Source organism: Panthera tigris, chromosome B3 (assembly GCF_018350195.1).
Source record: "Panthera tigris isolate Pti1 chromosome B3, P.tigris_Pti1_mat1.1, whole genome shotgun sequence".
NCBI lineage: Eukaryota > Metazoa > Chordata > Mammalia > Carnivora > Felidae > Panthera > Panthera tigris.
This window is the reverse complement of record NC_056665.1, coordinates 31,948,437-32,017,492: the sequence shown is the minus strand read 5'-3', so window position 1 is coordinate 32,017,492 and position 69,056 is coordinate 31,948,437. Positions and strand designations below refer to the sequence as shown.

The following is a 69,056-nucleotide window of genomic DNA, read 5'->3' as shown; positions in this document are numbered from 1 at the left end:
ACGGTTTGTGGGTTCGAGCCCCGTGTCGGGCTCTGTGCTGACAGCTCAGAGCCTGGAGCCTGTTTGGGATTTTGTGTGTGTGTGTGTGTGTGTGTGTGTGTGTGTGTGTGTATGTGTCTCTTTGCCCCTCCCTCGCTCACACTCTGTCTCTGTCTCTCTCAAAGATAGATAAACATTAAAAGAAATTTTTAATGGAAAAATAACCCCAGAAAATAAAGCAACCAAGTAATATGTACTCAGTATAGAACTGTACTGTCCAAGGGCTCCTGGGTGGCTCAGTCATTTAAGCGTCCGACTCTTGTTTTCAGCTCAGGTCACAATCTCACAGTGGTGAGATCAAGCCCCACATAGGGCTCCGCGCTGACAGCGTGGAGCCTGCTTGGGGTTCTTTTTCAGCCCCTGCCTTGCTTGCACTCTCTCTCTTTCTCTCTCTCTCAAAATAAATAAATAAACTTAAAAAAAAAAAAAAGAAGTGTACTGTCCAATACAGTAGCCGCTAGCCAGTGTGGTTATTTAAATTTAAATTTTAATTAACCGAAATGGGATAAGATTGAAAATGTAGTTCCTCAATCACGCTAGCCACATTTCAGGTGCTCAGTAGCCACACACGGCTAGTGGCTACTATATATTGAGCATCAGAGATACAGAACATTCTTATCACCACAGGAAGTTCTACTGGTGGTATTGGTATAGAAAAATAAAAAACACAAAAGTGTGTAGAAAAAATAATCTGTTACTTAGATAAACCCCATCCAATGAAAACCAGAGTTAACATTTTATATTCCTCTCAGTCTCTTTCTTCAGAAGTTTTACTGAATTACACGAGTAGCATATTCTTATCCTAAGATAATCAGATACTGATTAACGGAAACTTCCTTGACCACCAACCTGCAATCCCAGAGCTCTCCCCAGTGGTAATCACTCTTACCAGGGTAGCATGCATCTTTTCAGACCAATTTTGCCCGCATTTATAAATATGCACGTATCTGTATGGAAATAGAAGCGGTGTCATTAACACCGCCCCAGTCTAGGCAGCTTCCATCTGGTTCAGTTTAGCCTCCCCAAGTGAATGTGAAGGGTGTTATCTCCGCCATCCGCACCCCACCAGGGGCCTAGGACTCTGCTCCCCTTCATCTGGCCCAATGTGGTCCTGGGATATTGCAAGAACTGATGTCACCGGGGACAAGTCAGACAGGGGTCGAGGCACAGTCTCCGTGCAAGGCTGACAGGTGTTATTCCTGTTGGGTGCTCCTGGAGCACGGTGCTGACTGTAAATTAAGTGGTTTAGCCCATACTGACCGTATGGAGAGCTAACCTGTGGCCCAGGGCCAGCCCAATGGTGATGCTTGCTTAGGGTGAAGTCTGGGAGGTGTGTGGGCATGACTCAGCTCCCCCTAGAAACTCACACAAAGGTCTTTGGCTGCTTTCACGCCACAGTGGAACACATATAACTCTTGTGAGGTTACCCAGAATCCTGCTGGTACCAACATAATAATTTTCTCTCTGAGTAGCACTGCAGGGACTGATGGCACGGGCTCCCTCTGACTCAGACCGATACAACTCTCCGTGTTTACTTTTTGAGTTCAGTCCTTAATTCATTAATTTTTAAACTTTATTCATTTTAATGTATGCCTTTATAGCTATTAATGTCCCCGTAAGTGCCATTTTAGCAGCATGCCCCAAGTTTTGATACGTAGTGTTTGCATTGTCATTTAGTTTTAAATATTTTATTTCATGAGATTTGTTCTTTGATTCATGAATTATTTAGACACATGCTTTTAAATTTCCAAATGTATGTGCTTTTTTCCCCTGCCACCTTTGTTTTTGAAACTAATTCAGTTGTATTGTCAGAGAATATGGACTGGATGTTATTGGTTATTGGTTATTAAATCTTGCTCTGGGGAATCGCATGTAGTTAATTTATGTGAATGTTTATGTATGTTTGAAAAGAATGTTTGCTCCTGAATTGGGTTCTTGATTATACGTTCAGTAGGTCAAGTTTGCTAATTTTATTGTTTATATCTTCAATTTTTTGTTCTGCTCTCTCTAATAATTTCTGAGGAAAGTGTGTTCAAATTTCCTTCCATGATTGTGGATTTGTCTATTTTTCCTTGTCATTTTGCTCGTTTTGCACTGTATATATATTTAAAATTTTTTTTAATGCTTATTCATTTTTGAAAGAGAGAGAGAGAGAGCATGTGCAAGCAGAGGAGAGGCAGAGAGGGGGACAGAGGATCCAAAGCAGGCTTTGTGCTGACAGCAGAGAGCCCGCCACAGGGCTCAAACTCATAAACTACGAGATCATGACCTGAGCCAAAATCAGACGCGTAACCGACTGAGCCGCCCAGGTACCCCTTCAGGTCTATTTTTATTGAAGTATAACATACATATGGAAAAGTATTTTCACAAAGAGAAAACATGTACAACCAGCACTCAGAGCACCAAAAAAATGATGAGTACCATCATCATTCGTGTTCCCTTCCCTCACTCTCCTGCCTCCACTCTCTTGCCTTCTAACATCATGGATTAGTTTTGCCTGTTCTTACATTCTGTTTGTGAGACTCATCTGTTTTATTGCATATAGCACATTACATCCTTGTTTTGCATATAGCATATTGCATCCTTTTTATAGCATATAGCACATTGCATTCTTGTTTTGCATAGAGCACATTGCATCCTTGCTATTGTACATAGCACATTGCATCCATGTTATTGCATGTAGCACATTGCATCCTTGATATTGCATGTAGCATATTGCATCCATGTTATTGCATAGAGCACCTTGCATCTGTTATTGTACATAGCACACTGCATCCTTGTTATTGCATATAGCACACTGCATCCTTGTTATTGCATATAGCACATTGCATCCTTGTTATTGCATGTAGCATATTGCATCCATGTTATTGCATAGAACACATTGCATCCTTGTTATTGCATATAGCACATTGCGTCCTTGTTATTGCATGTAGCATATTGCATCCATGTTATTGCATAGAACACATTGCATCCTTGTTATTGCATATAGCACATTGCGTCCTTGTTATTGCATATAGCACATTGCGTCCTTGTTATTGCATATAGCACACTGCATCCTTGTTATTGCATAGAGCATATTGCAACCTTTTTATTGCATATAGCATATTGCATCCATGTTATTGCATAGAACACATTGCGTCCATGTTATTGTACATAGTACATTCCATCCTTGTTATTGCATATAGCACATTGCATCTGTTATTGTACATAGCACATTGCATCCTTGTTATTGCATGTAGCATATTGCATCCATGTTATTGCATACAGCACCTTGCATCTGTTATTGTACATAGCACACTGCATCCTTGTTATTGCATATAGCACATTGCATCCTTGTTATTGAATGGAGCACATTGCATCCCTGTTATTGCATATAGCACATTGCATCTTTGTTATTGCATATAGCACATTGCACCCCTGTTATTGCATATAACATATTGCATCTGTGTTGTCCCACATGTTGTTCATTCTCATTTATTGTATAATGTTCCATTGTGTGAATATACCAATCTCATGTACTCCTACTGTTTTTAGACATTTATGCCATTTCTAGTTTGGGGCTATTAGAAATAATGCTGTTGTAAACATTTCTGTGTTTGTCTTTTGTAGAATTTATACATTTTGAGGGGAATGGAATAACAAGGCAGTACAGTATGCATATGGTTAGCTTTGGCAGATACTGCCTAACAGTTTTGCAATATGTACCAACTGACCCTCGTGCCAGCAGTGAGAGTCCTCATCAACACTCAGCATTGTCTGCTTTGGGTCGTAGGCATTCTGTTGGGTGTGGAACAGCATTTGCACTGTGGCTATAATTGACATTTTGCTGGTGATTAACAAATTGAACACCGTTGTTTACTGTCCATCTGGATCACCTCTTACATAGTGTCTTTTACTCATTCATCTATTTGGAATAAGAATCCTTTTCTTATTGATTCTTAGGCATTCTTTATATTTTCTGGAATATGAGTCCTTTGTATTTAAAATGTCTTTCCTCTCACTATAGCTTCCTTCTCTTTTCTTTGAATGGTTTGTTTGTTTTAAAATTTTTTAATGTTTATTTATTTTTGAGAGAGAGACACACACACACACAGAGCATGAGCAGGGACAGGTCAGAGAGAGAGAGAGACAGAGAGAGACGGAATCCGAAGCAGACTGCAGGCTCCAGGCTCTGAGCTGTCAGCACAAAGCCTGACGCGAGGTTTGCACCCACAAACCGTGAGACCATGACCCTAGCTGAGGTCGGACCCTTAACCGACTGAGCCACCCAGGCACCCCTGTTTGTTTTTTAATAAAAAGCTGTTCTTGGGGCTCCTGGGTGGCTCAGGGTCGTAGGATCGATCCCCGTGTGGGACTCTGTGCTGAGTGTGGAGCTTGCTTGGAATCCTCTCCCTCCCTCTCCCTCCCTCTCCCTCTGCCCCTCCCGCACTCACGTGCTTGAGTATTTTCTCCCTCTCTTTCGCTTGTCTTTTCACCTCTCACCAGGTCTTTCACAGAGCAGAAGGTTTTAATTTTGATGAAATCCAGTTTTCAACTTTTCCTTATATGGATCATGCTTTTGGCATCAAGTCAAAGAACTCGTTGCCTAGCCCTAGATTCTGAAGATTTTCTCCTATTTTTTTCTAGAAGTTTTATAGTTATAGGTTTCACATGTACATCTATGGTCCATTTTGAGTTAATGTTTGTGGAAGCGTGAGGTTTAGGTGGAAAGAGCATTGCCTATGGATGTCCAATTGGTCCAACACCTTTTGCTGAAAAGGCTATTCTCCCTCTATGGAACTGCTGTTGCACCTTTGTTGAAAACTAGTTGGGCACACTCGTATCTATCTCAGAGTCCTCTATTCTCTTCCATCGATTCCTTCACCAATACCGCGCTGCATGGATTACTGTGACTGCTTTAACCAATAGAATGTGGCAGAAGTAACATGTGACCTTGGAGATTAGGTCTTAGGAGGCCTGTAGCTCCCTGTTTCACCCTCTTGGAACCCCTGATTACCATGCCGTGAGGAAGCCCCGTCTAACCTCCTGCAGGATGAGCCACCACATGGAAAAGAACAGAGGAGCCCCAGCCAACAGCCAATACCAGCTGCCATACATGTACTGAGGACATTCTGGACTCTCCAGCCCCAGTCAAGCCATCAGCTGACAGCAGCCACGCAAGTGATTCCAGGGAAAACCAGCAGAAGAACTGCTCCGATCGCCAACCCACAAGATCATGAAATAGGAGAAATCATTTTTGTTTTCATTTTTTTTAATGTTTATTTATTTCTGAGAGAGAGAGAGAGAGAGAGAGAGAGAGAGAGAGAGAGCAGGGGAGGGGCAGAGAGAGAGGGAGACAGAAGATCCAGAGCAGACTCTGTGCTGACAGCCGAGAGCCCAATACGGGGCTCGAAATCACGAACTATGAGATGGTGACCTGAGCCAAAGTTGGACACTTAACTGACTGAGCCACCCGGGCACCCCTCATTTATGTCTTTAACCATGACACTTTGGAGTGAATTGTCATGGCTCAATAGATAAGTAAACACTTGCAAATCACATATAACTGGCCAGTCTGAATGCCTTTCTTTTCATTGGTAACAATGTATTCACAACTTATTGTACTGAAGGATATGTTTGGATCTCTTTCTAACACCTTATTTTGAGTTTCCTCTCGCTTTTTGGTTTCTATTTCTCCTCCCCTCTCTTGCCTTTTGTGAGGTAAGTCAAGTTTTACTTACTGTATTTCTCTCTCTCAAGGTCTGGAAGTTACAAATTCTGTTTTCATTCTTCTGGCTTTTCTGTTTAGGTAACAAAGGAATGTATCTGAACCTGTCTCTTCATTTTTCTTTGGCCATAGGGTGTGCTGTGGGTGTAATTAGGTTGGCTTTTACCCACCAGAAGGGAAGCTACTCTTCATGGCCTGGAAAGAAATATAAAATATAGAGTAAAGCAATCAGAATCACCACAGGATAGGAGCCCTGGGGTCTGTCTGTGTGTGGGCGTGGGCGTGGCTGGTTACCGGGAAATAGCTGAGGGATGCGGGGCCCCAGCGGTGGCCTCATGTTCACCCGTCTGACACTCATCAAAAGCATCGGTTTCTAGAGATTGACCAAGTGCCCACAATTGCCCGTTGCTTACTCCCTGCTTTGCCTCAAGAACAGTTCAGGCAGGCTTCCCTCTTTCCTACAGGCCCTGAACTCTGCTTTCTTCCCAGCCTGAGCAAGCACAAAATACAGGGAATGCGCCCCTCTTTATCAGCCTCTCATGGAAACTGGCTGATCACAGTGAGACACGTTTTTGGTCAGACCTCACTGGCATTTCCCCTTGCTCCTTCAGTGTCCTCTCCGAAGATTCTGCTCATCTTCGTTCGTCTCCCGCTACCCTATAAAAGAAAAAACATTTTCTGTTTGATTTTAAGACACTTGCACATTTCTGAGATGGGAGCGTTCTTTCTCCCTATTGCAATAGTGTTTCTTTCTAATGAAAGTCTCTCCCTGTCTAAGGCTGGATTTGCATTTATTTGACAAGATATAATCCTTATTTTGGGAACTGAAAACTTAGATAACCTCAGAAACCAGGAGGGTAGCCTCCTTTAAGGGAAGGAGTGCCTTACCTCTTTCCTAGAACTTGAAGGCTGCGCTTGAAGCATAATAGGTACTAAGAATGTGTTTCCTGAATGAATGAATGAATGAATGGACAGTTGCTTAACTCAGGAGATGGAGAAGGAAGCTGGGGGCCCTGGTGCTTTGCCCCTCTTTGCCCTAGAAGCAAGGTGCTCCCCATTTATAGCTCCAGCTACAAGAGATTCTGGAAACACATCATCCTGCCTTGGGAGTATGTGAGCCGCAGAGCAGGAAGCTTTAAGTTACTTTTCTCAAAGAGCTACATCATTTAGAACCTGATCTCCAGAAGTCCTTGCTCTTGCAGGAGTCAGTGACTAGATGACAACAATGGAGTTCACACTGTTAACTGTGGTGGTCTTGTACAAAGCTATAACAACTGGTTGGAAATAGAACACATTTTGCCAGTTACTTGAGTTCCCTGACAACCCTCGCCTTGCTTTCCCTGGGTTTACCTTCTCCAGCTTCTTGCAACTGGATGTATACACGAGTCTCAGCAGCAGCCTCGCCCCCAGCATGACTGAGGCAGGAAGTTGATCTGTTCCGCTCAGTTGCTCTCGATAAAGCCAGGTCGACTAAAATCTGTTCACCCTTCCCCTGAAGCTGCTTTTAGGGCCCATCCCCATCCCCTGGTGGCTTTGTCAGCCTTGTATAGCTTTTCATCACATTTGACCGGCTCTGGATTATTTCCGGATCCTATATCTGTCCTCTGACAAATCCCACATCTCTGCCAGCTTCCTGGTGTCTATAACTCTGAGAGGCATGGAAAAACGACATTGTCCAACAGAACCAGCATCCCACTGTGGCAAAAATAGACTCGTCAAAAGCAATTTGGGCACACATGAATGTCCCCAGTCCCTGAACAGCCCTGATTTTCCCCATGGAGAAGTCCATCTTTAAGCATTTTTGTGGTCTGATTTTTATTTTGATGGATTTCTCTCCCACCCTTTTGTTTAAAAAATGTGTTTTAAACATTTATTCATTTTTGAGAGGCAGAGTGTGAGTGGAGGAGAGGTAGATAGAGAGGGAGACACAGAATCTGAGGCAGGAGACAGCACTGAGCTGTCAGCACAGAGCCCGATGCGGGGCTCAAACTCAAGGAACGTGAGATCATGACCTGCGCTGATGTCGGACACTTCACCAACTCAGCCACCCAGGGGCCCCTCTTTCTTCCCTTTTCTTGAAAAAATCACATAAGCCCATTTTTAGCTGATTATTCCTTCTCTGAGCCACAAGCTCAGGAACAATGTAACTACCCAACAGTAAGAGACATTCCCCTCCACCTGGCGTGTGCTCTGTGGTGCTCAGCCAAATCTTAACTTACCTCCTCCCTCCTGGCCTCCTTTGTGGCTCACCCGTAGTCTGATGGCCTAGCTCTCAGTCTTCCCCAGGAATCCTTTCCAACCAGCTGACCTCTGCCTGGTCCACCCCAATGTGACACAGCACCTGCTTGTTCCCGGGGAGGGGGGCTGAATGGAGCAGGTCCTGCCCACAGATAACCGATGACAACGGTCTGTCTGATCTGTGCACCCAGCGTGCTCCCTCTTCCACGAATTAGGCGGCATCCCAGGAGCTGCATCTGCTCGCTCCCCTCACCCCTCCCCAACGCAGAGAAGTGAGGCTACTGCGTTAGTGCAATCCTCCCCTTGCTCCCAGTTGCCTAACACTTGCCCCCTCCCCCACATCGCTCAGTCACTAGAAGGCCACGAAACAGTCATGATGATTACAGCAGCAGCTCCTGCCTTTCAGCTACACAGTTGAAGAGCTGTGCACTGGTCTAGAAAAGTCACCCTGAAAACCAGAGCCGGCAAGGGGTGGTGACACACTCTTGTTTTGTTCCGAGAGACGTTCTTCTGCCATCTTTGTGCCAGGGGGAGACTCCTGGGCTGGGTGCCACAGCCAGGCTGAGCGGGGAGGGATCTGGTCACCTCATAAGGAGGCCGAATCTCTCACAAATCCAGATGAGACAGGTATTTCTAAATCAATCAAGATTTTTAAAACCATTTTTTAAATGTTTTATTTATTTTTGAGACAGAGAGAAACAGAGCATGAGCAGGGGAGGGGCAGAGAGAGAGGGAGACACAGAATCCGAAGCAGGCTCCAGGCTCTGAGCTGTCAGCACAGAGCTCGACACGGGGCTCGAACTTACTGACTGTGAGATCATGACCTGAGCCGAAGTCGGATGCTTAACCAATTGAGCCACCCAGGTGCTCCATCAAAAAAAATTTTTTTTATATCTCCCTCAAAGATGCTAATGCTCAGTCAAACCATGGCAGCTACCGAATTCGCCCAGGTACATCACACAAACTCATTACCGCGTTATGTCCTTGATTGCTTTATGAAACTAAGTAATGTTTCCTGATTCAGAGGTTGCAACTAAAATGTCCTGTAGGGAAACAGAAGGGGCAGTTTTGCTAACCGATGTGCCAGCATTTCAGAGCGCAGAACTGATTCTGTGAGCTACTCCAGAAAGCATACACGCCATAGTATTTCAAGCAATGTGTGGAACATGGCAATAAAAACATGTCTCCCTAGGCTTGGGTATTTTGATTTGAAAAAAGGAGCTTCAAATTGTTTTCCTGACTTTTAAGAAGATCTTAAGGAAATCACAGAATCTATGAAATCAAAGATTGTTGATATCTTTTCCAAATGTAAATGAGACTTTGCTCATCTGTCTGCATTTTTGGCAAACGGGGCAAAAGAAAAATTTGGAATATTCTATTCAGTCTATGAACTTCTCACCAAAATTTCTTTTTTACGAATCTTACCAGCTGAATGTCCTGCTTACCTTTTCCATAACAATACAAAGAGGTGTGATTTGCTTACCTGTGATATTGAGACTTTCATAACAAAAATTTTGGTCACTTTTCAGTTTTCTCAAAGCTTGCAGAAGCACTTAATGAGATTTTTTATTTATAGAAGCGGAAGGAGATAGCCTCCTTAGACATATGCCTACAAGATGTCTTGTAGAAAAGACGTGAAAATGTTGGCCTGCTATAACATGGTATTTTCAAAGTGTGGAAACTTCTCTAATTTGGAAATACATTGCAGATGAGAATGGAGAAGGGGGCTGCTGTTAAATGGAAATTTACATGCTGTTTCTCCAAAGCTGTTTGATGACCTTTGGAGAGGCCATGGAAACGATGAACCAAGTGCACCTGACTGATTCCATTTTGGTTTAGGTGTGACAAAACACCACCCAGTGGGGAAAAAAATGACTCATTTCTTGGAAATAAGACTGCTTCAGAACGCAAAAAATTATCACCAGTAAAGGACAGCCAACTTAACAGGACTTTCTGAGTTTCTTTAGTAAAACTGTAACTTATCGGGGCGCCTGGGTGGCTCAGTGGGTTGAGCGTCTGGCTTCGGCTCAGGTCATAATCTTACTGATTGTGGGTTCCAGCCCCGCATCGAGCTCTGTGCTGACGGCTCGGAGCCTGGAACCTGCTTCAGCTTCGGATTCTGCTTCTCCCTCTCTCTGCCCCTCCCCCACTAGTACTCTGTCTCTCTCAAAAATAAATAAACATTAACAACAACAAAAAACTATAACCGTTCTGAAACCCACTTCAGTTTCACAAGTCCAGATTACCTCTGTGTTTTAAAATGATTTTTTTCCAGAGAAAAGAAGGTTAGCCTGTGAAGACATTTGATGTGCTTCAAATTTAAAATGAGGTCCAAGTTAGGGGCGCCTGGGTGGCTCAGTCGATTGGGCGTCCGACTTCAGCTCAGGTCATGATCTCACGGTTTGTGAGTTCGGGCCCCGCGTCGGGCTCTGTGCTGACAGCTCAGAGCCTGGAGCCTGCTTCGGATTCTGTCTCCTTCTCTCTCTGCTCCTCCCCACTTGTGCTCTCTCTGTCTCTCAAAAATAAATAAATGTAAAAAAAAAACTAAAAAAATAAAATAAAATGAGGGCCATGTTAGACACGATAGCTTCTATGAAGGATTTATGAATGCAGAGGACCCGATTGACACACAGTGGGTCTATCAAGCCTGGCAGCACAAGAGAATGGGCCTTTCTTGAGAGGTGGAAATTAATTCCTACAGGTCTAAAAAGCTGCGATTACCTAAGTAAAATCTTAAGAATTCCACGCTTACTTTGCTTGAGAGGATATTTAGCATGACGTCATCGCATTGAACTGACTCTAGGAGCATGTGAAATGAGGGCTTGAGAAAAGCAGAGTTAATTTTACATTTGTCTCTGTCTGCATTTACCACGACATGAAAGAAAAGGATATTCTAAAAGCTGCAGGCAATTCAGAGAAGTATTATCAAACAAGGAAGCCAAAAGAGTAAAAATATCCACCTGCAGCACAGGACAGAAGGAAACACGTCATTGCCATTTTTATTAAATATAGATAATCTCTGTTCAGTTGATAATACTATGTTTACATTTTCCTTTTTACAAGCCTTACATGTATGTATCTTAAGAATTCGGGGCACCTGGGTGGCTCAGTCGGTTAAGCGTCCGACTTTGGCTCAGGTCATGATCTTGCAGTTTGTGGGTTCGAGTCCCGTGTGGGGCTCTGTGCTGACGGCTCGGAGCCCGGAGCCTGCTTCAGATTCTGTGTCTCCCTCGCTCTCTGCCCCTCCCCCACTCACACTCTGTCTCCCTCTCTCTCAAAAATAAATAAACATTAAAAAAAAGAATATACATTATAAGGGGTTCCCTGAGTGACTCAGTCGGTTTAGCATCCAACTTTGGCTCAGGTCATGATCTCACAGTTCATGGGTTAGAGCACCATGTTGGGCTTTGCGCTAACAGAGTCTTCTCTGCCTGCTTCGGATTTTCTGTCTCCCTCTCCCTCTCTACCCCTCTCCCACTTGCATTCTCTTTCTCAAAAATAAATAAACATTTAAAAGTTTAAAAAAAGAATGTACATTATTGTCTATAAAATGTAAAAATCTGGGCACCTGGGTGGATTCTCTCTCTCTGTCTCCCTCTGCCCCTCTCCCCCACTTGTGCTCTTTCTCTCTCTAAAAAAAAAAAAAAAAAAAAAAGCAAAAGGAAATATCCAACAGAATTTAAAAAATTTAAATAAGTTACAGTATTGGGGGATCTAAAGAGTATATAAGAATAATATATTTCTCTCATACATATTACATATTCATTAGTTCTACTATTAAATAGTATTGCCAGTGTTAATTGTTGTTTTGTTTCAATAATAGCATTTATGTAACAAAGTAAACAATACAGAATAAATGTAACTTCAGATAAACACCTATTTTCATATTTGTATGGTATATTTTTATTAAAGTAATAGCACATATGTGTATAATTATTTATTATATATTGTATTGTGGATTTTTGTGGTCTGGCCTGGTGTGGCTGTGTCTTGGATTGTCGTTCTAAAAGCTGTTCATCCTGGGGGCGCCTGGGTGGCTCAGTCAGTTGAGCGTCTGACTTCCGCCCAGGTCATGATCCCACGGTTCGTGGGTTCGAGCCCCGAGTCGGAGTCTGTCCTGATAGCTCAGAGCCTGGAGCCTGTTTCAGATTCTATGTCTCCCCGTCTCTCTGCCCCTCCCTTGCTCACGCTCTGTCTCTGTCTCTGTCTCAAAAATAAATAAACACTAAAAAAAATTTTTAAAGTTGTTCATCCTGTTTGTCACTCAGCATAATGCTTCTGAGAGCTGTCCATATTGTGTGTATCATTAGATCTATTCTTTTTATTACTAAGGAGTATAGTTAATAGAATGGATATACCACTGTTTTTTGTTTTTTTTTTTTTTTAGTTTTTAAAAAGTGTTTTATTTATTTTTGAGAGAGAGAGAGAGAGTGCAAGCCGGGGAGGGACAGAGAGAGAGAGAGGGAGACATAGGCTCCAGGCTCTCAGCTGTCAGCACAGAGCCCGACACGGGGTTCGAACTCATAAACTTGGAGATCATGACCTGAGCCGAAGTCAGATGCTTAACCGACTGAGCCACCCAGGCGCCCCTTCCATTGTTGTTATTTTTAATCCATTCACTAACCGATGGACATTCTTGCTGTGTTCAGCTTTCGGCGATTAGGTGCATGTAGGGATTTGTATGAACGTTTGTTTTTATTTTTCTTGAGTAACTACCTGGGCGTGGAATTGATATGCTGTATGATAAATGTATGTTTCACATCATGAGAAACTCCCAAATTGCTTCCCAAGGTTGCGGTGCCATTTTGCATTCCCCCACCAGCAATGCATGAGTCACTCTACATCCTAGATAGCATTTGATAATTGGAGTCCAATTTTTTTCCCCCTTTTTCGGCCATTCTAGCAGATGCTTAGTGATATCTTGTTATTTACAAATTTCACAGCAGCTATCTTGATGGACATTCACAACTGTCTCAAATGGAACTGAGACAAAAAGAAAACAGAAAGAAAGAAAATTCCTCCGGTGAAACCGGAGAGTGGAACAGGTGTGGCGAGGGTCCTGGGAATGTGTGACACTGAGCATATTCTGGGTAAAAAATCTGTTTTTGGCTGAGCTAGTGTAGGGGTAGGGGGATCACCCAGACTCTCCCCTCCTCCGGAAGCTCACACCAGAGCCCTGAAAATTCTCAAGAGGAAAGAAGGAGTGGAAGAGGGGAGGGGAGACGCTTGCTCAAAAGTTCATTCTCAGAGGGTGGCATCCATGTGAGCTCCATGATCGTCTGCTGTCAATCTTGTCCCCTGCTCTGTCCCCAGAACCTGGCTCGCTGCCTGCTTGTGACCGGAGCCCAAGAGAGCCGAATGAATGAAGGAGTGTTGCTACACTGCAAGCGTTGCCCGTTGGTGGACGTGACCATGGAGCAGTGACTACCTTCCGCCAGCCGGGAAAGCCCCCTCTGCTCACCCTAGACCCAATCTGTGGCCCATCTGGTCACTTCCTCATACCTCTCACAACTGTCTACCCCACTCCTCCTCGCATCTTCACTGGCTCCCCAGTGCCCACAGGAGAAAAGCCAGTGGGCAGTCTGGCCCTGCTCGCTTCCTACATCCCAGCTCTTACTGGCCCTCTGCAGGGCTTGGGATTTTGGTCAGACTCCACCTTTATGTCTTCTGTCCTGCCTTTTTTCTGCTGACGCCACATCCTATGCAGCCTGTGAGGCCCCTCAATGGAATGGAAGAACTAAGGCTTGACAATCAGACATAGGTTTGAACTCCAGTCCCCTCGTCTCCTAACCAAGGGGACATTGACAGATTCCTTAACCTGAGCCTCAGTGTTCCATCCTCCAGAATGGGTGATAAAAATATCTACCTTTTATGTGGTTGGAAGGAGATGGGAGTGTATAAAGGGTCTGGCACAGATATTTAAAGAATGGCAGATAATATTTTGGGTAATTTCTGCCTCCAGTAAGAAAGAAAAAGAGGCTAAAAATAGGGATAATTAATTTTTTTTCCCCTAATCCCCTCTCAGCCAAAACACTGGGGGATACTTTCCTAAAAACATCACCTGGAAGAAATAGGGCTTCGTGTGTGGCTGCTGATACCTTTGAGAAAAGTGTCCTCACCCTGGCATTTGGGGTCCCCTCACCCAGCCTAATAGCTTCTGTACCCCAGAAGCTGGTCAATCAAGCTGCTCCCCACTACTCCCCTCTACCCACTTCCTACCCACTGCCCAGCCTTCCTCCTTGGGAGAGAGATGAGATAAAAGGCCCAGTGCATGATGGGAAGAACAGGGAGACCAGTCAGTGAAGGAGAACTCTCGTTCTCCAACATGGGCAACTGGGGTCATCTTATGTGGGAGCCTCATCAAGGAGGAAGACAAAGAAACCAACAGAATGTGGTCCTGATTAGGCGCTCCCTGAGGGCAGTCACTGAGCCAGGAACGGCCAGAGGGGGGACCAGAAAAGACAAATGTTGGTTGGAGTTCTGTCAGGAAGGGGACCCTCAAAACTTCTCTAAAGCAATGGGCCTCCTTGGAGCAGAAGTTCCTCAGCACTGATAGTAGGAATATTATGATCGTGTGCTAGGGAGGAAGGAGCATGATACTTCAAATGGGCTGTTTGATGAGATGCCCTAGCAAGCCCAGCCTCGTTCTGGGTCCTGCAACTGAGAAGTCTTTGGGATTTCCAAAGGGTTTCAGCTGCTCGAAAAGCACAAATAAACAGAAGATGCTCATACATCAACACAGCAAGCAATTAAGGAAAGTAGGGGCTATAAACACCAGACAACGTCAGTATTAGAAGATGTGTACAAAGCTGGGTTATTTTTAGTATTTGGTGAAGGAATATTATTCTTTTGACAACAATAATAAAGAAAGCAATTAGAAACTCCAAGAAAATACAAAGCTGTACAAAAAGCCATGCCTGCAAAAGAAACATGACATGCCTTTGAGCAAGGCTTCGATGGAGCATGAGAAAATTGAATACATTTGACCTTGACGTGTTCTTAGTCACCCTTCCAAGTAGCCTGGGCATTGTGACATTGGATCAGAAAGACAGGAAATGTAATTCTTAGGTACATACTCCTTGGCTCCATACTCATACAGGCAGGAGAATGCAATATTGGTTTATTGCCTTTTTTTTTTTTTACTTTTAAAATCTATATATGGACAAAATGCAACTGTCATAACCATGACTTCAAAACAGTACTTAAACATTATCATCTTCTGAAGAATTTTGTTAATGTTGGTTTATTTCTGAGAAAGAGAGAGAGAGACAGAGAGAGAGAGAGGGAGAGAGAGAGCAGGGGAAGGGCAGAGAGAGAGGGAGACAGAGGATGTGAAGCGGACTCTGTGCTGACAGCAGAGAGCCCGACGCGGGGTTGGAACTCACGAGCTGTGAGATCATGACCTGAGCCCAAGTCGGACGCTTAACTGACTGAGCCACTCCGGTGCCCCAACATTATCATCTTTTAAAATATAAAGGTTGGGGCGCCTGGGTGGCTCAGTCGGTTAAGTGTCCGACTTCGGCTCAGGTCATGATCTCGCGGTCTGTGGGTTCGATCCCGCGTTGGGCTCTGTGCTGATGGCTCAGAGCCTGGAGCCTGTTTCAGATTCTGTGTCTCCCTCTCTCTCTGACCCTCCCCCGTTCATGCTCTGTCTCTCTCTGTCTCAAAAATAAATAAACATTTAAAAAAATTAAAAAAAATAAAATAAAATATAAAGGCAAGATTTACAGACAGGCTGAGAGGTAGAAGAGCTGGGGGAGAGGAAAGATGGGAAGGGTACACGTCTCATGTTATACAGTGAGTGGAAAGTCATTAGATAGCATCTCCACTCTAGGGATCAGTAAGTAAGGGACATTTAAAGCACAAATGTAACCGATAGAAGAACCGAGAACGTTTTAACTACCAAAAACCAGAAGGAGGAAAGGAGGGAAGAATAGAAACACGTTAAGTGAGCTAAAATCTTATTTTGCAGAAGGGTGTATTAGTTTCCTGGGTGTGCCATAGCAAAGTACCCAAATCTGGGTGACTTAACAGAAACTAATTCCTCTCTAAAGACCCTTTTTCCGAATAAGGTTACATTCTGAGGTAGTGGGCTTTAGGACTTCAGCATATTTTTTTGAAGGGAATGCAATTCAACGCATAGCAGGGGGTGAGTAGATACTGTCTAAAGTTTCCACTAAGACATGGTAGTCTATGCATATAATTGAGACTTATTCAGGTCAAATCACTTTACTCCAGGTGAGAGGGGGGTCCCTTCCCGGAGCCCCGAGTTTAGAGGGCCCTGCTCTGACCTTCCCTTTGGCCTAGAGTTGCCAGAGTTAGTAGAATTTCAGATAAACAATGAATAAGGGTTTGTTGTTGTTTGTTTTGTTTATTTGTTTGTTTTTAGCATGAATATATCCCATGTAATAGTTGAGGTATACTAAAATGTATGGTTCTTTCTCTGAAATTCAAATTTAATGGGTGTCCTATATTTTATCTGGCAATCCTACCCTGACCATGCCTTTCCAAGAGGACCTTTCTACTTAGAGCCTATATCCTTACCCTGGAGCAAGCTTTGAGGATCTGGGACCCTGGAATTCTCTGCCTAAATGAAATGGCCTGAGCCTGCTTCCAGGGCCTCTGAAAACCTTTTACTCTGACCACTCCTCCCGAGGGAGGACTGTACCAAGATGTGTGCTCCCCTGGGTCTGAGTCAGTTTGAGGGAGGTTGGGGATGTGGACAGAGCTTGGGGTGTCTCCCTACTTACGCACAGGCCCCCCGCGCGGTGCGGGACAGAATGGGGTGGGGTGGGGTGGGGTGGGGAGAGAAATAGGACAGCTGTGGGTGGGGGGCTGGGGACTGGGGGCTGCCTGTCTGTTTCTGGCAGGGGCCTCTGAGGAGTCCAAGAACTCTAAATTTGAACTTGGCCTTCAAGTGGTTATGAAGCACATTTGTCAAGATAGGAGAATGAAACATATTACACAGTTTGTAGGATTTATAACTTTTAAATATTTGGACGTACGGGACGTGTGCCTCCAAATGTCCTTTACCCCAGGCTCTGCAAATGTTCTGGGCAGGCCTGATGTGTGTAACCGTAGCGGTAGTAAAAACAGAAACCATCCCAAACTGTTGCCCCTGGGGAGTGGACGGCGCAGGGGGCGAGGGGTGGGGTGGGGAGGGGAGGGACAGAGGGGGAATTTGATTTCCTGTGTTAACGTTTGCATTCTTTACTTTGTTTTGAAAATTAGTCAAGTTTCCAACCCCTCTCTCAAGTCTTCCTGACCCCACCTCTCTCTCACCTCCCTTCTAGGAACTTCTGGAACCCTCACGGGCTGTGCAGCTTTCTGTCCGGCCCGGACTGCTCTCCCAGAGGCCTCTGCAGCCGAAGTCACCTCCCCAGGCAGACTGGCCGCCCATCTCCTCTTCTTGTGTCCCCCGAGAGGGGGCCTCAGGCCAAGGTCCGCACGGCCTGTTGCCTGCCTTCCCCGTGGTCAGCAGCCATGGCTGAACAAGCCCCTCAGGACTGGGAGAAGCTCCGGAACCTGTGGGCTGGTCCTTTCCAGTTGGTGGCATGCAGCAGGGTTGCGTGGAAACCGCGCCACAGCCTGACCTGTGGATGAAAAGCAGGGACCATATGACCCTGCCATCAGCGAAATGTTCAGCCCTGCTCCTGGCTGTCCCCGGCCTCTCCGATCCCCGTTCTCTTCATGTGTCGGTCTCTGCCTGCTCCTCTCTCTCTCCACCCCGCCTCCCTGCTTCTCCTTTCGTCTCTCCGCATCCCTCTCTAGCCCTCTGCCCACCGCCTCATTTCCACGCCACGGGCCACAGGGGTGATTGTCACCCTCCCATTCACACCTCAGACCCTGCTTCACTGACGGGTTACACTACCCTCGCCCCCACCCGCTACACCTGCACCACATCTAGTCCTGGTCTTGCCAGCTAACATGGGCCCTTGGCCCATGCCCCACAGCTAACACGGGGACTGGGATCCTGACCCTGTAACTCTGGTCCCAGTCTAGAAGGAACCTTAATTCAAACACCCTCATTCCTAACACTCCCGATCCTACCTCTCGCCTTTGGGAGGGGCTGGGGTGGAAAACTGGAATCTGCTACACGCCCTGGGTTGTGGCCAGGGCCTGGATTCCTGGAAACTGTGGGATCGGCCTGGGGAAAGAACAAAAATAATTCCCATGAAATATGCCCCGGTTAGTGCTGCTGCTAAAAATGGCCCTGCAGACTAAGGGGAAGTTCAGGAGAGGGCAGCAAGGTTGGTGCCAGGGGAGGAATCAGAAATCCTGGCTGGTGAGGGGCCGCTGAGAGGGAGGGCATAGCCACGTAGAAGGGAGGGGCCGGTGAGTCCCTGGGCAGCTAGGAGGGCCAGGGGCAGAGGCTTCCCGGTGGAAACCCAGAGGCCACTTTTTCATCCATTCGTTCAACAAGGATTTACTGAGCACCTGCTCAGAGCCAAGTGCCCACCCGTGTGGAGCTCACGTTCGGATTGGAAAGATGGATGAAATGGATGAGACATACACTCACAGATGGCAGGGGTGGGTCTTGGGAAGAGGGACAACTAAACTGTGTGTGGACACCGAGAGGGACAAAGCCTTTTTATTTTTATTTAAAAATTTTTGTTTTAATGTTTACTTATTCTTGAGACAGAGACAGAGCGTGAACAGGGGAGGCGCAGAGAGAGAAGGAGACACAGAATCCGAAGCAGGCTCCAGGCTCTGAGCTGTCAGCACAGAGCCGGACGCCGGGCTCGAACCCACGAACTGTGAGATCATGACCTGAGCCGAAGTCAGATGCTTAACGGACTGAGCCACCCCAGGCACCCCACAAATCCTTTTTACATAGGCTGGGCTGGGAAGGCCCTTCCAGGGAGCAGGCATTTGAACAAAGTGTCCAAAGACAAGAGGGAGCGGGCCCCGCAAATCCAAGGGGGACAGACTCCAGTTTGAGAAAAGAGCAACAGGGGTGGCCCCGAGGTGGGAGCAGCTGAAGTGTGGACCGGATTCGGTGAGCCAAGCTCGGCTGGAGATGAGGCCGGAGGTAGAGTCAGAGGCACATCCTGGTTTCTAAGGTGGGAGGGATTGAGACCCTCACGTCTGAGTGATGGGAAGGGTGTGTGGAGAGGAAGGCGGAGAGGAAGGTGGAGAGCGAGGCCGGGGGGGGGGGGGGCGGGCATGGGAGGGAGGCACCCACTGTAGATCAGCTCAGCCCGGGGCCAGGCCACCTCTGCCTGGGCTGGGCCTCTCGGCTGCAGCTGATTTGGGGGGGGAAAGATGGGGCCTGCCCTGCGGCCGCACCCACAGCCTCAGGGGCACGCAGTGAGCTTATAAACACACCGCCACACGGGCCCACACGTGTGCACGCACCCACCATCACATACGCAGACCCAGCAAGGCTCATGCGCACACAGCAGAACTGACTGCACATGAACACACGCATACATGCAGACTCCTCATGTAGACGTAAATGCAGACGTTCATTAGAACGGCAGGGCTGAAGGACCTTAAGCCCTTTCCTCCATCTCCCACGCAAGACAGAGGAACTGAGACCCAGGAAAGGGAGGGACTGTCTCAAACCCCATAATCTGATGGTGTGGGTGGATCTCAGTCCTCCGCAGGCGCACGCACACGCACCTGCACAACGTTCCTTCCGTAACCGCACCTTCTCAAGGGCTCAGGCTGGCCTCTCCCTCCCAGGAAACCCCCAGGAAACTACAACCAGTCCCCCCATGAGCTGCTGAGCTTCCTCCCAATGATCCCGATGAGCCGTGGAGGGAAGGCAGGGTGGGACTGAGACCCCCCACTGTCTCCTCCCTCATGGAGCCCGCTTCAGGGCCCATCGGACCCTCTTTCTCCGTCGCTCTTTCTGGATCTTGAATCCTGTCTCTACCTCGGATCCAGCCCTGGCTGTCAGTGAGCACCTGCTTTCTCTCACTCCCGTGTCTGTCTCAGTTCCTCCCCAGTCCTTTCTCTGCCGCGCTCTGTCCCTTTCACTCTATTTTCTTTCTCTCTCTCTCTCTCTCTGGGATCTTTTTTGGCCTTCCAGGAAAAGCTGACGTGGCAGCGCCAGCAGCCCCCTGGTCAGAGGGAGTGAGGCCCCTTTGGGGTGCAGGAGTCACAAGCTGAGCAGCCACAGCTGGGGAGGGGTAGCAGCTCCGTGGGAGGGGGTGCGGAGGAAAGGGAAGAGAAATTCTGGCCTCTGCCAAGGGCAGGGGGTGCAGAACAGGGAGCAGGAAGGAAAACCTCTGTGGGAAGAAGCGGGCACGTCCCCTGCCCCGGTGACCAGCATGCCTGGGACTGTCAGGATTTTAGCACCAAAAGTCTGGCATCTTGGAACACCCCCTCGGTCCTCGGCAAACTGGAACAGTTGGTCATTCTATGATGAACTACTGAGGCCCACAGGAGCCAAGGCTGGGGTAGGCAGGAAGGGCTCCCAAACCTGGCCCCTCTTCTCCCCCTCCCCACTCCGCAATTCTTCCTTCCACTGCGGTGGGGCTTTTGAGGATCAAGGGGTGGTGGAGGCGTTTGAGGGCCTGAGGAGGGCTCTCCAGTCCTGGGGACTGAGCCCAGCTCACAGGAGGCCAGGACTGGGAAGATGGTGGCCCAGGCTGCCGACAGGGAGCTCCTGGGCTACGAGGAGGTAGGAGAGCCAACCTCAGGCTCGCCTCCCGCCTGATCCCATTATCTCTTGTGGGATGGGCTTTTGGGGAGGAATTTTCAGCCTATGACAGCTACGGAGAGATTAGAGGGGGCTGCCTAGGAGGTAATAAGCCCCCATCCTTGGAGGTATGTGAATAGCTGGGGGCTGTGTGCGACCCTCCCTCAGGTATACAGGGGTGGTCAAGTACCTTGGAGGCTCAGATGGGTTTGGGTTGGGGCCCACTTGGCCATGGTAGCCCTTGTCTTCTCATCCTTCCTGGAGGAGATGGGGCACGGCTGCACCCTCAGGCAGGGGTGGGATCTGGACAGTGGGCAAGAGTCGTCAGTGACCAACGCGGGTAGAGTCAGTTCTGCCCAGATAGGCGAGTCCCTGTTACTTTATCTGCCCTCAGCCCCCGATGCCTCCTCCACAGTGAGGTTCTGAGGGCCGACTAGTGTTCGGCTGTCATCAAGGCCTTCAAGGGTGGGGAACGGGGGTGCAAGGGCTCCCCTCCTTCAGGAAGGCTAGTAACGTACTCAACCACCTGACAAGAGTGCGGCTCTCCCACGTTGTGTGAAATGTTCCTCAGATGTCCTATCCAAAGGCACCGTGTAACCTTGGGCACGTCCCTGTCCCCGTCTGGACCCTGAGTGCCTATCTGTAAAATGAGGAGGTAGAGGAGGTGGCCTCTATGGTATTTTCATCTCTGGCATTTGATGACCACCCAGTTGGCCCGTTCGTCGAGTCAAGGAATATTTATTGAACATCTTTTCTGTGCCAGAAATTAACAGCAACTGGGGAGATGAGATGTCTGCCTTTAATGCACTTCCTCTCTAGTGGAGGGATCTCACATTAAACACATAGGAATACATTTCTGCCAAGTGAATTACCTGAGGAAACCTCTAATAGGAAAGACAGAGTCCAAACAAGCAAGCAAACAAGGAGACAGGCAGTGCAGACAGAAGGAAGCCTAAACAGAAAAGAGAGAGAGCTATCATCATCTTCACAGAAATAACCTACAGTATCCATGAAACAAGAACTGGGTACGACATATATTAAAGAGAACAGTCACCAAATTAAAAGGAATCTTTGAAATGTAAAGCTTACAAATCAAACGCTCCATTAGAAGGGCAGAATGGTAACATAGACGAGACTTCCTAGAAACAGCGACGGGAAGATACAGAAGTGAGACAAAGGAGGGGAAAGATGAGGACGTTAGGGGTTCCTCCACGAAGCACAACATCTGGTTGGTTAGGGCTCCAGAAGGAGAGAACAGAGAAAATGGAGGTCAGGAAATCATAAAGGGGTAAATCAAAAACTTTTCCAGGGCTGAAGAACATGAATTTCTGATTTGGAAGGGCAGGCCCTCAGCAAGGCGCAGCATAGTGAATCATCACCTCCAAGCTTCCAGAAAGACAAATCCCAGGTGGCACACACACACAATTGATGCCAACACAGTGGTGGAGCGCCCCACACCAGCCCTATAAGCAACAACAGAGCAACGGCTTTCAAGGGAGGGCCCCCTGTAAAGTTCTGGGGAAGAGATCTCCATCTGGAGTTCTCTACCCAGCTAGACTATCACTCAGAGTGACAAAGAGTCTTCAGACAGGCAGGTCCCACAACACCTCTCCTACAAGCCTTTTCCAGAAGGTACTGGAGGGCGGGTTCCGCCAAAGCAAGAGTGTAAACTGAGAAGGGGAAGATGTGGGATCCAGGAAGCAAGAGGCCCAAGCCCAGAGAGCTGAGCGATGGACCCCTGAGCAAGGGAGGTGGGCCATCTCTGTGTGACTGTAGCACAGCCAGGGTCCAAATAAACCGAACTGGAAGTGGCTCAGTTGGTTAAGTGCCCGACTCTTGGTTTCGGCTCAAGTCATAATCTCACGGTTCATGGGTTCGAGATCAGTGTCAGGCTGTGTGCTGAGAGCGCCAGAGTCTGCTTGGGATTCTGTCTCTCTCCCCCTCTCCCTGCCCCTCCCCCACTTGCTCTTGCACTCTCTCTCTCTCTCAAAAATAAATTAAAAAACTTAAAAAAAAAACGAATTGGAGCAAGTCAGAAGGCTCAGGGAGAGATTTCTCCAAGATAAAATGGATAGAGTACATCATGGGTTTATTTACGTTGAAAGGAGATTCACCCAGCTGGGGGAGAGTGGGGAATTGAATTAGTGAGAAGCACTAAAAAACCCAAAACAACAAGCCCCCCTTCCCCGCACCCAGATGAAGACAACTCCAGGGAAAACAAGCGTCATCGAGAAAGATGACGGTAAGAACTCCGAAGAAAGGCCAGGGAGGTCTATGAGGACAATTAAGCGGGGAGCCTGTTTTAGCTTCCGTGGTCTCTGAAGAGCTGCTCTGATGAGGTGATGTTTAATGGAAGCCTGAAATGCCAGGTCCCAGCCACAGCAGGAGGGTCTGAGGGCTGGGGCAGGGGGGGGTTCACACTCTGGGCCTTCACACTCTGGGCCTGTATGCTTTAGAAGGGGGAGCCCAGGGGAGGGTGTGGGCTCCTGAGAGCGCCTCAGAGGCAGCCCCCTGGCGTGGTGAGGCGGCCTAGGCATAGGCGGGTACAGCAGCACAACGACGCCCCCTCCCCCAGGAAACCCTCTGTGACTGGCACTGAGGTCGCTGAGTCTCCCCTCTGGTTTACTGAACTCCCGATGTATGTGCTTCCAGCCTCTAGTGGGCCTACCGAATTCAGGACTTGCCTCCCAATTCCCCAGCACAGCAACGACGACGCCAGACAAGGCTTCACCTGCAGTGGGTCGGAACTCGGACTGCGAGAATATTCTCAGTATCAGACTGAGGGGCTTTGCAGGGGGCACGCGGTGCTTGCAACCCCGCTTGGTGACAGGGGGATGGCGACACGGTGCGCTGGGATGGAGGGCTCCCCGGGGATGCTTTCATCCAAAGAGGATACCTGTTTGTCCTTGGCCCTGCCAGGAGGGTCAGGAGAGTGCTGAGCAGAATTCAGCCAGGTATATGGACAGGAGGAAAAGGAAGGCTGGGGCAGGGGGCTGAGGGGATATGAGTTGGCTTGCGCTGTGGAGGGCAAAAGTATCCAGTGCACAAAGTGTTTCGAGGGGTTCTCTCATCTTTTGGTTGGTCTTCTGGCTCTCTTGTTTGGGGCCTCTTTCTCCTCCCCATTCTGACTCCTCCGGGCCCTCCTGTTTGGGGGGAAAAGCTCAGATATACCCTCACCCTGGAGGCATATGTCCTTCCCACACAGTTAGTGCTGAGAGAGCGGGGCCCAGAGAGCAGTGCAGCCTCCACAGACAGGCAGCACCAGTGGTGGGATTTCAAGCAGTGTGGGAGGACACAGAGAATATTCCGGAAGGAGCGAGACCCTCAGCCTCACCTCTGCCTGCCGGGTGGGCAGTCCTGGGTGATGGAACTATCTGTGTGAGCCTGGGTCTCTCAGAATCCCAGTCAGGGAAACTGAAGTCCAACTGATTCGTGTCCAAGGCTCTCTGCTACGGGGTTCGGAGCCTTGTCATACCTCTGCCTGCCTCCCTGATCTCTCCCCTCCCGGCCAAGTGGGGAGCCAGGTCTGGCGCCTTGGCGCCTGGGGACCTCCCTGGACCACATGTGCTTAGAGCAGCCTAGCCTCAGAGCCAGCAGGCAGGCCTGACACAGACGAGGAAGATGTGTTTTCTTACAAAACCAGGACTAACATTTTGGCTTCTCGCTGGGGTGTTGGAGCCTGGTGGGGTTTTCATACACTTGGGCCTTCTCCGCTTTTCATTGAAACACAGCATCACCCACACAGACACATGGACACAAAGACACACACTTCTACACACACACACACCCCCTCCCAAATACACACACTCGCTTGTATACACCAGACAAACACAGAGACGACACAAAACGACGCAGTCTCACACCTACATGAACACACGCTCAAACGTTCCCAAACACACACATTCACACACACAGTCCCACACCCACATCCACACAAACACACATACACACTCATCCACGCCTAGAAATGTCGCACGCATGTGCACACACAATCACTCATACGGCCCCAGCTTGGAGAAGACCCCCCCCCCCCCACCTTTCCTCTTGTTTGAAGCGAGGTTAGAAGTTTCCCACCTTCCGGGAGACTCAATTCTCACTCTTCGATCCATAAAAATCCTCTCAGCCCCATCTTTTATTGGGTGCTGTCCAGCTAGTGCTGTGTCTTTAAGGAAGTTGAAGCTGCTAAAAGTGAGTGAGAGAGAGGGAAAAAAAGAAAAAAAATTTGGCATCTCTTCCCCCTCGAGTTTCTGGTGTCACTTATGAAACACGGGTCCTTGTTGCTGCAGAGAAGCAGTTGTTTTGCTAGAAGGAGGGAGTGTCCGGGCTGTCTGGGCTCCCTTCCTGCAGCCTGCTCTCAGCGAGGCCCCAGGCACCCTGTCTGGGGAAGGGCGGGCACGGGCGAGTGGTTCGAAGGTGGGGCAGGAACCAGGGTGCCCCTTCCTCCAGCCTCCACATCCTCCCTGCACGCCCGGTGGCCCCGCAGCCTGCCCTGGGCCAACTCTGTCCTTCGTTGGTCTTTGGTTCCATCTTAGAAGTGGATCCGCTTGGCTAAGAAAGAGTAGTTTGAAGGTAAGCCAGCGGGAAAGGGGGAGGCCTGCCGGGCACAGAGGCTCGACTGCCTGGCACTTTCCCGTTGGTTCGGGGTGCTTGGGACAATCCCTTATTTGGGTCTGTCCAGGGGGCGTCTGCCCCTCTAGCAACCGCATCCCCGGAAATCCCGGCAGCATTTGGGTTGAACCACTGGCCTCCCCCAGGCCAGCTGAGAGGTCCTGGCGGGGGTTTATTTAGGCAGCTGCCTGGCGTAGTCTGAAAGGAACAGGCCACGGGTGTGATTCTGTAGAAAGGGTTTGGTGTCTGCTGTGGTCATAGCCTGTAGGAGCGGGAGGGGGGCGGATGGGGTGGATGGGGGCGGTGTGCACTGCACAAGGGGCCTTGTCTGGGCCGGGGCAAAGCATACCTATGGGGGGCTCCGGTGGGAGGGACTGTGGCCAGGATGTGGGAGGGCAGGAGGGAGGTTCCATGGAGCGCTGGGGGAGGGGGCGGCTGAAAACGGATTTCAAGTCATAAAATCAGCTCGGAGCTGGCCGAGGCAGGGAGAGCTCTCTGCTTGGAGGAGGAGCTGGGGTCCTCTTCCGTCCCGTCTTCGCCCCTTCTGGCTGCATGACCTCGGGCAAGTCCTGGCCCTTCTTTGGGCCTCAGTTTCCCCTTCTGTAGAATGGGCAGGGGGGCTAGGTGGTGTTGGGTCTTAGCCGGATTCTGTGGGGGCAGGGCCTTGTGAGGGGGAAGAGCTCTGTCTGGCTGGGGTCCCGAGAGGGACGAGTGCCTTGCACGGGCCCTTGGGGTCACCTTGGTGGCGTGTCCTTCTCTGCAGGAGGTAGGATGCAGGAGCTGCGTTTGCTCTGCTGGGCGGTCCTCCTGGGCCTAGCGCAGGCCTGTCCCGAGCCCTGCGACTGCGGCGAGAAGTACGGCTTCCAGATCGCCGACTGCGCCTACCGTGACCTGGAGGCCGTGCCACCCGGCTTCCCTGCCAACGTGACCACGCTGAGCCTGTCGGCCAACCGGCTGCCAAGCTTGCCAGAGGGCGCCTTCCGGGAGGTGCCCCTGCTGCAGTCGCTGTGGCTGGCGCACAACGAGATCCGTGTGGTGGCCGCCGGTGCCCTCGCCCCTCTGGGCCAACTCAGGAGCCTGGACCTCAGCCACAACCTCATCTCCGACTTTGCCTGGAGCGACCTGCACAACCTCAGTGCCCTCCAGTTGCTCAAGATGGACAGCAACGAGCTGACCTTCATCCCCCGGGACGCCTTCCGCAGTCTTCGTGCCCTGCGCTCGCTGCAGCTCAACCACAACCGCCTGCACGCGCTGGCCGAAGGCACCTTCGCGCCTCTCACCGCTCTGTCCCACCTGCAGATCAACGATAACCCCTTCGACTGCACCTGCGGCATCGTGTGGTTCAAGACGTGGGCCCTGACCACGGCCGTGTCCATCCCGGAGCAAGACAACATCACCTGCACTTCGCCCCACGTGCTCAAGGGCACGCCGCTGAACCGCCTGCTGCCGCTGCCTTGCTCGGCGCCCTCGGTGCAGCTCACCTACCAGCCCAGCCAGGATGGTGCCGAGCTGCGGCCGGGCTTCGTGCTGGCCCTCCACTGCGACGTGGAGGGGCAACCGGCCCCCCAGCTCCACTGGCACATCCAGACGCCCGGTGGCACCGTGGAGATCACCAGCCCCAACGTGGGTGCCGACGGGCGTGCCCTGCCCGGGGCCCTGGCCGCCGCCGGCCGGCCTCGCTTCCAGGCCTTTGCCAACGGCAGCCTGCTCATCCCAGACTTTGGCAAGCTGGAGGAGGGCACCTACAGCTGCCTGGCCACCAACGAGCTAGGCAGTGCGGAGAGCTCAGTAAACGTGGCACTGGCCACACCGGGCGAGGGTGGGGAGGATGCGCTGGGACGCAGGTTCCACGGCAAAGCGGCTGAGGGTAAGGGCTGCTACACGGTTGACAACGAGGTACAGCCCTCAGGGCCGGAGGACAACGTCGTCATCATCTACCTCAGCCGCGCGGGGGGCCCTGAGGCTGCAGCAGTGGGAGGAGGGGCCCCTGGGAGGCAGCCCCCCGGCCTTTTCCTACTAGGCCAGAGCCTCCTCCTTCTCTTCCTCACTTCCTTCTAGCCTTCCCCTGTCCCCACCCCCCTTCCCTCCCCTGACTCTGTGGATGTCCCTTATAATAAGCAACACCTGGGTCTGAGGGTGGCAACTCCCAAGGCCGGTGTGGGGGACTTCACATCTTCCTACCTCCCTTCTCACCTCTTCTGGAACCCTCACCACCCCCGACTTCTAAACTTGCTCAAAGCTAGTGACTAGACCAGAATTTGATCCCATACTCACCGTGCGCGGTGCTGATTGCTGCTAACCACATGGCCCGTGCTCCCCCATCAGGGCAGCTCGCTAACAGGGCGATGCCCTAACCCCCCGGGGGAAGCCCCACCGATGGAATTGCAGGCACTGGGTCCGACCAGCTGGCAAAGGCTGGGGGCACAGGGTTGGGGCCGGGGGCTTGGCAGGGAAGTGACCTGAAGCAGACAGGGAATAGGGTCTCGGGCGGTGGCTGGCATAGCTTTGGGCTCTTGGTGACCTGCTCGAGTTCCCGCTGCCTCTTGGCATTCCCTGATGATCTGGGGGCTCAGGAGTCTGTGCCCTGATCTCAGACAGGATCGGAGGATCCGGGATGGCCTTCATCTCCTCCCACCCTGTGCCCCTCCACCCCGGACACCTATCCTGCCTTTCTCTCCAAGTATGCGTCTGTAGCCTGCCCCTCCAAAGAGGCTAGCCGTCCAGGGGGGCGGCCGAGAAATAAACAGCATTTCTGATGCTCCCTTGTGTCTGCCTGGCATTTTGTCTGAATCTAGGGTCCTCGCCCGCTGCCCTCATCCCGGTTGGGGACAGGATAGGGAGTCGGAGGATCAGGACAACCAGCCTGCTTGTCCACGCGTGACGGGGCCTGTGAGGCCCACACAGACTGTGTAGCAGGTAGCACAAGGGGTTGGGCCGGTGGGCTCAGCGCCGGGCCTCAAGCTGAGCTGAAGGGCAGATGATCCCTGTCCTCAAATGAGCCCACAGGACAAATGGGGGTGTGGGCCTGATGAGCATCCCAGAGGCTTCCCTTGGGTCCATGGTCCTGCACAGTGCTTCATGCCAGCAGTGGCCTAAGGAGGCATTGGGGGGGAGGGCAGGGAACGGAAGCACCCGGATTGTGGCCCCCCCCCTTCCCGGTCCTATTCCTGGAAGGGATGTTAAGGAATGGAGAGGAAATGGGGACAGACAAGGCAAGATGGGGAGGAAAGAGAAAGGGGGAGATGGGATGCAGGGTAGGGGCGAGAAGGGGGGAGAGGAAAAACACCCAGAGAGTGAGAACAAGAGAGCATCTTTGAGGGGGGAGCCCAGGAGACTAACGGTGCTTTCCAGGAAGAGGAAATGGTGTTCCTGGAGGAGAAATCGGCCCTGGGCGTCTTCCCCACACAGCAGGTGGATCGGCGGCTGACCTGGGGGGTGGCGAGGGCCTGGCAGCAGCCTGAGGGTCTCTTAGAGTGGGGAGCATGTAGATGGAATCAGAACCTGGAGACTAATCCCCACATCCGTGCCGAGTCAGCAGTGTGTCTCCCTCCCCCCCCCGTTTCCAGAATGAAGGGGGCTACACATAGGGACACGACCCTGTGGGAGAGGCTCTGCGGCCTCCCAGGTTCTGCACTCAGGACTGTTGAGCCCAGCAAAGTGGAGGCAGGGAGGCCAAGGAGTCTGGCCAACTTCCCTTCCCCTCCTCCTGGTCCACATGCAGCACCTCCCCGCCCCCCTCAGCAGCTTGCAGCTCCTGCTGAGCTGATGTCACCAGCAGCACATGTCAGGGATGTCTGCACATCTGGTGGGAAGCAGCAGGGTGGAGCCAAGTCCCCCGTGCCGTGCCACTTTGGGTAAATCCCTGCCCATCTCTGGGCTTCAGTTTCCTCAGAAAACAAAGGACGAGTAGGAAGCTTAAGGGTCCAACGGACTCTGATTATCGAAGGCTTGATATCCTAACTCAGCTTGGATCCCTGATGTCTCTGGCTCCCATTCACAGCTGAGCAAGCTTGGCTTTTGGAAATGGGACCTGGGCCTAAGACCTGAGTCAGGGGCAGCTGGGGAACAGCTGTGCTCTGAATGAAACAGTCACTCTCCCGCTTTAAAGTCATCTGTGGCTCCCTGTGCCCTCAGAGTGACGCCCAAATTCCCCGGCCAGCCATTCATTGTCCCTCTGCCTGACTCTCTGATGTCACCCTCCCTCCACGTGACCCTCTTGGACCTGCTAATTAATTGTTCCCGTAATAGTCTGTGATGTGTTATCTTCTACATCTTTACATATGCTGTTCCCTTGGTCTGGACACCCTTCCCCTCTTCCTCACTGGGCTAAGTTGGCTCAAGGAAGCCTTCCTGGGTGCCCCACCCCCTGGCCCCCACAAGGATGGGGTCCCTTCCTCTGGCTCACACAGCCCTGGGTGTCCAGTGTCCCAGTCTGATCACACTCTATTGTGACTGTTTCCTTGTTAAGGGAAGAGACCCAGTCTGCCTTCTCATCCCTGTGACGCTGTCAGTCACCAACACTGGGTCAGAAAGACATTTTTCTATGGGCTACAGTGGGATCAGAGCCCGCCCTCTTACCCACCCTCCCCCCCCCCACCCTCTGGGGCAGCCTTAAAGGCGGGTTTGAGCTCCCTGGCCCCACCCCTAGCTTCAAGTGTATTTGAGGCCGTGGTGGCGTGTGGGAATGTGGGCGAGGAGAGAGGTTGTGCAGACATCTCTCAAGGCCCCGCTGACCCAGATCTGTGGAGTGGCCACCTTTCCCCCACCCTCACCAAGCCCACAGTGGACCCTACACCCTCAGTCATCCATCCCCCACCTCCACCAGTCCCCAGCAAGGGAAGGGACCCCCCCCCGCCCCCCCCCCCCCCCACCTCAGCTGCCCTTCCTGGCTGCACACAGGGTCTACTCCTTTTAGGACAGCTCTACCCTGTGCCCCATCCCCCCTCTTCCGCTTCTTTATTCATATTGCTTCCATCTTCCTGAAATCTCTCTTCCCTAAGTCCTGCCCATTCCCAAGGACCCAGGAGAAGTCCTACCTCCAAAGCCAATGTCCACATAGTTCAGAGGTGGCATCATAGGATCCCCAGTCCCTCTACCACCCAAAAGGATATGGCTATGGGTTCTCCTCTGCCCCGCACGGAGTACCCAGCCCCACATGTGACCAGGATACCCCGACCCCACCCAAGCCCCATACATGATTTACTGGCAGTACGGGCAGTTTTCCCCCACGTACCCTCCTCCTACGGAGGACTGTTTCTCAGGGACAAGTTTATTACAGGGAGCACACTAACCCCTTTCATAATATCTAAAGGCATACCAATTGCAAAAATATCAGGCTCTCAAGTGTGGCCAGCTCGGTGTGGGGCCTGCTTTGAGCCATGACTTTGCTGCCCAGTAGGAGCCCATGGCTTCCTCCTGGGATGCCTCGCAGGAAGGCACGAGGCCCCCCCCAAGAGGAGAGGGGGAAGCTGGAGGAGAGAGGAAGCCCTGTGTCTGGTTCCGTGGTGGTGAGATCCAAGGCTGAGGTGGGGCTGAGCTGGAACGTGAAGCTGTTCTGGGCTGAACCTCACCAAGGCCAGGCAGGAGAAGACCGCAGTGAGGCTGAGGCTGGTGGCAGAGCCAGCATGGGGAGGGGCCTGGATGTGGCCTCCCCAGTTCCACTGGCTCCCAGACCAAGAGCCTACACCACCAATTACTTCCTCTGGAGCCCTTGCTGGCTTCCCAAGACAAAGGGTGCAGACCAGAGCCCTCTGGAAGCTCCTGGTATGGGCAGACCTCCATCCAACCACAGCGACCCCTGGCTTCTGATGCTAGTCGCTGATCCGGGGAACTTGCTGGCAGAGAGGCTGCCCTGGGGTGGCGGGGTGGGGGGGGGGGACGCTGGGGACACTGGGGAGGGAGTGGGCTGGGAGGAGGGGAGGACCCCAGCACAAACAAGGACAAGGTGGCTTCCCGCACCCTTGGGGCTGGGCTCCGTTGACCTAGGCCCCCGACAGGGCCGTCTTCCGGAAGGCCTGCAGGGCCGGGTTGTGCAGCAGCGTGTAGGCCAGACCCCAGCGGGCCCTGCCTTGGCGGGCCCTGGGCCCTGCTCCTCTGGCCACAGGGTCCTTGGTCTGCAGCAGCTGTATCCCTGAGAGGGAGAGACTTCCTGTGAGTCACTCAGCAAACACCCAGCCAACCCCTCTGGCACCAAACCTGAGCAGTCTGAAAGCCTCATGTGTGTTGTTGGGGAGGCTGGTGACCCCGGGGCTCCAGGGTGGGAGGTTGGGAGAAGTGTGGGCCGCAGAGGGGTGTTTGTAAAGGCTCAGGGTGTTGTCCCACAGCGGGCAGGCAGAAGAGAGAGGGGCCAGCTCTATGGAGGGGACTGGAGGAAGGGCTGGGACAGCCAGCTCGGTACCCACCTCCCTACTGCGAACTTCCCGGGCGGTAAGGAAGGGGAAGACCTCTCATTCTCTGCGTGTGAAGGGTGTGTGTGTGTATGTGTGTGCACTCTTACGGAACGAGCAGAGGGAGACAGTGTGCGGTGGGATCAAGGCTAAAAAATTACCCCGAGAGGCACCAGGAAAATGCTCACTTCCCTTCTCCCGCAGGCAGCGGAGGGAGAGAGGAAGTGAGCATTTTCCTGCGGTTCACTCCATTGTACGTCGTACATACTTCCTATGTGTGGCAGGGGGCGGGGGCATGCCTCGTCCCTCAGCAAAGGTGGGCTCAATTCCCGCCATCCCCAGGGGGAAGGCCCACCTTCTTCTTCCTCCCCGTGTCTGAGGCCATCCTGGGGGCCCCGGAGAGGCTGGGGCCGCCGTGTTCGCAGAAGCAGGTCACAGAACGCTGTCGTGGCTGGATGCAACTGGCTGGCCTCGATCTTCAAGAAGCTGCAGTATGTGTGGTAGCCTACGGTGGGTGGAGGACGGCAGCGCTGGGGGAGGAAGCCCCCCGCCCCCCGCCCCGCTCCGCCGCCACCCCTAACACACGTACCGGAAGTGTCCTGAGCAGCCTGCCGGCGCGCCCCCCGACCCCCTGAGCGCACGGCGCCTGCGCTGCCCGTGGGTCCCCCGCCCACACCTGCCACAGTCCCTCGTGGACTAGCTCGGGGCAGAGCCTCCCTCACTGCTTGCACAGCCTAAGCAACCCCTGCTCCTGGCCCCTGCCCAGCGGCCCTACCGGGGTCGAGATTGGCGGCTCGAGGTGGCAGCAGGCTGAAGTCCATCTGGCCAAGGTGGACAGCATTGTAGAGGGCAGAGAGGAGCACTCGCCAGGCAGCCACCACGGCGCCCACCAGCACGTTGATGGGGAAGAGAAAGAACGTGACTGCGGAGAGCGCTCGCCTGGGGTGGGGGGAGAGAAAAGGCTGAGGCTGGCCCTCCCTCACCGAGCCCCTTCCTCGGGGTCAGGGTCAGACCTAGGTACTAAGCACAGCCGCTGTTGTTCACTGCCTATCATTTATCGAGTATACCTTCTAAGCACCCTGCCCTGGGCCTGCTCTCTTGCCCCCCACCACGCTGGGAGACAGGTGGTGGTACTGAGGCCCAGAGAGACTGGATGGCTTAGCTAAGGCTGTCAATGGCAGAGCTGGGGCTTATGTCCTGGAACTTTCTGTGACCCCAGTGTCCCATCTCCCTCCTCTGGGTCCCTTGTCCACTGACTCCAAGTCTCTCCTAGGGCTGAGGTCCTCCCACAGCCTTTCCATCTAACATGGAAATAATGTTTCTGTTAACCTCCTTCCTGCAAAGGGGGAGACACATGGTTTTGGGGAACACAGAGGGTCCAGGGGAGAGCGGTGCTGATCCCCAAAGCAGGAAAGGCTCATGGAGTATTTCTGGCACTGTGACAGGTGAGCAGAGAGGTATTCTGGAGTCGGCTGGGCCACTGTTCCCTTTCTCTTTGGGAAAGTCAAGCTCTCCTACCCTCCACTGGGCTTCCCGAGAGGAAAGGGAGAGATGGCAGTGGAGGAAGAAGGACACAATAGGAAAGACCCCGAAGAAGAAGAGGCTGAGGTCCTGAGGAGACCACAAGCCCAGGAGCTGCCTCACCGGTTGGTTAGCTCTGGGTGTCCATGGCGAGTCTCTAGGAAGATCCAGTGGGCTGCCATGTTCTGCAGGACCACGGCCAGGACCAAGGTCAGCCAGAAGGGCCTGCAGGTGGGGTGGGGAGGATGTCACTGTTAGTGGCCCTCTGGGCGGTGGGCCTAGAGCCCTCAGCTCCTTGCCTCTCTCACCATGAGGACTCCAAGGATCGGAGGAGCAGGAGGTTCCTGCCGTGGAGCACAGGCATGAACACCAGGAAGGCAAGGACCATGATCCCCAAGAAGAAGATGATCTGTTGCACCAGGAGCCCTGCAGGACAGGGAGGTGCAGGGGGACAGACATCAAGCTCTGTGGGACCCCAGCCCACCCTGGCACTCCCAGGAACCCAAGGGCTTAGGAATGGGGCAAACCTGGTTTCAGACCCCTGCTCTGCCGCTGCCTTAGCTGTGCCAACTAGAGCACGTTACTTTACCTCTCTGAACTTCGGGTTCTTCTTCGGTCAAATGAGGTCCTGGCCCCTACCTCAGCAGGCTTGCTGGGAGGATCCAATGATATAATGTCTGTGGCAACTCTTTGAAAACCACAAAGTGCTTTGCAAACGTTGTTTCCCCCCAGTTGTCCCCAAGCCCTTGGGGACAAGATTGCATTTTAAATTAGTGTTGCATTCCTACTGGCCAGAGTCCTGGCACACAGTTGATGCCAGAAACTCGTCTATGGAAACAACTGGCTACTTGTTTACACGAGGTCATGTGTCTAAAAGAGCTTGGGAGGTATAAAGTCTACCAAGAGGAGGAATTACAACTTTTTGCACTAGTAATTTCTTTTCTCCTTTGTCATTCTTCTTCTCCTCCCCCGGGGAGGTGAGGACCGAAGGAACCAGCAGGCAGGGAAATCAGGCCCTGGCTTTTGCCACTCTGGCCCCAGCCCCCTCCCATTTCAGAGGGCTTTATTCACTGCACTGCCCGTGGGGAGAATCAGAAACGTGCTAGAAATTAACCTCACCTAACCCTCTCAGGGCAGGACCCCCTTGGCAGCCCCAACGATGACCACAGAACCCTGCTTGCATACCCCCAGTGATAGGGATCTCATTATCTCCACAAGGCAGCCCACTGTGGCATAACCCACCCTCATGTAAGCAGGAATGTGCCTCCGTGAACTTCCCACCTTCCAGCCCTGGGTTCACCCTCTGTGTAAACACCTGGTGGCAGTGAGGGGCCATCCTCATGCGAGGGGTATCCTTTCCCCAAGGGCTTCTGCACCTGCCCCTCTCCCTCAACCTGAGTGAGCCTCCTGAAGGCAGAGAAGGCAAGGTGGGTCCCTCTTGTTGATCTCGCCCCAGTTTGCCCCAGCACGGGTAGACACCCAGGGGCAGCCAAGACCTGCTGAGAGCTCTCCCCTCCCCAGCTGGGAGGGGGCAAGGGGGTGCTCACCAAGGCAGGTAAAAGCAGTCTGGTAGGCACTGAAGCTCATCCAACAGAATATGGCTTGGCGGGAGGGGTGGGGACTCCGGGGCAGGGGGCCCAGGTCCAGGGCAGCCCCTCGGTACAGAGCTTGCAGGTTGACCCTGGTTGGGGGAAGGGGGTGAGGAAAGCAGAGATCTCAGGGAACACACACACTCCCTAAAGTCCTCCTCTGGGCCAGTTTCTGGCAGAATTCCCTGTCTCCTTACGACCTATGGCCACAGGCAGGAAAGCCAAGGGCTGTGGGAGCCAGACAGGGCTTCCTGGAGGAGGTGGTATCTGAGTAGAGTCTTAAAGGATGAATGAGTGTAAGTTTTAGTGCAAGGCAGAGATCGAGGGAGATGAGTTCAGGCGGAAGGCTCAACCTGAGCCAAGTCAGAAAGGCGAGGAAACGATTGTAGGAACGGAGAGTGACTCGCAGGAAGCGAGGTTCCAGGCAGGCAGAGGCTTGAGGGCCTTGAACGCCGGCCAAAGTAGGGCCAACCCTGTGGGAAAAGATCCCTGGGTAAAAACCCTGAGGCCTGGCAAATGCACACTCTGCCGTTGCTCCCCTTCCCACCCACGCTGCTCCTAACTAGAACCTTCTTCCCCACTCTGCTCACAGCTCACAGTGTGCGGGCAAGCGAGGCAGTCTGGGGTTCAATGGCCCATCACAATCTCTTCAGCGCCCCAGCACCAGCCGGGCCACCTCCACAGCCACGCTGGCATGTGGCAGGTTCACTCCAGGCCCTGTTTCTGACACTGTTCCCCCTGCCTCTGGCCACCCTTCCTCCCCCAACTCTTGCCTCTTCCAACCCCCGGCTTTCCCAGGCTGCCTTCCAGCCCACCCAGGTGGTCCCTTCTCAGAGGGCAAAGTCCACACCCCAGCTTGGGGTCTTCCAGCCCTGTATCACTCCCACCAGACAGGAAGCCCGGGAGGGTGGGCACGGCGAGGCCCCGCCTTCTCCACCCACCACAGGGCAGCTAGGCAGGCGGACACAGTGACCACCTGGGCCTGCAGTGGCTCTCCCCTCTTCCCAGACCCAGGGCTTTCCCCACAGGCCTCCTGGCTCAGGGTTCCTGCACCTCTTCCCCACAGCTGCACTGGGGAGTCAGAGCCTGCCACTGACCTGTGTGTCACCAGTGAGCGGATCAGCATGAGGAAGGTGAGTGAGCACGACAGGACCAAGGCCGAGATGTAGCAAACTGAAGGGGGAGAGAGAGAGCAAAGTGGACGGCCTCCCCGGGGCCCCCAAACTGCCGCCGGGGCGGGGCCCCGGGTAGGAGTCACCCCTGCCCCCCACCCACGCTCCGCCTTGAGTGGAGACCCCTTGCCACCACCCCCCCACCACCCCACCCCCTGTTCTCAGATGCAGTGCAAGTCAACATTCTCAGCGGTCTCCTGCCCAGCGACTTGGCGGCCAGGACAGGGAGAGGCCAGCTCTGAGGCTGCAGACCTGGTCTTCACATCTGTCTTGCTGCTTCCGTTGCGGCGTGTTGCATTCAGGCCTAGCAGGGATTGGGGGCTGCAAGCCTCCTGCCCTCCATCAACACCCAGCCTCAGTCTGCACCCTCACAACAACCCCACGGAAGGGGTACTGGGCTGACCAGGGGGCTGAGGCTCAGCGAGAGGGCCTGACCCACCAGTTGCACCGCTGGGAAGTGATGGCTTGAGACCTGCAATTGTTTCCAAGCAGACCCAGAATCAGCCCGGCGTGCCTGCCCCCTGATCGCATCAGTCACCCTAGGGAAGCGTTCCTGGTGTCTGTGTTCCATCCAGAGACTGGGGAGCAGGAGGAAACACACAAGGAGAGGCAGGCACTTGTTCCCTGTAGCCTCAGGTGTCGGAGAGGTGGGTCTCTGCACTGACAGCACAGCACGACCACCCGGAGCTGTTAAAACCCCTCGTGGCCCCGGCTGCACCCCAAGCCAATTAAATCAGAATTTCTGGGTGTGGGACCCAGTCCTTGGCTTTTGAATGCAGCCCGGGTTGAGAGCCACAGCACTGGGGGCTGCGCAAAGATAGAGCCTTAATGATCCATTTCAATCAGCCATTGACTGAAATCAACCAGGCCACCGACAGGTATTGAGGGCCTGCTAACTTCTTGAAGTTAGGCTGGTGTCGGAATCACCAGGAGGGCTTGTTCAGTCATAGAGGCTGAGCCCCACCCTCAGAGTTTCAGGAGTCTGGCAAGCGGCTTGAGCCTTGGGATTTTAAAAAAAGTTACCAGGTGATTGTTAGGCACAGCCAGGCTTGAGAACAACTGCTACCTAAGAAAGCACTAGGCACATGCAGCTCTGTCCTGCTCCTCTTGTCCTTCAGGAGCCAGCTCAGCACCAACAAGAGGGCGCTCTGGACCACCTTCTGCCAGGTGAGGGGCCTGTCTGTGAGCCTGTGCAGGTGAGTGAATGGGTTAACGTGGGGGGTTGGGGGAAGGCAGCCCCCTTGGCCCCAGGCCTGGCCATCTACCTCCGCTCCTTTCTTCCTCAGTTCGTTCCAAACCTGGGTCTCTCCAAATCCTGGTACCCACAAAATCCTCCTGCTCTCTGCTTCCTCCCCCCAGATAGATTGGTCTTCCCCCCACTGGGTTGAGGGCCTCAGTGACAAGGCTGCCTCTGTAGCTTTAACACCTGTTTTGCAGTAGGGAAAGTCAAGTCCAGAGAAGTGAAGTGGCTTGCCCAGGGTCACACAGCTTTTAAGTGATGGAGCAGGAGTTCCATCTGAGCTGTCTGATCTAGTCCACGTGACTCGGCAGGGCCCTCTGTGAGTGATGCTAGGCTTATGGTCCAGGTGCCCAGTGGGCAGCCGGAAAATAGGGTCTCGGGGTTCAGCAGACATTAGCTCCTCAAGCTAAGCACAGACCAAAGGGCCCCTGAGCCTGCATATAATCTCAGTCCCATCCCTGGCTTACTGAGTGGCTTTGGACATAGCTCTGGACCCTCCTGGACCTCAATTTTCCTCATCTGCGGACTAGGAGAGCAAACACTGCTCTGTTTGGCCCCTGAATCCAACAAGATCCAAAGTGGAAGCATTTAGGCTTGGAAGCTGCAGCAGGTGATTGTAAATGCCAGTGTGGTGAGTAGAAAAAGTCCACCATCCTGGACATGTCGCCTCCTGCCTCTGAGCCTCCATTTCCTGTTCCTGCAGATTGATGAGGCTGAGCTAACAGGGCTGCTGTGACCTTGGATGTGGGCCGATGTGGGCCACGTCTGCTCCTGCCTGTGGCCCAGGTGGCAGCCAACTTAGAAAATCTCCCTGGAGGCGTCATTTTCAGCCCACCTAGAACTTGTCACCTGTCCAACTTGTAGGGCCACATGTCCAGGGTAGCCTCTCGAATGGGAGCAGAGACGCTCAGGAAGGTGGTGGGAGTGGTGGTCAGGGAAGGAAGTGGTGACTGCACACATTTCTGCCCACCCCCACTTCCTGCCCCTTTCCGTGCTCGGCATGCCTGGTCTGCGGGGAAAGGATGATGTTAACAGTCAGGAACAACTGCTGAGCAGTCACACCTCCACCTGCAAGGCTGGCAGCCTAAGTTCCGACCATCCCGTGTTCCTCCTCGGAAGCCAGGGCGCTCGTACCAGCCCAGGACCCCCAAGTCAGCAGAGGGTGCAGGCCCAGGACTCCTGACCACCAGGCCTTGGCTCAAGGTGGTGGAGACTGTATTACTCTCTTAGCTCCACTCTGCCTGGCTGTGCGACCCCCAAGTGAATCCTTTCCCATGTGTCAAGGGGGGACACTTCTCAGTCTCCTCCACAGGGCTATTGGGAGGGCCTGGGAGGTAGTATAGGTGGATGACAGGACTAAGGGCTAAAGGAGGCATCAGACCCCAGAAGGGGAGGCTGGTATGGTTCCCCGGCCCACAGGCTCATTGTCAAGGGAGGGAAGGAGAAAGAAGATGGCCCAGGAGGATAGGGATTGAGGAAGAGAAAGCATCATCCTGCCCAACCCCACCGGCCCAGTGTCCCACGTCACTGCCTCCTTTCCTCCTTCCCTACCCTCAGCAAGGCTCAACGGGCTGTCCCTTCAGCCCACACATCCAAGGCCTTGCCCATCTCCATGCCCAGAGAGCCGCACCCTGGAGCCAGGGTGGGCGACACCACACAAGCTGACAAGGGGCTTGAGATGACTCCTTCAGGTCTCAGAGACTTGGAACTGGACGCTGCAACCAGCCCAGTTTGGAGGGGAGGCAGTTGAGACCCACACAGAGGAAGAGACATACCCACGAGCACCCCGCATGTCCCTGGCAAGCTGGGACTGAGCTTGGGTGTCCGGCTCAGGTCCCCCCAACGGGCCCTCAGGGACTCCGGGGAAGCCTCACCTTCCAGAGCCCACAGCTGATGCTTCACCAGCCCCACCACTTCCTGCCTGTCCTCTGAGAGCACGATCCCAAAGCCGGCCAGTAGGTAGGAGGCGTCCGTGGTGATCCCCGCCCTCACCTTCTGGATGGTGGGTACCACGCCCACCAGCAGCAGCAGGGCCACCTGGAAGAGCCCCAGAATGAAGGTGCCAGGACCTGGCCGTGCTCACACCAGGCGGCCATCCCAGGAGAAGCGTTTTCTGAGCCAGCAGGGAGACTTCGGGGGAGAAACTGCGGCGGCACACGGCTGCATCCACAGGGCCAGCACCCGCCAGAATTCTTGTCTGCCCCGAGAGCGGCGTCCTCCTGCCCCTACCCCGCACGCCGCGAGCAGATCTGACTTTGGCCTAACAGGCGGCAGCCGTGCTTCCAAGCGGCACAGCTGTGCACATCTGTCTCTCGGACAACTATCTAAACCTCAGAACATGAAATTTCCAATTTCCCATGTTGGCGAAAGCCGCGTCTCATACGGATGAGCCCAGGCTCACCGGGGTTCACGTTTTGGCTACCGTGAGGTATTAGCAATAGGAACTTGGCCAAGTCAAATCCACCTCTCTGAGCCTCAATTTCCCCCATCTGTCAAATGGAGAAAAAAATCCTGCTTATCTCCCAGGATTTGGGCTTTTTGGTTTTCTGGGGGTGTGCTGGGGGGGTGGGAGGGGAGTATTTCGTATTTCTTAAACACATATTCCTTCCTAACTGCCCAAATCTGCCTAAAACTTCCCAAATGCTCAAAGAGGAAAGTAATTCTATTTCCTCTATTTTACAGCTGAGCTAATGGGTTCAGAGACGTTGAATAACTTGCCCAAGGTCACACAGGAGGCAAATGATGGAGTCAGGGTTTAAATCCATGTTTGTACGACTCCAGAACTCATGCTCTGACTCTATCTGAGCCCAGTAGGAGTTGACACCCCCTCTCTTCTGGGTCAGCCAGCATTCCCAAGATGTCCAGAAACAGCTAGACAGGATTGTAGTTTGGGCTTTGGGGGAGCTGAGCTGGGCCTGTGCCATCCCAGGCTTGGGGGTTGGGAGCAGGGGTCCAGAGGCAAATGGCACTGCAGGAGCAGGACATACCTGGTAGATGGCTGTCCCCGTCAAGGTGGCCGAAAGCACCAGCTTCAGAGGGAGTCGGAATCCTGCAGTCGCCAAAAGGAGGGATGTGGGAAGCCCGGCACCACTCAGGCCTGGGAGCCCCCACCCCTCCCAAAGAGCCCAGAAAAAGGGCCAGGACTTACAGGACCCTAGACCACCAAAGCCAGGCCAGGGGCTTTCCCCTTGTCCCCAGCTGGGGCTGTTCCTCCTGACAGGGGTTCTGGGGGACGGGAGCCGGCCTCCCACTGCAGCTGTTTCGTGCGAGGAATGGGTGAGGTCACCTGCCACTCTTGACCTCAGCTCCCCACTCCATACCTCGCTGAGGAGTGTAGATGTAGTTTCCGTAGCAGATCCAGACCCGGGACAGGAAGCCGTGCTTGGAGGTGTGGGAGCTGCGGAAAGACCAAGGCAGGCAGGTGCCCTCAGGAGAAACCCCTGCCCTGAGCCCCAGCCCCAGAGTTTGGTTTATTCCTCGCTCTGCCCCACCATGCTGCCCAGGGACAGCCCCCCGAAACTAGCCTGCCTACCAGCTCTGCCCACTGGCCCACAGGGAATGCCTAGGACCTCACCTACTTTCCAGCTTCTTTCGGCAAAGGAGGGTCCTCAGATATTCCTCAGAGTAACTGCTCTGCAGCCCCTGTGGAGACAGACAAATGGACGAGCAGATGAGACCTGGAGATGGCGTGGAGCCATCCCTGGGTCCCTGGCTCAGGGAACCACAGTGGGCTCCACGAAAGCTTCTTGCCTGTAGTAGGGTGCAGAGGACTGACCTGGGGGGCGAGGTCCGTGCCCCCTTAAGTTGCCCTTTCTCCTCCACAAATATGAGACTATCAGTCTCCTAAAAATACTCAGTGTGAGCAGTTCTTCTTGAGGTCTGTCTCCAGCTCTCTCCTGCTTTAGCCACTGCTCACTGCTTCCCTCCTGGCCCACAGGCCTCTGCTAGCTGAGACTGGGGCAGAAGGGAACCTATGTCCCACGGGCACATCCCTGACCAGGACACAGGAGGGGGCCATTCCAGGTCACATCCCCCAGGCCTCTCCTCCGACTCCAGGGAGATCACAAGGGTCACGGGATTTGTCTAAGCCCCATCCCAGGCCTTAAGCGGCCTGCCAAGTGGCAGAGGCCCACGGTAAGATGGGGTTAGCCCCTGCCCCTGATCATGAGACTGCAAGCCTGTCACAGGTTGCCATGGCAACCCTGAAACCCAGGGAAGCGTGGGTCAGCTGGAAACTTGACTGGGTTCTTTGAGGCTTAAACCTCCCTGACCCAGGGCCAGAGAGAATTTTACTTCTCCCAGGACTTCTCAAGAGGAAAGGCATGCATGGAGGGAGAGGTGAGGCAGAGAAGATCCCTGGAGGGGGAAGGAAAGGGACTAGGCAGGGTAGAGACGTGCCCAGTGTTACCACGTAAGAGCCAAACCCAGAGTCGGGCGGGCCCACAGAGGACCCAGGGCGGCCACTAGAGAACCTGAGCCCACCCAGCCTCTCCCGCCTCACTCCCCTTCTGTCCTTGGGACCTTGGCTCCCTGTCTAGCTTCAGTCCCAGCCCCTCTCCAGAGCTCCAGGCCCATGGGCCAGCTGCCTGCCACACCCCCATGACCGCGCCCCATCCCCTGCACACGCGCGCACACCCACGGTCCGTATAGCAGCCACCTCCCTACTGTCTGTCCCACGTGCCACCTCAAGCCTGGCCTTCACCTTCCCCAACTGAAGGGTTAACCAAGCCCTTTCGGCATCGGAGTCCCCAACCTTTCCTGAGTCTGTCCCCCTCCCCCTGAGGGCCTCTGCGGGATGGTTTTCTTCCTCTCCTCCCCCACCAGGAAGAGTCCTTGACCCCCCAGTTCCATGCTAGCCCATGGCTGGGGGATGGGCCCCGTACTTCTCACATTGCCCTGTGAATCTTTGTTGCTGCCTGAATCCCCCCAGGGCACTGGGAGCTCCTGGAGGTCAGACACAAGTCAGTGGCTCTGAGTCCAGGGTACCTCGCCTGGGGCCTGACACTTGGTAGGTGCTTAGAAAGCTTCCTAATAAGATTGCCTTGTTTTGTAAGAATTCTCTCTCGTTATGATGTACCCACCCATCGATCTAAAAACTTCACAAATATGTGTTGAGTATCTATCGTGTGCTGAGAACTGGCCAGTGCTACAAATTGTGTGTGAACGAAACAGACACAAGCCATCTCTGCCCCTTTACTCCTCTTTTCCTACACCTGCTCACCTTCTCCTTATTCTCTCCCTACTCCAAATCCTTCCTGTCCTTCAGGGCCTCTACTGAAGCCTACCTCCTCCAGGAGGCTCCTCACCGCCCCCCAACCCCACCCCGGCCTCAGTTCTTCCAGCTCACCCCTTCATCTGCCTTTATCCAACCATATCCAACCTAGAATTGATTCATGAAGCGACTCTGCCCTGGGTGTTTCCTGAATCATGTCGGCATCTGCAGGGCTCCTAGTGGGCACACGGCTCCTGGCCTCTCTCATTTCTCCACCTGGAGCCTCTGTGTCTCAGAAGCAGAGCTCTGACTTCTGCCTTCTGGTCCACTTCCCTTTGTTGGGTCCCCATTGTGCATCCGGCGGGGTGCCCCAGGTATCCTGGGTGCCAGCTGAGGGCCTGGCCTAACCTTTGCCCTGGGAGGGGGGGACTACCCAGTCACTTGGTGACTCAACAAATATTTTCTGAGTACCTGCTATGTGCTATGCCCTACACGAAGCGCGATTGCCCACAGGGCACCAACAGACATGCAGGAGCTCAGGGTGTCGGGTGTGACCAGAAGCCCAGCCCAGCCCTGCCCCTTTACCTCAGAGCTCGCTCCTGTCCTGTGGCTGAAGCTTCTCACCAGCTGCACCGGGTACCAAATGCTCAGGAATCCGAGGCCCAGAAGCAGAGGCAGGGAAGCCAGCAGGGAGTAGTACTTGTAGATCTAGGCAGACAGACAGACAGATTTCCAGACACACTGACCTCCTGCCTTCCTCCCCCAACAGAAGGCCAGGATCAATTTCCCTTCCCGTTTCACTCCCACCTGCCATGAGGGTGGCCTGAGGCCTCTGGCCCACCCCCTACCTGGGCCACTCAGCACCAACACTCTCGCTTCCCCTTGTGAGGCCCTGTGGAGATGCTCACCCTCCCCCGGGTTCCCGGACTCCCACAGCCCTGGGAGGAGCCAAGAGAAGAAGCTATGTAATCCCCTCCTCCTTGCAGTGGGGTCTGAAACCCGGGACACCCGCTTTCTATGTTCCTTTGTTCCTGGGCTTTGGGCACAGGCCCCTGAAAATTAGAAGAGGGCCTAATTTTGTCTGTGTACAATTGCGACCTGGGCATCGAGGAAGTACATGCCCTACCTCCCGGCACCGAGACCTTCCCAGGGTTGGGCTCCTTCTGTATTCACTCACTTATTTGTTAGTTCAATACGTTTTTACCGGGAGCTCAGTAGGTGCCAGGCTCTGAGTGGTGAAAACGACCAGTCAAGTCCCAGCTCTCAAAGAAAGCAACCAATCTGCATCTCTGCCCTGAAGGATTGGTGTTATCAACTCCGTTTACAGGGGGGAAACTGAGCCTCAGAATGGTGATGTGGTTTCCTCAAAACACTTAGCATCACCTGGCATCATTTTGTGTATTTACTTATTGTGTCTTCCCTTCCGGAATGACAACTGTTGGGATGCCAGGGACTTCATCTGTCCTGTTCACAGCTGTATTCCAGTGCTTGGAAACATCCCTGGCACGGAGTATGTGTTTCAAATATGTTTGTGGAAGGAAAGGAGGGAGGAGGGAGAGAAGAAGCTGGGTTCAAGCTCAGGTTGTCTGGCTCCACCCTTGGGGCTCTAGATGGGGCAGCGTCACACCCCCAGCCAGCAGCCAGTGAACCAGGTTCTGAGGTTCTAGAATTCTCTTTTTACCCTCCAAGACCATCCCCCTACTCGGGGCTTGTCTTCCTCCATCACTCCTCGCCCCCACTCCAGCCTGACCAAAGGAAGGCTGGGGAGTCAATAATGGAGGCATTTCAGACTCTCCCTTTCCCCTCTCTGTGCCCTCCTAGACGGTGCTGAGGACAGGCCCAGCCTCGTCCCCTGTTCTTCCCACAGACGGCGCAGTGTGGAAGGGCCTGTGTTTACAGGAGTGGAGTTCTGTGCACAGTGGAAGGCAGCGGAGAAGCCCAGCACATAGATAAGAGGAGAGGAGCCGTGCTGGTTCACGCAGCCCTCCATGCCCCTCTGCCTCAGGCTGCTGCGAGTCCGCGGTTACCTTGGGTGCCTGGGGGCACTCTACCCTCTGCCACACCTGGACCCCGAAGTGAGCCCAGGACAGTGTGCTGCCCAGCAGGTGTGCGGCTCCGTGCCTGACCGTGGCACAGGCGGCCAGAGGGTAGTAGAGGGCAGGGTAATAGAGCAGGGCGAGTATCTTCCAGGGCCCTAGAAGGCAAGAGGGGCAGAGGGAGACACGTGCTGGAAAGGCAGATGTGGGGCCTGGGTTCAGCCCCCCCCCCCCCAGACCCCTCTCCTGCCTCCGCCTTCTGAGCCCCTCAGCTGGTTCAGTGAGCCAGAGGCCCACATTCAAATTCACGTTCTGACTAGTACCGGCGTTGTGATCTCGGGCAAGTTACCTCTGGGAGCCTCACTTTCTCCATCTGTAAAATGGAAATGGTGGTAGTATATTAGCAAAGACATCATGAGAAGACACATGTACAGCGCTTAGCACAGGTGCCTGGTCAGCTGTCAATAAACTTAAAGTTGCTACTTTATTACCTTTCCCTTCCCGGACCCTCCTCAGGGTCCTCCGGTGTGAGATGGGGCTACTACCCACCCTTTGCAGGGTCATTGTGAGGACTGGTTGATCTGAAGAGATCAGGTTGAGGACAGTGGCCCCTCTTGCTGGCAGCTGCCCTTTGCACCCTCGCTTCTTTGAGCCCAGCTCTCAATTCTCCAGAACCCCTCCTGCTTTCTCCCCACTCTCCTCCGTTCTCAGAGGGCTGGGCTGCCTGGGGGATTCAGCCTGTGCTGTTCTGGGGGTGGGGTTTGCACAAGAACAGAAGAGGCGGACAGGGCGGTAGTGACCCAACAGCTGGGACCCACAAAGGGCAGGTTTCATGCACTGTGGGAGCAGCTGGGAGCTTAGCGGGTCAGCATCTTCCGGGCAGTGGCTTACGACTCGGATGGGGGCTACCTGACTCGCTACAGAAGGGCCCGGCCCCATGCTCCGAATTCCCACCCGGTGCATCCCACCGATCTAGCCCCAGGGCCTCAGCTGCACTGGGTACCTCGGCTAGTGGATGAGGCCAAAGTCAGGAACGGCAGCGGGTCCTCGGCGGGGAATAGCAAACACAAGGAGCTGAGGAGGACCGTGAAGACAGCGGCAGGCACCATCCAGGTCCTGTCCCCAGCCAAGAAATCCACAGGGCTGGCGCAGACAGGGACAGGACAGGAGGGAGTCACTCAGGCCCTGTCCCCCACCCCCCATTCCCTTGTGCCACGTTCCATAAACCGGGGAGGTAGAGGTGGAAACTTTCCCGATGGAAACTGAGGCCCCATCACCCATTCATCCCACACGTGTTTGTGGGGTGCCTGCTGTGTACCAAGTTCTGGGCCTTGTGGCAAAGGGACTCCAGGACATCCCGCTGATACACATACACACAGTAGGAACAAGCCAGAGCACCGCTCCCTCCGCCCACCCTGGAAGCTCCGGGAAACAGCTGCCTCCACACAAATCAGTCTGTCTGGGCTGGCAAACCTTCAGAGAGCTCGGAGAGTCACAACATCCTTGTGCAATAGCCACCGCCCCGGCCTGGGTGTGGCCCGGGGCAGAGGGCAGACAGCGGGCACAGCCGTCCCAGGCCCTGGCCCTCTGGGTTCAGGGCAGGCCTCTCAGACCTTCCGCTTCTGTCATCCAGCTTCACCTCATGCCTCGAGAGCTCCGTCCTGATTCCTTCTTCCCTCCAAGCCCACAAGCTCTTTCCTGGGCCCACCAGTGACAGAAACCCCAGGCTAGTCCTCCCCAAAACCATCATGGCAGGACCCACCTGGGTGTGTGGTCTTGGCCTGGGAACGAGGCTGTCTACACTGGGGTTCCCATCACCACCTCCCCCAACACTTTGGTCTCTCCCGTATAAGCCTGCCCAGGCCCATCTCCTCAGGGCCATCCTTGTCCCAGGCTCTGGGGTCACAGGACTAAAGGAGATAGGGGAAGAAAGTACTAGCCACAGGGACTGGAGATCAGCCTCTCATGATCTGCCTTTAAACATCGGGGTCTGGTGATACCCTCAAGAGAAACGAACCCTCATGGGCACCCCCTGTCCAGACCATGGGCCGTCTGAGGAAATGTATTCTGGAGCCGGGCCCTGTTAGGTTTGTGTCTCCCTGGGCCTGGAACAGGAGCAGGTGGGCCTGAGCGGGTCCCCCCCACTTCCCTCTGGGGCTCGTGACTAAACTGAGAGCCAGGTAGGGGTAGGAAGAGCCCCCAGGCTGAAAGGATGGGGACGTCACCGAGATCTGAGCTGACGTCTAGGTACCTAACAAACCACCACGCTCCCAGAGTGGCTCCTGTCAGCCGGGCCACCTGAGTAGGAGTGCCCAGGCCTTGGTACCAACCTGGGCAGTCCAGGCCTGCCGTGCCCGCAGCGGGGCCGGAGCTGGCGGCGCCTCACAAGCACAGCCAGCATCAGCAGCACAAGGATCTGAAAGGAGAGCACAGAGCAGGACGTGGGTGCCCAGGCCTTTCCCTGAGGGGCTGAGTCTGAGGGCTTGGCCTCAGTGCCCAGGACGCCCCCTCCCTCCCCTTCCCCCAGGGCACAAGCATGAGGCATACTGGGGACTGGCCAGAGAGAGGTGGCCAAAGTCTGAGAGGTTGGACTTGGCTGCACCCTGGTTGGGGTCCTCACCCTGGGAGAGCTCCCGGGGTCCCCCCTCACCAGCCTCAGCAGGGAACGCAAGAGCCCCTGCCCGGCCTGGCAGTCGGTTGCAAGCCAGTCCGGACTCAGGTTGGACTCACCGACAGCACAGCCAGGCAGGCGTGGAGGAGGCCGGACAGCACGCTGGGGTGACAGGAGGGCACTTCCCTGCAGAGCGAGGGAAGCCTGGGTCAGGGCCGTGTAGGGACCCCCTTGGGTGTGCAGCCAGGGTCGGGGTCCCAGGCGGTCTACCCTGGGGCTCCACCCACCACCCCCCTCAACCCTCCGGTCTCTCCTACACAGGCGTGCCCAGTTCCACCTTCTCAGGGTCACTCCAGGGTTTTCACACCCCTCGTGGTGTGCCAGCCCCGTGCCAAGCTCTGAGGTTACAGCGCTGAAGGAGACAGGGGGCTCCCAGGGGAAAACATGGGAGAAACAGAGTGGGCCAGCTGGACCTGGACCCCTCTTCTTTCTCACCCACATTCTTCCTATCCTTCAAGGCCCACTTCATTCCTCCCTCCTCCAGGAAGCCTCCCTGACTGCTCCAGCCCTCATAGACCTCTCCTTCTCGGCACAGTGGTTGAACGTCATTGCCTGGGTCAAGCAATCAAGTGTTTGGCCCTATGATTTGGCCCTTTGATTTGAGTTTAAAAGATGGTTAGCGCCTGCTGAGGCAAAGAAGGGGAAAAGTAGCTCCGTGTAGAGGAAGGAACATGAGGCAGCCGAGTGACAGGCAGCAGACCGTGTGGCTGGGGCCAGGCACTTTCAGTTTACAGTCTACAGGGGGGAGGGCAGGCCAGAAGCAGGTCGCAGCAGGCGTGAGAGGCACTAGGGAGCCACTGAGGTGTCTGAACAGGGCAGTTGTTCTGGATTTGGGGAGATTTCTGTGATTCAATTTGAATCCCAACAGCAGCAAGTAGCACTTACAAAGAATTTGACTAAGTGCCAGATGCTGTCTGTTCCCTGTCTTAACTCAGGCATTATCTAAGAGGTGGGTGCTATCATTATCCCCCTTGTTCAGACAAGGAGACCAAGGCTCAGAGAGGCTAAGTATCTTGCCCAAATCACACAGGAAAGCAGCAGAGCAAGGATTCGAACTGAGATCACCTGGCTCCAACGCCCACATCTGACCAGGCGGGAGAGGTAAGGAGCATGGAAGGAGGTTTTAAGTCGAACCGTATGAAATGGTCATTTCCGTACATCAAAAATCTTTGAGAATCGGCATTTTCAAACAGTTGAGCACAAGCCGTGGCTGGGGAAGGGGGATGGCAGGGTGCGTCTCAGAGGTGTGTAGGAGGAAGGAGGTACACGCCTGGAGACGGGATAGTAGAAGGAAGGGGAGTTTCCAGAATGACCGCTGAGTTCTAGGCCTTATTCCAAGATGAGAGGTGAGGACCAGAATCACATGTGGCCAAGGAAGCCCAGGCTGGGTCTCAGACACTCAGGGACAGAGGTCAGACTGCAGTGGTGAGGACACTGAAGCAGAGGGGCAAGACCGCTGTTCCTAGACGTTAGGCTCTGAGCCTACAAAGGGCCCCACTCAGAGGGAAAGGCAAGCACATCTCTCTGGGTTGGGAGGGAAAGGCTGGCTGGCTGATGTGGGGGCCTGATACCCTCCCCCCACCGCCACAGCAGAAGGGCCTGGTGTTGGCCTCTTGCTGGGAGGCAGGCCAGGAGGGAAGCCTCCAATTCCCCTTTGAAGTGAGGGGGCGGGGGAGGCGAGTGTCATCCTGGACGGCTGCCACAGGCATCTGTGTCCCCAGGCTCTGGCTGAGAAGGTCAGTGTTGGTGAGGAGGGGATAACACATGGGCACACAACCGGGTCAGAGGGGCTCCGGGGGGTAGGAAAGGGCCAGCTCGGCTTACTTGGAGCAGTCCTGTGCCCACAGAAGACCCCAGATGACACAGCTCACCCCATCAGACTCACTGCCCACCCCCCAAGCTTTTCTACCATGAGGGCCCCTGGCTAAGTGTGACCAGGAGACTGAGTCCAGCCAGCCACTGTCACCAGTGCCCACCAGCCCCAACCCCAGCCTGTTGGGGCACACTGACGTGCCAAGGGGGACTACCATCAGGAACTCCTCAAAGCTTTGTGCACCATCTCCCTGGGGTGTCTGACTCACTCAAGGAGAAGTGAGCCCAAGTTCATCTCCTTGGGATTCCCCTGAGCTTCCACCTTCGGGGGTGGGGTTTGGGGGACAAGCAACTAGACTTGGATTGGCCAAGTAAGTCGACTCAAGCAAACCTCCTCATTCTTCCCTGCGGTGGGAGGAGGGAGCTGCAAATCCCAGATGCCACGCACATGACAGGCAGTGCTCCCGTCACGCAGGCCCTGCTATGTGCCCAACTTCATTCTGAGCCATATCTGAAGAGCCCGGCCCCAACCAATCCCCTGGGGCCCTGAGGCTCCCAAGGACTCAGCTGCAGATTAAGGTCTTAACCCAAGTCAGGATCTGTGCGCTCATGGGTTCCTGGGCCCCTCCCCGTTCTGCTACTTCTCCCGCCCCCAAAATATGCAGCAGGGACGAGGGGAGCCCACAGGCTGTCCAGATCAGCTCGGGAAGGGGGTGGGAAACCCCTTGCTGACCGCGGAACTGCTGACCAGGTGGCCAGCATCCTGAGTGCTCCAAACAACAGCAGCCTCCCCCAGGCCTGGGTGGGGCCTCTGTCCCCGCTGGGTGACCCAAGCCTGGCCCAGCCGAAACCCCAGCCCCTGGGGAGGCACACAGGCATGTCTCCTTCTCCAGTTTCCACTGTTGATGGAGAGCAGATGTGTATACATCTGGCTCCGCACCCCGCCCCCCCCCCAGCCTCACCTTTCCAGTACTGTAAGCCCTCAGACAGAGGAGGGGGGGTGGGGGTTGGGGCCAGGGCCAGGAACAGGAAGGGGAGAACAGGGCTCTGGGGCCCACACAGGCGAGGAGTCCTCGGCGGCCTGTGGGGCCCAGGGAACCCCGGCCCCTCTGCCGGGGTGCTCAGACTCAACAAAGAGAGGGGCTGGCAAGTCCTCTGGCCGCACTTGACCGCGCTGTGGTTGCCCCCTGCCCCTGGGCTCGCCTGAGCACTCCTGCAAAAACGAAAGGACCCCCTCATCTTCATGGAGACTCAGAGCCAGCCAAAGGCAACAGGGTGGTATGTTTCCTCAAGGACTTTCTTTCTTCAGGTCTCCCCCTGCCCTGGCCTGCCCAGAGAACCTGACGCTTGTGAACACCACGCCCCAGATGGTCACCACAGGAACCAGTAACCCCTTGAAGGCAGGCCCAACTTCCCTCAACCACTCACCCGGCACTCACTCTCCAGCCCAGCTGGAGTCACCCAGGGAGCCGCCCCAGACTGGCAGGATCTGAATTTGCAGGGATGGGGCCCAGGAGGTTGTATTTTTAACAAACCACACGGGTGCTTTGTAAGTGACAGTCCAGCCCAGGTCCCGCTCAAGTACCAACATCAGGGCAAGGGCTGTTATTCCCATGTAACAAGGGTCTGAAGCCCAGAGAGGCTGTAACTTGCCAAGGGTCACACAGCAAATGAGCGACATGGTTCATCTTAGCAGTCCTGGCCCAGGGGCTTCCCCATCCCCCCACCGGTGACCTTGGCCACACCCCACCCTCCTGGTGGACAGAGCCAGGGCTTCCAACTTACCCCTCTGGCTGGAGCTCCTGGCCACCCTGGGGCTCGTCGATGTACCAGTTGCCATAGGAGTAGTCATCCGTGGCTTGAGAGGAGGTCTGGTTCCCCACCGCCTGGGACGACATTCTCTGGCCTTTCTCCTTGCCCCCGCCCCCAGACAAGTCAGGGAAAAAGCCACCACCGATATGAAAAGAGGCTTAGGAGGGGAAAAAAAAAAAGGAAGAAAGAAAGAAAGAAACCCAAACAAAAAACGTTTCTCTTTAATCCTAAAGGTTAGTTTCTTGCTTTTAGCTCTCTGGAAAAGTCTGTCTGGGAGAGAGGGCCAGGGCAGGCTGGCACGGGAAAAGGGGAAGGGCTTTTTGCGTCCCTTCCCGTCCCTTCCCGCCCCGTCTTGCCCGTTCCTGCTGGAGATAGTTATCCCCTTGGGAAGAATGCACCCCTCAGGGTCCTTAGGTTCTTGCTGGAGCACCTGTCGGTCTGACCCCCAGCCTTTGTGCAAAGGACCATTTTCAAAGAAAGTTTGTCCAATCCAAGCTGCCCACGGAGAACCCCCCCTTCCTTCCCCCTCCCCAAAGCCACCCAGACCTACCCACAGACACACACTCAAGGAAGGGCAGGGAGGAAGGAGCTGCAGAGATGAAAGGGTGGGCGGGCAGCAGGCAGGCCTAAACAGCCTGGACCCTCCCAGCTGAGCTCCAGGTCATTTCTGCCCTCAGGGATTGAACCCAATCCCCCTCTTTGTTCGGGCTCCCTCGAGATACCACTCCACCCACCCCCTGCCCAGCCTTAGCTTGCCCGTCTCTGGCTCCCTTGGCCCTCCTGATGGGATCCCATCATGGTCCTGACAAAGTCCCCCTCCCGGGGCAGGAGGCCCCAGCTCCACCTTGCAGGGGTGCGGCCAGGAGGGTCGGGCGGGCACCTGGCTACACACACATACCTGCCCCCAGCGCCTGCCCCGAAGGGCCCACAGCTTTGCCCACTGTAACTGCAGCGCGCCAGTTACACACAAATCCAGCGTCCTGCAACCCAAGGAGACAGCTGGAGCTGGGCTCGGGGTGGAGGCGGGGAGGGGGAGTCTAGCCAGTCCTTCTCCTGGTGTTCCATGAAGGAGGCAATATGTGTCTCACTGGTAAACCCTTCTAGTTTCTCCGACTTGATTTCACAAGGAGATAACTCACCCCCACAAGGCGGAGATTAGTCCTTTAAACACAAACCAGACCCACGAGTATGCGTATGCGAGAAGGGTCCCTCCGGTCTCCTGCTCCTCCCAGGCTGTGGGGTGAGGGTAAGGGAGGCAGGGCCTGGCAGAGGCTGGGGCTTCCTCTGCATCCTCCCTCCCCTGAGAGGCTGCACCCCTGGCCAGCTCCCCTCCCCCTCCTGGCCCCAGCTCAGAAGGGAGGCAAGATGTAGATAAAGACAGAGAACAGTTCTCAGGCCCCTGTCCCAGGGTGGGGGTCAGGCCCTCTGAACCTTTGAAGGTCCCTGTCTTTCCAATACCCCAGAGGGGCCCTGGGACATGGCCCTCCCAAGCTAAGGTATTCATTCAACAGGATTTTTTTTTTTAAAGGCATTCATCCATTTATTCTTTTTATTTTTTGTTAAGTTTATTTATTTTGAGACGGGGAGCGGGAAGGGGCGGGCGGGGCGGGGGGGGGGGGGGTGGGCAGAGGCAGACTGAATCCCAAGCAGGCTCTGCACTGTCATCACAGAGCCCGATGCAGGGCTCAAACTCACGAACCTTGTGATTATGGCCTGAACCAAAATCAAGAGTTGGACGCTTAACCAACTGAACCACCTGGGTGCCCCCATCCATTTATTCTTTTTTTTTTTTTTAATTTTTTTTAACGTTTTTATTTTGTTATTGAGAGACAGAGAGAGACAGAACATGAGCAGGGGAGGGGCAGAGAGAGAGGGAGACGCAGAACCCGAAGCAGCTCCAGGCTCTGAGCTTCCAGCACAGAGCCCAACGTGGGGCTCGAACTCACAAACCGAGAGATCGTGACCTGAGCCAAAGTTGGTCGCTTAACCAACTGAGCCACTCAGGCACCCCTCATTTATTCTTTTAACAAAAATTCATTGAACAATGACTAAGTGGAGGCACTATTCTGGGCCCTGGGATGTGAGAGTTTACAGTGCGGAGGGGACAAGCGGGTAAATAACCTGGAGTCTGAGTCTTCCTGTCTACAAAGGGAAGGTACAGAATGCTCTGATGCGTACCAGAGGAAACTGAATTTGGTCCGGAAAAGTGGAGGATTCCTGAAAAAAAAAAAAAAAAACCTTTCTGTGGAGATCTGAGGGCAAGGAAAAATCAGTGAGCGGAGAGTGGGGGTCTTGAGGGTGGGAGTGGGGGTAGAAGGAAGTGTGTTCCTGATAGAGTGAACAGCCCTGGGGGAGGCTCAGAGGAGACAGAGCTTGAAATCCTAAAAGCTCCCCATGTAAATTTAATAGCCAGGCCCACAAGGCTTTCCAGGATTAGGGCCCGAGTTCTCTGTCAGCCTCGGTCGCTCCCCCTCCTTCCCAAATGGCCCCTCTTCCAGGAAGACGGCTCAGAACTCCCGCCCCACCCCACAGAGTTGTCAGTGTCAGCTGACGCAGAACAGAGTCGGCACTTTGTGTGATGCGATGAGGGAGCCCACACTTCCTGTCTGATCCCAGGAACCTGGGGTGAATCCAGCCTCCCAGGCCTGGCTGTGACGTCCTGGGGGCAGGGCTCTGCCTCAGTTGCTTCTTACTCCCTTATTCTGCTGATGCACAGTATGGGGCTGTCCGGTGACAATGCCTTTATAAACTGGGTTTGCAAAGCCATGGCTTGCTCTAGTGACCGTCACTCCCCCAGGGGCCAGTCCGGGGCGCGCCACTATTTCTCCAGCCAGGCTTTGCAGAACTCTCTACTCCAACACCAGAGCCCCGCACTCCCTTCACTGCTGAGGAGTTTTGGACCCCCAGCTTAGAGATCAACTGAGTCCCATCTGCTCTTAAATCCCCATCATGATACCTCCAACAATTGGAGTCCAGTCTGTGATGGGGAGCTCATTCCCTCTATGTTCATAACTGGACCATCTTGCCTGTCAGAGACCGTTTCCTTCCCTGGAGGGAGCCTCCCCGGTCTGGTTTGTTCATCCATTCATTTAGCCAACAAAGGTGGATTGCATGCTGATTATGCACCGGGGAAGGTTCTACAGACTGAGGATGTAGCAATGAGCGAGACAGGGAAGCCAACGTGTACCGGGGCAGTGGCGAGACGGCCGTGTCATGAGTGCTGAGAGGGAAAATAAACTGGGACAAGAGAAGAGACACAGACAGCAGTTGGCTGCGTTAGGCTGGATGGTCAGGAAAGCCCTGGTGAGGAGGTGACCTTGGGGCAGAGACCTGGACGAAGAGAGGGGTACCCAGCTGGGCACCTGGATGGAAAGACATCCAGGCTGCCTGAAGGAGTGTCTCTCAACCTCGGGGGCTGCAGCTACACTGGCAGGGAGGGGCCCTGCAGAGCCCAGGCCTGGTGCCTCCCCCACAGTACCTCTCCCCTAACCAAACCCTGCCCCCTCCCCAAAAGGGACTTCCAGTTAATGCCTTCCAGTGGCCTCTCCCCACCAGGGCTACTCCAGTGCCCATGATATCACCTCCCTCCTCACCAGGGAGATGCAGAGGCCGTCTTCAGGGAGGCCCTAACCGGAGGTGAGGAAGTTGCGAGCTTTGTCCCTCTCCTTGGGTGTGGGCACAGCTGACAGAAGGCAGCCTGGTGCCCAGTACCTTGATCAGGGCCGTGCTGGAAACAGGCAGGAGCAGGCCCAGGAGGAAAGAACACAGTTTCTATATAGCAAAGAGAAATGCCCTGGTTGGGGAGGCAGCCTACCTGAGCCCTGGGGCTGGCTGTGTGATCCTGAGTGTTCTCTTGGCCTCTCTGGGTCTCAACCCTGCCTCTGCCCCAGGAGGGGTGGGGCTACCAGCCTGGAGATTCTTTGACTGTGGGCTCTCCTCTCCCCAAGGCCACTATTCACTGCTCTCAATGACTTCATGGCCCAAGAATGTAGAGCTAGCACACCAGGCACTGGCTGTAACAAGAAGGTCAAAGCCACAGAGGCTGTGACTACCCAAGTGTCCCCTGTTGTCTTCTAGCCACCCTCCTGGTCCCCAGCCTCTCCATTCACTCTGGTGGGGGTAGAGAGGGAGGCAGACCGGGTCGAAGATCCATGGTTTCTGGGTGGCCACATGGCTCAGGCTGGGAGAGGGACCCCACTCCTTGAGCCCAAAGTACCTCCTCGGCTTGGAGCTGGAAGAGCTTGGCGCTTGCATCTGTAAAACGGGAGGGTTGGCTCCAAGATGTTAGGAAAGATGTCACCTGACCAGACTGCAAGCTTGCCAGGAAATGTAATGAGAAGAGAAGGATGGTAATGATGTGCTCCTGAAGAATTTCTCCAAAGTCCTGGTGGCAGAGTCCACAGCCTACCCACTGGAATTGGCTTTTTTTTTTTAAATGTTTATTTATTTATTTTTGAGAGAGAGAGCACAAGTGGGAGAGGGGCAGAGAGAGAAAGAGAGAGGGACAGAGTAGGCTCTGAGATGTCAGTGCCGAGCCCGATGCGGGGCTTGAACTCATGAACTGTGAGATCACAACGTGAGCTGAAGTCAGATGCTTAACCAACTGAGCCACTCAGGTGCCCCTAGAGTTGGCTTTATGGGGTGACTCATACCCAGAAGAGTCAGAGACTGGCACTTGCCATCAGGAGAGAAGGGGCTGGAGAGTGGAGGCACTTCAGAGACAGACTGCAGTAACTCAGAGAAGAGAGGTAGGGAGGGGGAATAAGGCTATGTCTTGGGCAGTCTTGGAGGCTTCCCGGAGGAGGGGGCTTGGAGCAGGGTCCCGAGGTCAGACAGGGTCAGCAATGGTAGTAAGAATGAGGTGTCTTAGTAGAGCTGAGAAGGGGAGTCTGGAAGGCAAGAAGACAGGGCAGGGGTCAGGGCCACCTAGCTGTGACCTGCATAAGCCCATGTGGGCACAATCAGATAAGGCTGATGCAAATACCTAAGGGGCAGCCCAGGCCAGAGCTCCCAGCTGGGCACAGATTGGGGGGTGGCTAAGCCCTGTTCACTGTAGGAGGGGGTCACGAAAAGCTTCTGCGCTCTGCGAAGATAAGGGTCATCTGCTACCTGGGCCTGGCACAGGGCTGCCCTGCTCTGCCCCGAGGGCTGGAGCTGGCCCACGAAGGCCTTGGGACCTTGGGACGACAGGGCTTCCTTCCTCCCCATGTTTTTGTTCAAGTTGATTAAATCTCAGGAATGTTTGCATCCAGGAACAGAGGCCCACATGTGTGCCTTCAGCAGCCTGTGGCTATCAAAATCCTCAAAGGGCAAAGTGCTAGGCTTAGAGGGAGTTGACAGTGGGCCAGAGGGAATAAGGAGGGCCAGCAGCATCCCCCAAATCACAGAAATACCCCAAGGATTCCCAGGTCCTCCAGAGCACGTCCAGAATCTCAGTAATATCCTCAGAATTCTAGTAACACCACAAGAACTCCCGGAACCACAGTATCACCCCCATGAACGCCCAGAACTTCAGTATCACACCGGATCCTCTGATACACCCCAGAACCTTGGCCACAGTCCAAGGACCCTGAGACACTGGCAAATCAAGCACAGGTTGGTCAGAACCATGGTGAGCAGTTGCAGAAGGTCCAGAGACCCCATTGCCCACGACCCTCCCATCCTTGCTCTGGGCTCTCCGAGTTCAACTGCACCCCACAAAAGTTCCACAACACCCAAACCTCAGTGACAAGTCAGAGCCTCAGCAACACCCCCAGTCCCCAGCAGCACAGCAGAGAATGCCCAAGGGGTGTTTGGCCCGGGAGTAGGGAGTGGGAATGTGCCTGCCTGTGCAGCTGGGCCCCGCCCCTGGGGTCCCCCGTGGATAGGCAGCCGGTGCAGGTTCAACATTATGCGGGCCCGTGAGCTCTGGGTCTGTTCTCACAGTGCCTGTGTATCGAATTGCCCTTGACACACACAGGTTCATAACCTGGCCCCAGACGGAGCCTGACCCCTTTCAGTGGCTGGAGGGCATGTTATCAGCTACTAAGCTCTTGGGGGGAGAGTGTGGATGGCTCTCTACCTCTTACCTCTCTACCTCCTACCTCCCTTGCTACATGGGAGCATCAGAAGCATCACCTGACATGCCCTTTCTGGAATCCTCCCCTCCCCCTCACCAACAACATCATCATACATGAGGGACTTCGGCCAGCCTGCTCTGGTATGAGTGTAAACCCGGGTGAGAAGTAGGAGGAAGGCAGCCGGCTGTTGCAGGGAAAGACATGTTCTTCCCTTCCCGGAGCGCTAGGCTAGAAATGACTCAGAGGAGGGAAGCTAGAGGGGCAGCTTTCAGCTCAGGACAAAGGTAGCTTTCTTACCATCACAGAGTAGTGAGTCCCCTGTCAGGGGAGGCAAACAAGAAGAGGCTGGTAACATCAAGATGCTACAGATGGTTTTCTGCCTTCAAAGGAGGACTGGCCACAGGGCCGTGAAGATCCCTCAGCTCTAAGAGCCCCGATTCTCCCTTCCAAGCACGTGCTCCCTGGAGTGATGCCACCGTGCTCGGGCCTTGACACATAGACTTCGTGCTGCCTGCCTTCTTCACTGAGGAACTGACTCTGGGCAGGTCCCCTGAGTTCTCTCCCTCTCTCTCTCTGAGCTCTCTCTCCTTGTTCCCTGCTGGCCATAGGACAGGGTTCTCCATCAATCTCTCACAGCAAACTGTACTCAGACACGACTCTACTGATGTCTCCCTGTCTTTAGAGCCAGCTCCCCAGTACAGCCATCTCCAGGTCTCCAACTTCATCCCTCAGAACTGTTCTACCCTACCATTCCGGCCACCTTCCTGCCTCCAAGCCTTTGTTGGGGCTCTGACCCCCCCCCCCACTGAAGTACCTTCTCCCTGTTCCCCCACCTCTTCTGGTCTTACCCGGCCTGCAAGGCTTGGCTCCAGCCCCAGGGTGCTCCCCAACAACTGAGGTCTCCTCCTCTGAGAGCCAGCACCAGCTCTGGCTGGGATCCCGGAAGGCTGGCTGGTTGTGCAGTCTCAGCAGATGGCCCTAAGCAGGGTCCCCAGCACCTGCTTTAGAAGGTGTTTGATCTCCTCCTCCCGGAAAGGCAGATCCCTCCTTCTGCGGCTCTGGCCCTGCCCCTCCTCCCACCCCTCAGGCCTCCTGCCCCCCCCCCACCCCAGGCCTCCCGCTTGTGATTCCAGGATCAGAGAAGCCCACCCCACCCCCATCTCTCCAGTTCAGGCCCACAGCCAGGCTGGGCCCCACACAGCACACAGGACGGCTTGTCTCAGGAGGAGCCTCTCCACCCCCACCTCCAAACCATTTGCCCGAAACTTGATCTCCCTGGCCCTCAGAGTCACCTCTGGTGGAGAAGCCTGCACAGGGCTTTGATGGCTGAGTTTCCCCAGCTGTGGCCCTGGAAGGGCTCAGGAACCCCCTACCTACCCTCATTTGTCACCATCCATCACTCCCGGGGGGCCACTGCCTGATGAATTGCTCCACGCCAGAGGGGAACCACCAGCTAAGCTTTTAATAACCAGATCGGCCTCCCGCTGCTGGCCAGCTGGGCTGAGGGCCCTGACCATGGGAAGGGGGACTTTGCAAACAGCACCGGAAAAGAGGAAGGAGGCTCAGAAGATGCTAACACGTGGTGCTGTGGCAGGCAGGGAGGGGAGGCAAGGGATAAAGATGGGGACCGGAAGCAGAGCACTAAATTCCCAGGAGAAGGATCCCTGGGGAGACACCTTCCACCTCCCTGAAGGAGAAGGGGGTCCAGTCAATAAAAGGGTGGGGCAGCCTAAGGAACACAGGCTTTAGGACGTGAGATTGGCTTCCGTGACGGTGACGACCCCGGACAGAGGGGGCACAGCAGTGAGAAGAGATTTTACATAGAAAGGGGTAAACTACAACACAGAGAGAATTAACTTCTGGCCCATTTTCAGGAATCTATCCTCAAAGAACAGTGGTGTACATATGCAGGGAAGATGCCCAAGGAGGTTCATACTGCACAACTTGGCAACGAGCTCAACATCCATCGACGAGCTTTGCTAAGTCGGTACAGTAAGGTACTATCGTCGGTCACAAAGAGTGAGGTGCTTCTTCCAGGACTGGCATGGTGGGACCTCCAAGACATAGGGACGAGTATAATAATCATGAATGCAAGTTGCTGAGCAATACCTAAATCACGATCCCATTCTATGCTCCTTTAAGCCGGGGATGTGCACGTGTGTGTGTGTGTGTGTGTGTGTGTGTGTCTGTAAATACCTTAAAAAATGAATCTAGCAGACATGTAGTAAGCTGTTCACAGTGGTCACACTTGGGTGAGGAAAGAGTTTGGGGAAATGAAGGGGGATTTTCACTTGCTTGAAATCTATCTATCTATCATCTATCTATCTATCTATCTATCTACCTAGTAAGCAAAAGGAAAACATTGTAAGGCTGTATTGAAGCCTGCTGTGAGAGAGGAGCTGTGAAGGCATCATTGAGCTCTGTGAAATGGATTCTGTCCCCAGCCTACTATGGCACATTCCCCAGCCTGTCTTGAAGTTCAGAAGCAGACCTGAAACTAAATACGGGCCAATGAGATAGAAAAAGAAGTGTTGGCCACAACTTCCCAAAGGAGGTGTTCTTTAAAAGAGAGATGTTTTCTTTACTTCCTCCTCCTTCCAGCTGGTGGAAATGCAGTTGTGATGGCTGGATCTCAAGCCGCCATCTAGGACTATGAGGTGGAGGTCATGAGTTAACTAGGATAGAGCAGTAAATTAGCTGCAAAGAAAGAGCCTGAGCTAAGGCCAGATCTTGGGGCTGGAGGAGATCTCAGAGACTCCTGCTTTACCCATATTCACCATCACATCCAGAGGAAACTGAGGCCCAGAGAGGCCACATGATGTCAGGGGCAGTGGCTGAGCGAGGAGAAGTTTTGCCAGAAATCCTCTCTCCCCCGACACCCCCACGCAAATACAGAGCTCACAGCTCTTTGCCCAGAAACCTCCCTTTCCAGAGCTTGGACTCTGCTCCCTGCTGTGACTGGGGGACCCCATCTGGAACCCAGTCCCTGGGGTTGGGCAAAGGCCCTCAGAGTCGGTTAAGTGGCTGGCTCGAGACACAGCTCTCAGCATTGTGTCTGATGAGAACACAGAAGAACCTCTACCCACTGGTGCCTACTGGTGGGTCTGTCTGTCAGTATCTCCTTTCTCTTTTTCTCTCCTTCTGTCTCCTCGTCCTTCTGTTGCCTGTCTGTCCCTGCCCGTCAGTCTCTCTTTCCACCCCTGCTATTGTCTCTCTCTCTCTCTCCCCCACCCTCATGGTGTCTGACTCAGTCTCTCTGTCCCCCATCTTTCTCTCTCCTTCTCACTCTCTGTCTCTGCCTCACTCTCTGTCAGTCTCTGTGTCTCTCTCTCCTCTCTCTTTCCCTTTTCTATTCCCCTTTCCTGCTCTTTGTTTCGTTTCCCTCTCTGCCTCCCTGTCTCTACATCTGATTGTGAAGTTTGTCTCTCCTCCTGAAGGTTTTAGGCGGCACCCTCCCTTGGCCTTGTCGTGAGCTAGTCTGGCACTGCCCCTGCCAGCTCCTGTCTCTCCCTCACCGCTTACCTGCCCTATCTGCCTCCAGGGCCGGGGGGAGGACTGGCGCTGGTCTCCGAACCCCCTGAGTCTGTAGGACCCCCAAGGAGGCCGGCTCAGGAGTTTGAGTCCTCAGAGCCAGTAGAATAGCCGAGCGGCCAAGCCCATGGAAGGGCAAAAGTCGTCGGTGCTGTCCGTGAGGCAGCAAGAGAGACTAGAACCCTCTCCTTCCTGCTACCTCAGGAGGTTTATCCTTTCTGAGCCAAGGCTGGCAGAGAGGGGCTGTCACGTGAGCCCAGGGGTCACGGGCGCAGCCCCAGCTCTCGCTCAGCAGAAGGCCAGAGCTAGAGGGCTATAGGGATGACCCAAGATTCTCCTGCCAGCGCTCCACACCAGAGCTGGAGTGGGAGGCCAGGAGGGGAAGGACACACACAGCCTGATGGAGGTGTGGGGACTGGATCAGACGCACCACTCAGAGGGGAGAGTGTCATGGTTGCCAGGCCCCAGCCCTGACCCCCCACAATCAGTGGAGGGAAGAGACCAGACTTCTAATTTTGCCTCTACCAGCTACTGAGTGACCACAAGAGAAGCTCTATCCCACTCTGGGCCTGTTTTCCTCTCTGTGCCAGGGAGGGAGGCTGGCTGCCATGCTTCGCTTTACCAGCGTGAGTCTATGATTCTGTCACCCCGCGGCTTCTGGCGCTGTGGGCTTGAAAGGAGTGGGGTGTGGAGACCGTTCCACTCAGAGGGTTTGGGGGAGAGGCCGCGGGAGGGAGGCTGGGTGCTGAAGTCCCGGGGTGGAGCAGTGATGACCATGTGACCATACCGGCCTGGGAATCAGGAGGCCTGAGGTCCAGCTCCACCCCTCCACTCCCTTACCTGACCTCTCTGAGCCTCTGTTTCCCCATCTGTAAAAGGGGATAACTGTGCCAGCACTATTGGGAAGATCCACATGTTCCCACCGGGAGGATTCGGCTCTGAGCAGAGACCAGGAGTTGGGGGTGGGGGGACTGGAGGTGGCTCCTTGGGGATAGAGGTGGGGGTCTGAGGGCCCACAGGAGCCCTGGGGGTGTCAACAAGGGAGGATGAAAGGAGCCTTTGTGGGAAGCAGGAAGGGGCCCTCTGGGGTGGGCTAATTACAGGCCAAGCTCTTCCAGACAAAGCCAGTGGCCTCTGAGTGGCCATTCTTCCGGGGAAGAAAGAAGACTGGAGAGTTCCATTAAGGCCTCTCATGCTGGGCCGAGGAGGGCAGTTTGGAAGTCAGCACTGCTGCCTCTCTCCTCCTCACCCACACCCTGCCCCTTCCTGACTCCTGTGGGAGCCAGGCCTCTGCCTGCTGTTTAAATCTTTTGAAAACCACAGAAGGCTGAATCAGGGAGGCAGCTGGGGAGTGGAGAGAATCCTGGGAAGGGAGCAGGGATCTGGTCATGGTCTGCTACCCTGGGCTCAGTTTTTCTATCCATAAAATGGGAGTGCTATCCAGCCCTGACCTGCTAAAATTCACTGAGGTTTCCAGACTTTGTGGAACTGAGGCCAGGCCCAGAGAAGCCTGACCATTAGGGCCCACTGTATCCTGCCCTGCCACTTACCCCCCTGCCCTCCCTCCTGGGCACCAGCCTGCAGTGAGGCACCAGAATGCATCTCTGAGTCCAAGTGTGAGTCAAAAGCCCAAAATGGTCTTCACTTCTCACAAATGGAATCCAGATGAAGTAGCCAAAAGAACCACTTCGTATGATTTTCTGTACAAGCAAAAGCTGGGTCGAGTTTGTCCATCGATTCATTTATCCTTTCACTCATTTGTTCATGCATTCGTTCATTCATTCATTCATTCATGCTTTAATGGTCCCCCAGGTACCTATCCCTTGCTCAGCCCTGGCCTGGACACACAGACATGATCCCTGAAGAAATACTCAGTCGAGTATGGCAAAGTCACCACTTGAGCCAGAAGAGGAAGGTGCAGAGTGGGGCAGAGGAGGGAATCACTGATCCGGCTCCAGAGGAAGAGGCTTTTAGCTGGTCCGCAGGACACCCAGGGTGACACCAAGTGTGGCTGGGCTATTGGGGCGGAGGAAACAGCACCAGCAAAGGCAGGCAGGGGAGTCAGGGCAGGCCTGGCCTGGGGCAAACGTGAGCCTTCCCAAGACCTTCTGCTAAGTGAAATAAACCAGTCACAAAAGGACAAACACTGTGTGATTCCCCTTCTGTGAGGTGCCTGGAGTAGCCACAGTCATAGACACAGAAAGTAGAATGGTGGTTGCCAGGAGCTGGAGGGAGGGAGGAATGGGGAGTTGTTTCATGGGTGTAGAGTTTCAGTTTTATAAGATGAGAAGAATTCTGGAGTTTGGTTGCACGATAATGTGAATGTACTTAACACTACTAAACTGCACACTTAGAAATGGTCAAGATGATAAACTTTATGTATATTTGACCACAATTAAAAAAAAAATTTTTTTTAACGTTGATTTATTTTTGAGACAGAGAGAGATAGAGCATGAATGGGGGAGGGGCAGAGAGAGAGGGAGACACAGAATCGGAAGCAGGCTCCAGGCTCTGAGCCATCAGCCCAGAACCCGACGCGGGGCTCGAACTCACGGACCGCGAGATCGTGACCCGGGCTGAAGTCGGACGCTTAACCGACTGAGCCACCCAGGCGCCCCTGACCACAATTTTAAAAGGTAACTATACACATGCACACACACACACACACACACACACACACACACACACAACCTTCCCCAGGGACTGAGCTGGGGAGGGGAGGCCAGAAAGGGGAGAGGTCAAGGGCCCTCAAACCATGCTGAGACCAACATGGCCAACTGGACTAGGAGTATTCATGGGGCCTGCTTGCATGGGCGTGCACAGAGGTTGCCCCCAGGGCAGAAGGGAGTGACTCCCATCTTATAATGTCTCTTGGGGTCACTTTAAACATATAAGGGAAGAGAGCCGCTTCAATTGAATCACTGAATCTCTAAGACCTTAGACTGAGCAGGGGCAAGTCATGGCCTCTGGACCCAGGCTGGTGGGTCAGGCCCAGCTATGCAGGCAAAGGTTCCCGGGTGGCCGAGGCCACCCACCCTCTTCCCTAAATGGCCCTTCCCGATACAACTTACAGAGTCTCAGGCCACCACAGCTGTGGGAAGACTTACCGCCCAACTCACACTTATGGTACGGATGGGGCCACCGACACCCAGAGAGGGAAAGGGACCTGCTCAAGTTCATGTGCAAATCAGGTGACTGGAACTCTGGTCTTCTAAACCCTCTTTGACTCAGTTTCTCCTTGGGGGACGTGAAGAAACTGGTTTTTAATCATTGCAGAGGATGCATACCACATACATTGGGACCCTTAGTGGGGCTGGCCAATATCATCTGGTTATCTCCTACTTTATGAAAATAAAGCGTTCCAATCAAGGTGAATTCAAATGAACTCTTAAATGAAGTCTATGCTACCCATAAATGTGCTTTTTGGACTCAGAACTGTAGAACCGTACTTCTCCGGTGTTGGGATATGGCAGCCCCTGATAGTATGAATTTCAATCTTTGAGCCAGTCCCAGGACATGTGAGTAGGGCAAAGTGTAGGTATAGATACAGATCTCAGCTCAGCTTCTTACTAGCTGCGTAATCTGAGATTCTCTCAGCCTCAGACTCTTCATTTGTAAAATGGGAATGATTATATCTACGTCATGGAGCCACGTAGAGTGCCTGCTGCTCCATGAAGAGTATCATGGATGATGATGATGATGATGATGATGATGATGATGATACTGGAGGTGAAGATGGAGGGATGGTGGGATGGTGATGACAGCAGAGATGGTCGTGGTGGTGGTGGTGACGGTAGAGAGACGGTTCTTACCGAGGAGTGTTCAGAATTTCCCTTTTCTTCTCAGGTATCGGCATCAGGAAGGATGGGTTCCAGCTTGACAACTCTTTGGTGTGAGAAGCTTTGGGGTGTCTGTAAAGTGAAGCCGTGCCCCATATTGTGAGTTTTGATTGTGAAGGTAAATTGGTTCCGGAAGCAGGTGCTAAGGCCATGCTCCCAGAGAACAAATGCTCTCCCTTTTCCTTTGAGACCCTCTCACCCACCCAACTCAACAACTCCTGGGAATGAATAGGCATGTGGAGACAGGTTCTCTGGACAATGGGAAGTCCTGATTACCCCCTACCCATGCCAGGACTCCTCATCCCTGACCCTGCGCTAATTTTTCCATAGAACTTATCTTCTAGCATATGTTATAATTTACTGATTTCCCATATTTAGTGTCTATTTTTATACCAGCCTCCCAGTGGGGTCCCAGCCTCCCTCCCCCACTAGAAGAGAAGCTTCAGGAGGGTAGGAACCTTCATTTGGTTCACTGCTGTATTCCAAATGTCTAAAATAGTGCCTGGCACACATTAGATGCTCAATAAATATTTGTTGAATGACCAAATGCTGAAAGGGTGGGATCAATGGCAGCCTTTGTTCCCCACGACAGGCCCAGCTTCCTGGCTTGTTACCTGGTTTCTCCTCAAACAAACAGAGAGGGGTGAGGTATAGCCCAGCGAGCCCGGTGTACAGGCTTTCATACGGGGCCCAGGCTGGGGCTGTGGGAGTGAGGGGGCAGTGCTCAGCTTGGGGGTTAGTCCCTGGCAAGACCATGGCCTTCAGGGGGCCTGAACCCTGGGTTCCTGCATCCCTGCAATACCAGAGGCTGAAGGCCGAGGAGAAGGAGCTGGATCTGGAGTTTGAAGTCTTGAGTGTGGGGTTTAATGAGGAGGGCAGATATGCCCTGCGGCTTACAGCTGAGAACCCCCTGCAGGCCGGCTCTGGGGCTGGGGTACTGTTGCAGGTAAATGATGGGGACCCCCTCCCTACCTGCTCTGCTGTCACCGATGTCATTGAGCAGCAGGATCCTGGCCAGAACCTCGCCCTTACCGGGAACAAGTTTGTCTTTACTTTGCCCAAAGGTATGAAGTAAGGGTAGTGGCTGGGGGGAGAGAAGGACCCTGTAACTCCTGCCTCAGCCCCTATCAGGGACCCCAGGGAGCCTCAGGGAAACTGGGAGGGGCAGGGTCAGAACTCTAGACTGGATCCCAAAGCTCAGCCTGTGTGATCTTGGGCAAATGCTGGCCCTAAGTCAGCCCTTGACTCCTTCCGTGTGACATGGGGACACTGATGTTGAACACAGGGTTTTGGGTGAGGAAGAAATGAAAGGACACATGAGGAGTGGCTTTGTAAATTTACAAGAGCTGAGTGCACAGCAGGTTTGGGCACAATCCTGCCGGATGTCATACTGAGTAACGTTAAATCCCAGTGCCCTGAGTCCCCAGGCTGAGCACCACTGGACTGTGGGCATGGGGGTGGACAGGGAGGTGGAGACCCGGTCTGGCCTTCAGGAAGCTTCCAGACTAGGTAGAGAGGCAGGAATCTCAAGCAGAGAATAGTTAAGTGATCTGGAAGGAGAAGATCCACACCTAGACTGTGAGGTCGTCTAGGCAGGCTACCTAGAGGAGGAGAGATGTGAGGGAATGGGGAAACCAAGTCCGAGGCCTTCAGGTGGCCAAAGATCAAGGACAGTTTGCACTGTTCCCTCCACGTGGCCTTATACAGGACCATGTACCTGAGTAAGAGCCGTCCCATCCCCACATCGGTAAAGCGAGGGGCCCTAGAGGCGTCAACCGCAGGGAAATCTTAGCCAAGCCTCTTAGCTTCCAGCCAAAGGGCAGTCCCCCCAGGTTTCCTGAAGGCCCTGCCAGTCATCTCCACCCCCCGGGGGAGGCAGGGAGACCCCAGACACCGTCCCGGAGCCCATGTGTCTCCCACCCCACACCCCCCACTTTACCCCGCCCTCCAGGGTTCTGCAAGAACGACTGGCAGCACGACGCGCAGCTGCGCGTCGAGGCGCTGCGACTGGGCGGAGCCTCGGGATACCCCGCCCAGCGAGTGGGCGAGGCCATCTTCCCGGTCTTCCCGCGCCCGGACCAGCCCCGCATGAACCTGTGGGCGCGGGAGCACGAGGACCTGTACCGCTACTGCGGCAGCCTGGCCCTGCTGCGCGCCAGCGCGGACCCCACGGCCCGCCACTGCGGGGGCCTGACCTACAGCGTGGCCTTCCGCGAGCACCGGGCCCCTCAGCCTCCAGCCCCAAACTGCCCTCCGGGGGCCGGCCAGCCAGGACCCGTGGCATCACGCCCAGAGCCCCAGCTGCCCAGGCTGCAGGTGGGTGTTCCCTGGGACCCCGCTCAGCTTCTGGCATCACTGCTTCCCCAGTGAGAAGACCCAGAGCCTCTGATAAGCCTGGATGTCCCCAAATCCCAAACTGAGCAACAGAACTTCCCAGGGTGGCCTCGTTCAGTTCTGGGGAACGTGCAGTCTGAGAATGGAGGCAGGTCACCTCCAGTCTGAAGGGGATGGCAGAAAAATAGAGCAAAGCCCACACAGAGCAGGGACACCACGGGGTGGGATGTCTTTTGCCCAGTGGGTAAGTGTCCCCGAGACCCTTCATTCCGCAAACTCAATCTCACGCGTTGTCACCAGGTTTTGAGAGATGCCCGAAGTGACCAGGAGACAGATGTCTGTGTGTGTCCCCCTTTAAGCCCCTCCAGCTCCCACCACGGCCAGGAGGGACTCAGCCCTGAACCAGGATTCTGGCAGCCTCGGACCCAAGTAAGAGAGTCTGCTGGTCCTTGTACAAGCTGAAGGAGGGTTTCCCAGTATGGTCGTGTTTGGCAGCCGGGCAGTGTGTCTGGTGGGCCTCAAAGCCAGTGTAGGTGGAAGCTGGCAGCCCATATCATGGGTGGAGAAACTGAGGATCATCCCCAAGGATGCTTGAGTCCATTTAATACCAACAACATTTCCTGGGGAACTTAGTGTACAGTCGTGCACGGAATCCAAAGCTAGGTCAGTCCCGGAGCTCATGGTGCCACCCAGCTTAAAGACGGTGGGCACAGTGTGGGCATCATGCAGTCCTGGAAGCCATGTGCTGGAAGGGGCACTCTGGTGAGGGAGTGTGCAGGTCAGATTTTGGAGCCTCACAAAGGCTCCTCAGAAGAGATCTTATTGGAGATGAGTCTCTCGTTTATTTGTTCATCACTCATTTACCCATTCATTCAGCCATCAAACGTTGGTTAGGCGCTGACCCTGTCAGACCCTGCGCTAGGTGGGTGAGATTTCAGGATGTCAATTCTGGGCTTTGGGGAAGGTATTCCAGGCAGAGAGACTAGAATAAGCTGCCTGAGGAGAAGGAAAGGGTTTCAGTGGCAACAGAAGCCTGGAGCTGAAGGTGGCTGGCTTTTCCTACAGCCCCTCTCCCGGGCAGTGCATCGGCCTGGGGCTTTAGCAGAGCCCAGGTGGTGGGCTGATCAGGCTCAGGGAGGGCTGATGGGCCAGAGAAAGTGGAGGGAATCAGGGTGTGATGGCAGAAGAGCTAGGTGGCTATTCAATTCGGGAGGCAAAGGGGGAGACCGTTGGTGTGGGAGAAAGACACAATGTGACCTGCTGGCATGTGCCAGGAAGATTGAAAGGAACCCAGGGGCCAGTTTCTCTTGCCAGGTCTCAGCCCGTTATGTGGACCACTTTGGCCCCTGTTCAGCCATTCATTCACCAGTCTATTAACAAATACTTTTGACCGCCTATTGTATGCCCAGGGCTGTGTGCCGGGGAGGCTGAGGATGCCCTGGGTGCTTGTGAGGGAGTTGGAGCTCCCCCGGTTTCTCGGTGACATTCTGCTCTCTCAGGCTGCAAGCAAGCTCCCTGACTTTGGGGCCCTGGCCCCTCTGTCCTAGTTTGTCACAGGACTGCATACACACACAAGAGCCTCAGAACTCAGGGAGAAGCAGTCCCCTGCTCTCTGTGACCGCTGAGAGGCCGGGCCTTGCAGACAGCTTGCAGGCTGCAGCCCTGAATGCATGTGATGGGGCGGCTGCTGCAGGGAAGGGGGGCCTCGGGGTGGCTGAGCCATCCTCAGCAGCTCTAATTTCTGTTATTTAATGCCATCATCTCCCTGCCATTCTCCCTCTTAAAGTGTCAGATGTCTGCTTCTACCAAGACAAGAAAATGGCTTTCAAGGGAGAGGAAAATAGCTTCCCTCCTGGGGGGTCAGCAATCACAACCCTGACGACAGGGTCAGGAAACTGGTAGGGAACAGATAATGCAGCGAGCACCTTTCTGGAACCGGGACTTAGAGGCTCCACACTGGGGCTGGGGCAGCATGCCTGTGGCCAGCTCCCTGGGGAAGTGCATGTGGCCTAGAGCCACAGGGACCCTCGAAACCATCCTCCCTCCCCTCTGTGCAGATGGAGAAAATGGAGCCCTAGAGGGAAGGACTTCACCCAGCTCTCCTTGGCTGTCAACTGAGGAGGAGGAGAAAGACATCTGAAAGTGGGGGTAGGGTGAGATGGTGAGAAGAGACCATGATCCAGAAGGTTGGAGAAAGGAGACTTGCATGCAGTTCAGGGCCAGGAATGGATTTCTGGGCTTCGGACGCAAAGGGGTAGACTCAAGGTCACCTCCTCCAGGAGGCCTGTTCTGCATGGATTTTGTTCCTTCCAGACTATCTTCAGTCCTGTATGCCTCAGGCATGTGAACCAATGAATCTATTCCATTTACAACTGTATTGTGAGCTCGTAAGTTGTTCAATTTGTGTGTCAGGGTTTTTTTCTTTTTAATGTTTATTTATTGTTTTGAGAGACGGAGAGTGCAAGCAGGGGAGGAGCAGAGAGAGAGAGAGAGAGAGAGAGAGAGAGAGGGAGAGAGAGAATATCCCAAGCAGGCTCCGCACTGCCAGTGCAGAGCCTGATGCCAGACTCGAACTAATGCATGACTTGAGCCGAAATCAAG

The 69,056-nt window shown here is 54.0% G+C and overlaps 3 protein-coding genes and 1 long non-coding RNA gene across 4 annotated transcripts; 3 read left to right on the top strand and 1 right to left on the bottom strand.

The window, feature by feature from the left end:
* Positions 1-24,889: 24,889 nt before the first annotated feature.
* Positions 24,890-28,000, top strand: ISLR (immunoglobulin superfamily containing leucine rich repeat). Its single transcript, XM_042988413.1, has 2 exons — positions 24,890-25,202; positions 26,005-28,000. The coding sequence occupies exon 2, from the start codon at positions 26,013-26,015 to the stop codon at positions 27,297-27,299; it is 1,287 nt and encodes a 428-aa protein (XP_042844347.1). The 5' UTR covers positions 24,890-25,202; positions 26,005-26,012; the 3' UTR covers positions 27,300-28,000.
* A 2,479-nt stretch (positions 28,001-30,479) lies between these two features.
* On the bottom strand, positions 30,480-54,613 carry STRA6 (signaling receptor and transporter of retinol STRA6). The gene is made up of 20 exons (XM_042988412.1): positions 54,507-54,613; positions 52,871-52,909; positions 50,666-50,849; positions 47,128-47,194; positions 46,728-46,813; positions 45,401-45,540; positions 44,747-44,770; positions 44,389-44,555; positions 42,947-43,069; positions 40,724-40,791; positions 40,470-40,546; positions 40,137-40,198; positions 39,024-39,186; positions 35,835-35,910; positions 34,696-34,829; positions 33,457-33,574; positions 33,272-33,373; positions 32,403-32,566; positions 31,983-32,132; positions 30,480-31,371 (listed from the first exon to the last, which is right to left on the bottom strand). Exons 3-20 carry the CDS (start codon positions 50,776-50,778, stop codon positions 31,223-31,225), a joined length of 1,983 nt encoding a protein of 660 aa, XP_042844346.1. The 5' UTR covers positions 50,779-50,849; positions 52,871-52,909; positions 54,507-54,613; the 3' UTR covers positions 30,480-31,222.
* On the top strand, positions 36,928-58,891 carry LOC122239426. The gene is made up of 3 exons (XR_006218508.1): positions 36,928-37,105; positions 48,099-48,169; positions 58,626-58,891. It is a non-coding gene; the product is annotated as an uncharacterized LOC122239426 (long non-coding RNA).
* Positions 58,892-64,875: 5,984 nt separating this feature from the next.
* Positions 64,876-68,721, top strand: LOC107179868 (coiled-coil domain-containing protein 33-like). The gene is made up of 4 exons (XM_042988411.1): positions 64,876-65,185; positions 66,073-66,437; positions 66,756-66,884; positions 68,513-68,721. Exons 1-4 carry the CDS (start codon positions 64,876-64,878, stop codon positions 68,531-68,533), a joined length of 825 nt encoding a protein of 274 aa, XP_042844345.1. The 3' UTR covers positions 68,534-68,721.
* The last annotated feature ends 335 nt before the right edge of the window (positions 68,722-69,056 follow it).

Bases quoted from the DNA above. Each gene is read 5' to 3' on its own strand.
- ISLR (XM_042988413.1), top strand. From the start codon at position 26,013: ATGCAGGAGCTGCGTTTGCTCTGCTGGGCGGTCCTCCTGGGCCTAGCG.
- STRA6 (XM_042988412.1), bottom strand. From the start codon at position 50,778: ATGTCGTCCCAGGCGGTGGGGAACCAGACCTCCTCTCAAGCCACGGAT. The intron at 39,187-40,136 runs GTATGTCCTGCT...GGGCTCTTCCAG, and splicing joins CGGGGACAGCCATCTACCAG to GTGGCCCTGCTGCTGCTGGT. The intron at 32,567-33,271 runs GTGAGGCAGCTC...CCCCCACCCCAG, and splicing joins CACCCAGAGCTAACCAACCG to GCGAGCGCTCTCCGCAGTCA.
- LOC107179868 (XM_042988411.1), top strand. From the start codon at position 64,876: ATGGCCTTCAGGGGGCCTGAACCCTGGGTTCCTGCATCCCTGCAATAC. The intron at 65,186-66,072 runs GTATGAAGTAAG...CCCGCCCTCCAG, and splicing joins TGTCTTTACTTTGCCCAAAG to GGTTCTGCAAGAACGACTGG. The intron at 66,438-66,755 runs GTGGGTGTTCCC...CGTTGTCACCAG, and splicing joins CCCAGCTGCCCAGGCTGCAG to GTTTTGAGAGATGCCCGAAG.